The following is a 68,313-nucleotide window of genomic DNA, read 5'->3' on the forward strand; positions in this document are numbered from 1 at the left end:
TATAATAATCCTACAACATGTTCTCCTGTTAATCAACTATAACACTGAAACCATCAGTAAAAGTTTGTTCCAAAGAATCAGTTCTTAAAGTGAAAATCATGAAGGAAGGGATGAGAAAAATGGTCCTGTGTATTATGTCATATATGTGGTGTGTATTAAAACTGCACAATTTAGAGGCACAGCATTAAGTTATGCGAAATTCTGTTTGACATCTTTGTACGTCTCATTTTCATCATCACTAAGACACATTTTTTTCCTCCCCCACACAAACCATTTGTACACCAGAGAGCTGTGTCGAACGAAAACAATTGGGACTGGATCAGCTCTGGCTCTGGACGTGACCCTGGTGGTGAGTCACTCTCATTTATTTTCTAGAAACTTTTAAGGACATTTGAAGGTCAGAGGTTTAAAAAACTAAAGTCTTGTAAACTCACCCAATAGACTCTGATCTCTAAAGACATTTCTGAGAGAGGGGTTAGGTAAAGTAAAAAAGGAAAAGGAGACCAAACCCTACTTTACAGCGTTACACAGAGTTTAGCATTTCAGCTACAACTGTTTCATAAAAGTGTTGGAAAAATGTGTTCTAGGCAAAACATTTGCTTGCAGACTGTTTCCACTTTTTGGCATCACATTTTATCTACAGATATTTACTTACACTTAGACTTTTAAAAATTAGGTACTACACTTGCCCGACAGCTGCATATGACTGCTGGTGAACAGGTGGATGACATGAGCCTGATTGCACTGCAGCAGCAGCCTGCAGGTTGACCTCATGACCTTATTGCAAAGGTGAGAGCAGAAGAGGAAAACAGAGCCAGAATCATGACAATATGAGCATCTTTAAGCAGCATGAAGTTCCTGTGACAACAGTTGCACTTGCACATATTATCCAGAAGTTCAAAGTCCACAAGACTGGAGCCAATTTCCCTGGCCGGGGCCACAGGAGGAACGTTTGGCCATGAAACCATGAAGTTTCTGGGAGAATGTCCTATAGACAGATGAGAGAACACCGGCAGATTTTTTCAAGGCACATCATCTCTGTTTAAAGATGCAAAAATTAAGCATAGCAAGAAAGAAACAGTGTTCCGAGGTGGTTAGTAATATTCTGGGTCTGCATCGCCGCATCTGGCACCAGGTGTCTTGAGTTTCTCAGGGTACGATGAAATCTCAAGACTGTCAGGGCATTCTGGAGAGAAATGTGCAGAAAGTGTGACACACTGCTCACACTTTCTGCAGTGTGAGACCACACTGCAGAAAGTGTGGTCTCAGTTGTAGGTAAAAGGCTTTCTAACAGGATAATTACCAAAAAACACAACTAGAAACTCCCAAGAATTGAACTACTGTGAACCCTGATCTAAATCCAACTGAACATCTGTAGGAGAAACTGAAACTGGAGAATTACCATCACTTTTGTCCATTCATTTGTTTGTTCTTTGAAATGATCCTGTTGAATGTCAATTCTAAATCTATATTCACTTTGAGTTTGTTGAGTATATGTTAAGATTAAATATCTAGTTATCTGATTATTATCTCTGACTAAATTGAAGGATTTAGGATTGTTGGGATCTGTTACCTCCAGGCCCAAACTACAATGTTTAACAACTGTCTGTATCTGATATTCGGCTTTCAAATCAAAGTTTGACTTTGTTCACCAAGCGTAAATTATCTTTATTTTGTTGACATGTTTTCATTATTATAGTAATGAGGGACATTGTTGTTTTTTAGACTCCGATTTGAGAAGAGTTGTGGTCCTCGGGAAAACTGGATCTGGGAAAAGCAGTCTCGGAAACACCATATTTGGAGAAGACAAGTTCACCGTCTGCCCTGGTCCTAACTCTTGTCAAAGTCCATGTCAGGCAAAAACTCAATCAATCAATGGGAGAAAACTTACTTTGATTGATACACCAGGCTTGTTTGACACAAATATGCCTGAAGACATCCTGAAGGATGAAATATTGAAGTGTATCAGAGAGTGTTCATCTGGGCTGCATGCCTTCCTCATTGTACTTAATCTAGGACGTTTCACAGACCAGGAAAAAGATATTATTCACAAAATTACTGAATACTTCTCTGACCAAGTGTTTACATATGCAACAGTAGTTTTTACTCATGGTGAGAAGCTCCCTGAAGGGCAGCATATCAAAGAATATATTAGCCAAAACGAATCTTTGATGAAAATAGTAGCAAAATGTGGAGGTCGGTGTCATGTTGTAGATAATGAATGCTGGAACAATAGTTCTATTGACACATAGGAACAACGCCTACCAGGTAAAGGAAATACTCAAATCAATTGAAGAGACGGTGAAGCAAAACAACGGGAAATGCTATACTAATGAGTTTCTGCAAACAGTGGAGAAATGATACAACGTGTAGCACTTGCAGTGGTTAATGAAGAACAGCAAGCAGGTCAAGAAGCACAGCAAGCTGGTCAAGAAATACAGCAAGCTGGTCAAGAAGCACAGCAAGCTGGTCAAGAAGCACAGGAAGCTGGTCAAGAAGCACAGCAAGCAGGTCAAGAAGCACAGGAAGCTGGTCAAGAAGCACAGCAAGCTGGTCAAGAAGCACAGGAAGCTGGTCAAGAAGCACAGCAAGCTGGTCAAGAAGCACAGGAAGCTGGTCAAGAACATCTTGTTGTTCTTACCGAAGAACAACAACAGCAAGTTGCAAGACAAGGAATCTGGGAGAGAGCTAAAAAAATAGTGTGGCAGATGTTAAGGACAGTAAAAGGTATTAAATCACATGTACTATTGACAGCACTTTTTGATGTAGCAGTTAGTGCAGTAGTTGCATATTTGAAACTTAGAGGTTACCCAGAAGGCATAGATACAATACAACTGGTTCAATCAGCAGCAGGAATAAATATTTCAGATGAAATGCTTGTTGCTAGTTTCACAGTGGCAGCAGGTGCACTAGTAACTTTTAGACCTTCTGCTCAGCAATAAATTGACCTTAAGCATTTGAAAGACAATGTAATCATTACATAAGGTTCACAGTTAATTGTACATTTCTCTTCAGACACCTGATTTACCAATAAATTTGGCAAAAATACATTTGAAAAAGTCAGAGTACAAACATTATGTTGACATTTTATTTGTTTTTTTGTGCTTTCTATTATACTGGACTCATTTCACTCAGGAAAATATACATTTATAAAATGTTGCTTTGTAATCAGCAAGTGGTTTCTCAGTTACAGCTGTTTTTTTTAATGATTTTTATTCTGACATCAGACACTGAACTGAAACCAAAAAGCTCAAGTTGACCTTCCATGCATCAAACCAAGGATTGTTGCCCCAATCAGTGGATTCTGAGAAATGAGAGGATTTTGTTGTTTGATTGTTTTCATTTCAGTCCTCTATTGCCACTTTCCAAAGTCACCACAAAACTTGTTTTGGTGACTTTCTGTTCTGATTTAAAATGTATATATTTTCCCCATCCCAGTGTGATCAGGTCTATGTAAAGGCACATTGAATTTTCTTTTTAGCAACAGCGCCCCCTTCTTGATATGTTATTATGGGGTGAGCCTCTACCTCAGTATCCAGTTGTAATATTGCATAAAAATTTTGATTCATTCTCATAAAATGTAATTTTATAACAAATTATGACATCTAAATATATCAACTTGATAGAATCACAAATGGTAGCCCTTGTATGAATCTCTGGTTTAACAGAAGAGATGATCTGTTATTGCAAATGATTAATTATATTTTATATTTAATACTAAATGCTTCAGAAGTTCATTAAGTACATCAGACATATTAAAGCTCAATGACATCTGATCTACATTTGGTTAATTTTCTTGCTTTATTGTTACATCTTAAGCAATTTTTTGGTTCAATTCTTCATAGATAATTAGTTTGGATGACTTTAGTTTGCTTTAATATATTAATGTTTTGCTTATATTGAATATGTAGGGATATGATTTATGTATTTGTTCATCTTTAAATTATTTTCTTCACAATTAATCAATTGTGATATTTTACTACAGTAACTTTATATCCAGTTCCAGATCCTCTCTGTCCTGCTTAAGATAAAAGTGTTTATGGTGCATTTGTTCATAACTTTCTATTATGCATTAATGGGTTTTATTATTAATATAACATTTATATATCCTTTATGTTTTTTTTGTACTTATATTTCAGTGGTTGCCAGGTTTAAAAGGCACAAAGTTTTTCTTATTCTTTGAATTTTGTTTGAACGTGATTCACTTCATACTGAATTTAATTGGTTTTCAAAGTAATATCTGTACCACACCTTATATATATATTTTTATTTATCTGTCTTTCTGTATTCCTGAAGAGATAGAGCATATAATAAATATCAAGTATCAAAAACATGTGGAGCTGAATTGTTTGAGATCATTTAAACTGAGCAGGATGACGACCTGAGGCATCCAACCCGAAGATAAAGAGTTTTACCTTTACAAGCTTATTTTATTGTCTCTATACTGTCTGCTTTGGTTTCTTCATATTTTCCTCCTTGACCAACAAAAAACCAGCCATGCAGGGGAAAAGTCAGATGTGAGGCAAAAATGTCAACAGCAAATTTTAGGAAAGAATCTCAAAGAAAAAGTCTGAAATCCCAAAAATAATTACAATAGTCATAGTTTTACATACGTAGTTCAAGTTCAGTGTGCTTTTAGCTAGCTTCTTTTTGAGAAAGGATTCTCAAAAAGAAGAATTTTCCCAACAGCTGAAGGCAAAACAACCTGCTATTATCATAATAATAGCAGGTTGGTTAGTCCAAGAAAAGGATCTGATTAAATAAAATAAATCTACATATAGAATGTCTTGAGGTGAATATAAAGAGGTTATTCATCCAGCAAATAGGATGAAACGTCACACTATCATCGGTTCACAAGAAAAAAATAAGAGTAAATTTCAGCAATGCTTTTGGAAAACTATGAAACTCCAAATTTGTTAGTTGACTTTATGTCTGAGTTGTCATAGACTCAGGTTTTTACATCTTTTGTGTTGATCTAGAGATGAGCAAATGCAGTCACTCTAATGGTATGACTATTATGCTAGTTAGGCAAGTATTTATATTTGCTTGATATTTAGCTTTTTAGCTGTTGTGGTAGGTGCTGTCTTCTATGAAGGGCTAAAAGGGACAAGATTTAATTAACATATCCTAATATTATTATGTCATTAGTTACCATAATCGTTAACTAAATAAATGTTTAAATAATTCACAGAGATTTTGTGTAAGAAATTATGAAAATAAATAACCAAAATTAAAAATATTGCTTGTCTCAGCACTGCTGGTTAAGTACTCATCTAGTGTGTACACATAAGCTTACAATCATTTAACCCTTTTTCTATGGTTAGGCTGCTTCCTTGTAAATATCTCTGACTGTTTGGTTTGAAAGCTGGGCAGAAAGATGTTGGACTTGGGGATATGATTCTTGTCCATTACAAAATAATGGAAGAACTTTAAACTTTCCTCTGCTTTGTTTCCACAAAAGCTTTCTTTCAAGTCTCATGAGATTTGCAGTTGTAGTACAGGTGATAGTAGTTCACTATTTGAACTTTTGAAATGATGATTAGTATTTCCCAGTAGTAAAAATAACACCTCTTTGCCATGAATACGTATGACTTCTTCCCCCACGTACAGCACACAGCGGAGACTAGTTGGGTGAACTTCTGTAATGAGTGTCAACAACAAAAAGCACAGTGAGCCTCCCTACTGGTCCAATAGTTCTGAGTCCAGAGTAGAGTGCTGAAAAGACCGTGTCCTACAAATAATTACTACAATCGGGTTTAACAATACATTTTTGTAACAGGTGATCATATAGTGGATTTTGATTGACAGCACAACTTTCAAATGAAATTCATACAATCTTTCTCTTATAAATAAATAAAATCAGAAAAGTAAACACAGACAGGAGTCAAATTTAACTAATAAACTATTTAACAGTAACCTCTAACTGAAACAGAGAACGAACAAACTGACAGGCAAATACAGCAAACCGACAACATCATAAACAAACTGACAAACTTAACTGAAAAATAAACTGACAAACATAACTGACAACATAAATTTCTGACATTTAACATAATGTTAAATGCATCTTCACAGACATTCAACATGTCACAGACATTTAACATAATGTTACATGTCAGAAATTTGATGAGTGGGATGAGGAGTTTTTGCGAGCTGGAAAGAGAACTGGAGAGACAGAAAAGTCTCAAAGATATTTTTATTCAACAATGTATTGAGTTGAGGAGAGAGTTGGAAAGTGTCAGAAATAGTGATCCAAATACTCTGAGCCCAGTTGTCATTGCGTCAAAGGTCTACAGCGAGATAAAACACAAATCTGAAATAAAGCTACAAAACGATTTGGAGCAATTAAAGGTGGCTTACATTATCTCCATGTCAAAGAGTTAAGTTAACTATTTAAAATAGTTCACAGAATTATGTCTTTTGAAATGCCGAATCATTCAAACGGTGGGATGAGGAGTTTTTGCGAGCTGGAAAAAGAATTGGAGAGACAGAAAAGTCTCAAAGATATTTTTATTCATCAATGTATTGAGTTGAGGAGAGAGTTGGAAACTTTAAGAAAATATAGTGATCCAAATACTCTCAGCCAAGCTGTAATTGCATCAAAGGTGTACAGTGAGATAAGAGAGAAATCGAAATGGAGCTACAAGACGATTTGGAGACATTGAAGGTAGCTTATGCTATCTCCATATCAAAGACGAAGGCAGAAGAAGAAAAATAACGCCTTAAAGGAAGAACTGGACCAAATTAAGTCTAGCTACGAGGAGCTTAAATCTAAATCTGAGGGGGGAACTGCAGAAGGAAATATAGCAACAACCTGAAGACAAAATGGCCCAGGAGATTGACAGCTTCAAGGAGACAGAGGTCAGACTGAAGAGTGAGCTGGAGCAGATGGTGGTTTCGCACCACAAGCTGGTCGAAGAAAAGGACAACATTAATGAAGAATTAACAAAGAAAATTAAACATCTTCAATGTCTCCTGGAGCTGTCAAGAATATCATATTGAAGTGAAGTCAGAAGGTAATATTTCTGCTATCATAGAGCAAGCGGTAATATTTAAGCAGAATATGGATCAACAGTTGGAGGCTTATTCAGAAAAAATAGATTATTTATGACCTTGAATCTGAGAAGGACGGTCTCTTGAAACAACTTAGTGCTGTCCATCAATTACAATTAGGCCCGCCAGGACAAAACAAGATACATCCGTGGATCTCTGACTCTGCATCCACGGATCCAGCCAATGTGTCAGACGAAACCTCCTCAGAGGATATTGAGTTTTCTAATGCGTCACCAAGGCGGGTAAATAATTTAGTAGAGGAGACAGTCGCAAAACAAAAATCCCTGTGGAAACAGATGAGACACAGGTTGGGAATCAGAAAACCTCAAAGGTGCAAGAAGAGCAAGAAGACCTCTGAGGATAGTAATTATAAAACAAAATCCAATTAGATTCAGAACCATTTCCAAAACCCCAAAATACATGTTATTTTAGACCCCCCCCAAAAAAAGGCCATGGGTTTTCTCCAAGTGCTCTGGTTTCCCCAGATTTCAAAAACCCCAAATTACATTTCTTTGTTCTCAACCAGTCGCCTCTTTCTGTGGGAGTTTCTCTGTTCTCTCCGTGTTAGTGTGGGGTTTTCTCCTGGTACTCCGGTTCACCACAGATTTAGAAAATAATGTAACCTTACACAATGTACATTGTCCTTAAGAAATGTACCATTAATTTCTAGAAAATTGACTTTGCAAATAGTTCAGATTGTGAAAACAAAAAAACGGTAATTTGTTGTGAGGAAAGCAAGAAGGTTGTGATGTAAATTGGGGTGATTGACCAATGTAAGCTTAGGCTGGTGTGGACATGTCCCCAGCAATATTTCCTCAACCTTTATTTCTTTATGTACCTTCATCTATGTAACTCGGCAGCAGCTGCACGTTGTATTCAAAGCATTAACAGCCAGGTAACGCTTTTTAAAATTTCTTTGTAAAACGTTACTATTCGCCACAGGCGCTGTTGCTTTATAATGAGTGATTAATATCAGTGCTCGGAGAAATGACGCAATCAAACAAATAATCTGAGGGAGACAAAGTTTTGATATGGATTGACAACACTACGGTAGCGAGGCTTCAAGGTCCAAAGAGACATTTCACAGGTCAGTAAAAAACTTTTAAAAAATTGGGAGAATAGGTTAGTTAAGCAACCATTGCTCCAACCAGATCCAAAAAAGGTTTGCGTATTTATCACTTTAGGGTTAGGGGTTACATGGACTCTTGCTGCACAGTTCGGAGTATTTCGGTTCAATTAACACAAAAAGGCGACCCACACAGATTTTCTTACAACTAATCAGAAGTACAGGGGTTTAAGTTAGATAATCAACCGCCGCCAGTGTTCTTGGGATCACTTCCTAATGATGCAAAATGGAAATTCAGAAATATCAATCAATCATCAGATAGGATGAAATATTTGTTAAATTTTAAATCATGGCTCCTGTAAAGTAAAATTAAATTGTGGGCCTTTATAAAGACAGATTTGCTTTATTCTCTCTTATTTCTAGAACTGACAGAAATCAAACTATAGATTTATTAGCAGAGACAATAGATATATATATTACATATCAGCATCTCAGCAAGCCACATTTGATAGAATCCAGTAACATCGATGGTCACTCTACTCATCCATCGCTCCAACCAGACCCAAAACAGGTTTTGCATCTTTATTATTTGTTTTATTAAATCATATTTCATCTGCTGTGTGTGAGTCAGTAGGACAAAACATTTAGCCAAACAGCTGTGGAGTCAGAATCACTTCATTAAAAAATACAAAGTTTGTAGGGTTAGGATAAGGATTCATTTGGTTGCACAGAAGTTATTTATTCTGCTTTTGAAATGTTTAATAACATTTTGATTGTTACAGAATCTCATGTTGTTGTTTGTAGCGCTAGATAAACTCAGACAATAAAAGGCAACTGTGTGCTAAATCAAAAACTCACTGTTTTCACTTGAAGGGAGGCATTCAGCAAATACAGGCCGATTCCATAAATTATAAAATGACTGAAAAGTTCCTTTATCAGCAGTTCTTTCACCAAGTGGAAGACATTCTATAGATTAATTAGATTACTTCCGTTTTAACATATTTATACTTCGTAGGATGTTTAATACGTCCTAAAAGATTATTTTTGAAAGGTGTGGTTAATCTCGTAAGCCTGATCAGGACGTTTATCTTAATTTATTGAATAAGAAAGTGAGGCATTCACATAGAGGTTTTGGCTTTAATCTTAGCGGTAGAAAAGAAAAGGTCTTCCAGTAACTATGGGTGCATCAGCGCCTCCATGCCTCCTCCACGCTCCTCTTCAACTTGCAGCACAATGTTCCAGCCTTTGTGAATCATTCTGGTTAACATCCAAAGTATCTTCTGAACGTCCAACATGAATTTCTGTTGCAGATTTGGCCAGTCCTATGGAAACTATATGGAATTGCCACTGTTTCAATTACTTTGTTTTTTCAGGTTGGGTTTTTTGTGTTTTTGGTTCCAAAGAAAAAATGTGATATTCTTATGCTGATGTTTTTGCGGGTGTTGTTGAAGTTTTGTGGTGTTACGACATGTCAATACATCATCAGGTGGTTTAAGGAAGTTACAAGGCTCTGTAGAAATTTGTAATTTTCTCATACAAATAATTTTAGAAAATATAATTTGTATTTTTGATTACGAGAGTATTTTCAAAAGTACTTCAGTATTATTGGTTGATTCTTCAGCCTGTATGTTTTTAATGTTTCCTGTAGTCATTTCAAATCTACTTTTATTTATCCAGGTTGAAAAGTTGGCCACAATACTGATGGACAGAGATTTTGTGTAAGAAATTATGAAAATAAATAACTAAAATTAAAAATATTCTATGAGTACTTTTGTTTACATACTCATATGGTGTGTTCACTTTGGCTTACAATCATTTCTGACCTCACCATAGGTTTGTCAGGCTCATAAAATATTTGAACTGTTGTATGAATTGTGTTGATTCATTAGCATCTGGTTTATGTCAGAACTTTATCATCTGTGTAATGTGAGAAAATGAAAAGAAAGAAATCACATTATAGATGGGAGCACAGAAAGAAATGCTAAAAGAACAATGCTGTCCTCTAAACCTTTACAAGAGTCAAAAGGCTTAGATTTACCACAATGCAGTCAAAATTAAGGACATTTGTATCTGCAATGACTTTGTTTGAAGGAAAATTGGTAGTTTCATTAGAAATAGTAGCGATAAGTTGGTAACATAAAATACCCTCTTAGCTTTCAAGATGTACATACAGTATGATTAACTAGATTTTTGTCATCCCTAAATTTCTAAATGGCCACAAGATGGACAATAAGGTCATGTATGTCTGTTTCTTTTTTCAGTCACACATGTATATGTGTTTTAAAAGCTGATTTCAGAGTAGAGGACTATTTAAACCTAACTACATGGGAGGGGAAACTAAAACAATTATAATGCATATAATTTTCTGAAGAAAACAGAAAATGTGTTGCAATAATTGTAGCGGCCTCTTGGAATAAACAGCCAAATGCAGGGAGTTCCAAACGGGTGCAGTTTAACCTTGACTTTTCTTGTCGTAGACACCGTGAAAACTGTAGCATGAAATAAAAAGATACATAATTGTTGGGCATGCTTAACTCTTGCATAAATAAACATAGATGTTCACACATAAAAAAAATATGTTGTGTCCTTAACTCGTCACCATACACAAGTTTTGTTTCTAAACAATAAACCACTGACGTTCTACTGCTTTTAAATAAACATGTCTTATCACAAATCACAATTGCGCATAACTCATTCTGCTATTTTACAGATTTTCTTTAGTTTCCTTCAGGCTCTAACGCTGACTCATCGTGGTTAATGTATTGATATATGTTATTATGTTATAATTCAGAGACCTTCCATTGTTGCTCAAGTTTTTTTTTAAGTTGTACAAAAATCATCAGTTTATCAGAATATAATGTTACTTACACATCAGTAAAACTAAAGAAATTAGCTTAATATGTGGTAAAGAAAATAATAAAAAAAAAATATTTCAATCTAAAAGTGCTGGTACATTATACACTATAAATTTCTTGTAATGCTAACTGAAAAAGCACTTAACTAAAATAGAACCGTTGAACTATTAGGACATGTACTAAAAGAAAAATAAATACAACTTCACAGAAAAAATATAATATACATAACAATAATAATACAAAATCTTACAGTACTATTTTATTTTTATTAAATTTGGTCAGATATTATGTGTTTTTGCCAATTTTCAACCAATTTACTGAGCCACTGCCGAGCGCGTGCGGTGACTCATCGATGCTCTGATGGTGTTTGAGCTAACGGAGATTTTGTTTTTTTTCAGTCTCAGCTGCTCTCATGGAAACTTTCAGGGATAAAAAAAAACAAACCGAATTTACTATTTTCAATTATATATTTGAGAAACTATACCAATATTGTTTTTCTTACCGTTTGTCCAGATTTTATAAGCTCTTTCAGGCTCTAACGGAAACAACGGTTAGCTGTTAGCTCTCAACCGTGTCTGACGCGTACTGAGGAGAAACACAGCGCAGTAGTGAAAGGGGCGGGACAATCAACCCCATTGGCTGACTCAATATCAGACCACGCCAGCTATTGGTTGCCCAATCCATCAGCAAAACAATCACTAAAGGCCTACCTCACAGCTTTTTAAAGATTTGTAGCACTTTTTGATATATTTTTCTAAGTAAAACAAAACACAAAATCTATTTAGACTTTACAAATCTTGTGAAAAAAAAGACATCAAATTAACATAATTAACTTTCACTTGTGTTTTTAACACTGGGTTACACTAACAATAGATGACTTCCACTTTGCTTCTGGATTTAAGTTAACTGGACTCCTTGAGTACCCAGAAGGACAAGAAGTTATTGTGGTGCCTTTCTCCAGCTAATGGACTGTGTCCAGGTCGCCAGTGTACCTGGACAGTCCAGGTACACCCTGGACAGGCCGCCAGTCTGTCGCAGGGCAACACAGAGACAGACATGACAAACAACCACGCACACACTCACATCTAGGGAGAATTTAGAAAGACCAATTAATCTGTCAGTCATGTTTTTGGGCTGTGGGAGGAAGCCGTAGTACCTGGAGAGAACCCACGCACAGGGAGAACATGTGGGCTGGGCATCGAACCCAGGACCTTCTTAGTGCAAGGCAACAGTGCTTCTAACTGCTCCACTATGCAGCCTTGACTGATGTAATCATTTATTTGTATATCAATGGATGTCTGGGAAGGCAAGTGATTGTCTGAAAAATAGCAATAAAATCAAAAACTAAATAGCTTCACTCATCTTTTTATGTCTGTTAAATATCTCTCACGCACAAAAAAGCATTCTTGACTTTTTCTGTTTTGCAACACAAAGTCATCAGGTGGATGGACATCATCAACCTCAGAAATAGGTACATACCGTATGTACATTTGGAACATTAATGGTATTTTATTGTCACTTCCTACTTATCTCTACTAATGAAATAAAATCTTCCATCAAAGTAATTTCATTCAAAAAAACTGAACAAGTGTCCTTCAATTTGACTGCTCTATGTAGGTTTTATCTACTTATGCCATTAAATTCTTGTAAATGTTTTATTAGAGTACAGCAATTGTTATCTTAGCATTTTTTTCCACGCTCTCAACTATAAAATGATTCCTTACTTTTGATTTTCTCACATTACTCAAATTATGATGTTCTGACATAGATCAGAAACAAAATAATTAACACATGAATCAATATTAATGATCATGAAAAATTTACACCAGGCCCCGAAATGATTGTAAGCTTATCAGATCTATAACCTGACATTCTGACTCGACATTGATAAGAACACAGCGAGACGGCTGAAATCCCAAATGCAATCCAACTGAATGGAGAATTCTGCCCAAAGACATTTCTGTCTGTCTCTAAATCAGTTCTGCCACACTCCTTTGCAATTGCATATTTATTACAATTGAGGCGTTGCTTAGGTTACAAATCATTTGCGTAGGGGGAAAGACAAACAGAAACACAACTGTCAACACACAGTTGTAATTATTTCTACTACAAAGAAGATTCCTGTCTTTGCATATCTGAGGTTGTAAAATTGCAGTTCTCATGATCCTCCCTCTGGTCATAAGTTTCAGTTACCGGGACTCTGGGTCATAAACTAATGACCCTTTCATCCCAGTAGATGTCAGCTCTTCACCCCAAGGCGGCTGGCATCTGTTGTGTTGTGTTCTGGGGTTCACTGTTTTCTTTAAAGAAAATTTGGCAGTGTTAAAGCAACACCTATAGAGTCGAATTTAACACTGTTTCCGAGTCTATATGTTCCCTATCGGAATTGGTGTTAATGTTACTCTTTCAACAGTGTTACATTTTCAGAGTTAAATTTAACTCTAAATCGAGTAAAAATTTTACACTGGCTAACACTGTGCAGTGTTAATAAAACTTAACACTCCTAGTCAAAATAACTCTGATAAGAGTAAATATGATTCTAATCAGAGTTAATAAGTTACTCCATAATGGTGAAAAAACTACTCTGGTTCTCATGTTATTTAACACTGCATCGAGTTATTGAAAGTTTACACTGGAGGCTCATATAACTCCTATGAGTGTTAAACTGACACTCCACTGTGTAGATAACTTACTCTTTAGCTGTGAAAAAACAACTCTGCACAGATAAATATGAAGTGCTTTTTTACACTTTTGTAGAGTGAAATGTACAACTGAATAAAAATCACATTACCACAGAAATGCATTTAACTTATTTATTGAATTAAAGCAGATTTTAATATTCATTGTTAACTTTTGTCACAGTAACATCACATGGTGTACATCCCATTGACGGCTCGAAGTTGACAGAGTACATTTAAGGCAAAGAGTTTTTCCATCCAAGTAACCATGAACGAACTATTTGTAGATACCAAACAAGTGCATTTGTGCAACTTAACTCTGCCCAACAAATAAAACACATAATGCCAAACAGATTTGTTCAAGTACTACTGAAGCAACCTAGCCCGAATTTCTGCCACACGAGGACTTTCTTTCACTTTACCTACGTCTATATTGTACACAGTGGTCTGGGATGAATGTGAACATGTTGCATAGTATGGGGTTGTATGTTGTGGCAAACACGTAATGTGCCTTAAACAGTTCATCAAAAGCACCAAGAGAGGATGTTGACCTGCAAGCAATGGCATTCTTGTCAAGGATGATGAAGAACTGGTGGGCTACTTTCTTCCTCCGTCCCACAGCAAGGAGATAGGGTTGTGTGCTCGTCGTGATGGCATCAAGATGTTCTTGAATGTTGGTTCCTATCTGTGGGGGGAAAAAAGAAAAGAACAATATAATTACAAAGCTGCAATGTTCCACAAAAAACAGATATATGGAAAAACAGCATTTAACTATGTGACTGAAATTCTCCCAGTGAAACAACCTCGAGTATAACATAAAATAAAATTTGCAACAAATACAAACCTTCTTGAAGACCACAAGACGCTTCTCTGCTTGGGAGGCAGATACCTTCCCTGGTCTCTTACGACCCAAGGCAGAGGGGAATCAGGTGTAGCAGCAGCAAAATCGATGAGAGGTCACTGTCCCAACCTGTGATAAGAAACATTTGATGTTGAATTGACCATCAAAACCTAGTGACTACACAATTTAAATTATGTGTACATCACTAAGTGAAGCTCACACAATAATTAAATTCTACATGTTGTTGAAAGTCATCCTTACTCATGTCATTATCCACTTCAGTGCTATCCTCAGGAGTATCAGCTGCCAGGAGAAGTTCTTCAAGGTCACTGGTGGTTGGAAGCTTCCTGCATTGTTGGATGATCTTCTCTTGAACGTGGTCGTCCATTTTTCCAGAAACTTGCCAGACACATCTTCTCCAAACATCAGGACAAAATCCTGCTCCACCTAGGATGTAGATAGTAAAAAGCTTAAAACATTTCCCAGCCACTTTAACTGTATTCATTTTGACTTGTCACAAAAATACACTATTTTTACATGACTGTAAAATTATCAAAATAAATAATTACCAAGCCTTTGACATCTTTGAAACGTGGAAAGACAGAGAGTATGTTGCTTGACCGTTGGGGGTCAAGGACCATGTTGCGCCGGAAGTCAAATGTGAGCTTCATCTTCTTCTTGATTGTGTCCTCATCAGCTGAATGCTTAATCAGTGCGATGGCTTCCTTGCACTCTTCTTCACTCAGGACAGTCTCTGGAACAAACTTGGTGTCTCGTCTAGCAGCTGGTCCTCCAAGCACTTGTTGACAAGATCCTTCTTCGGATGATGCTAGTAAAAATAAGAAAATCTTTCAACTTACAAAAACAAGAATGAGCTTGGCTGAGATTCCTCAGGCGATTCCATCATGGAGACAAATTCTAACCATAAGAGAAGCAGATAGACAAAAAACAGTAATCACAATGAAATAGCAAGCTTATTAAATACTAAAATGAATTACAAATATAACAAACCAGTTTCATATTCGATGGTTAGGACTCCAGCAGAAGGATCCTTAACAACATCTTCATCCAACTCAGTCCCTGAACTGTCAACAACCTTCACGCCCTCTGTTACAGTTGGTAGGCCAAATTTTACAAATGCTAGAGAAAAAGACAAATGCTTGTCTAAACCACAATTATGAGGTTATGTTGCTCTAATACTCACATGTGCACATAAATTCTGGAACAATACTTTTGAATAAACAATGTCAAGTAACATTACAAGCGCCTCAGAGCTTTGTGTAAAGCTCCCAGTGTCTTACCTGCTGTCAAAAACTCCTTCAGATTCGGCTCCGTTAGTCGGACAAATTTTTGCAGCTCACCAAGTCTTGTTTTAATCAACATGGTTCCTGCAGCACATAATTCCTCAGTCATTCATCTTTAGTACTGGAATGCTTTCAGTTTATGAAACGTGCCAACTGCTTCAAACCAATACAGCTCACATTACATCGTGTTCATAGAAAACAATGATTAAAGTTTACACAATAATGGCTTGGGCGCAAATTAATTTGACTTCTTTGCACTCTTATCCAAGTTAGACAATTAATAAATGCCCTTTCCTTCAGTAACTAGAACAGTTAATTCAACTGCCTCGCTTCTTTTTCGCCTTGTCTGTTAGCACTAGCAACGGTTAATGGCGGAGTCATGCAAGGTTTACAGTAGAGCTATGATGCTGGGCACGGAAAAAAAATCACTCGCGCCAAATTCAGTGTCAACTATGAAACTGGACTATTAGCATCGCTTACGGTTAATTTATGTTGCATTGCAAAAAATAACTAAATAAATAATAAATAAAACAAATATCTATGCTATATGGCTTGGACACGGATTTTAGGCGGACATTTTAAGCTAGGCATTCACTCGGTCAGGTTAGCCGTATAAAACTCAGTATTTAGATATCTAGCCCACTCATATACCGGGGAACAAATAAAATATTCTTATAAAACAATTCAAATTGTATTATTATCTTATAAAAAGAAACTTACCGCAGTCGCTCAAGCAGGAGAAAAATGGCGTCCACACAACGGTTAGACTTGTTGGTTTGAGAGGAGGAGGTGGGCGGAGCTTGTCAGAGTCAAATTGACACGACGTGAATACACTCTGGAAATTTACACCAACACTAGGTGGCATTATACTCAGTCTGTTGTTGTATTAGCTCTGAAAGAGTCAATCAATTTTAACACAGCATATTTAACACTGCGAAATTTACTGTTTTTGTGCCGCTATTCCTTTTTTCAGCCACTAGATGACTTCCTGGACCCGACCCAACACCTCACAACCTCCACTTATTGTGTTTTTCAATAAATTCACTTTCACTAAACCTACTCTACTATGTTGTGTTCTGCATGTCGGCTAGAAACCTAGACTCCAACATGACATGTTGTCCATTTGTCACTTCTGCTCCTCCAGAGACAAAAGAAACATGCATCCCAAAGCAAACAAAGAGCTCTCAGTGCTTACGTATTTTTATTTGTAATTAACATAACCTATCATTACACATCAGATGACCGAGTAAATTGCAACATTTTTATTTATAGTACTGGTAATTCATTTTGATAATTTCTTACACAAAATGTCCATATGTCCATCAAAACAGTGAACATTTTGACCTGGATAAATGTAGATTTGAAATGACTACAGGAAACATGGAAAGATGTACAGGCTGGACAAGGAAGTAACATGACAACAGGTTTAACAATCTCATCTCCGTATGTTTTATTCCAATCAGATTAGTTTGACAATTTATAGTTAGATCCAATAAATGACACATCATCCCTCTTGTCCAGTTTCATTCTGCAACAGAAATTCATGTTGGAAGTTTAAACACTTTAAATGTTAACCAGAATGATCCACACAGCCACTAAAGAGGATTTCAATAAATCGTGTCACCAAGTAATGACTTCTCCTCCTGTGACTCTTCACATTGTGGATCAATTAATTTCTTCCAGCCCTGGTGAATCTTATCTAAGTGAACCTGAGCCTCATTCTTCACAGCCTCTGCTGTTTTCTGTGCTGCTTCCTTTGGAGTCTCTGCTACTTCAGCCACATCGCACCCAATTAAAGCCCCTTTAACAGCACCTGTTGCAGCTACTGCTGCAGCAGGTGCTATAACGCCAAGAGATGTCGCTGCTGGTATCACACCGCCCACTAGTGCTGCTGATGCCATCCCTGCTGAAACTACAACTGTTCTCCCAACCGCCTTCCTCAGCTTTACTGGCTCTGAAGATTCCTGTAAAACAGTAAGAACTGCTCCAACCATGACCACCACACCAAAAATCGCCCCTAACAAAACACCGACACCAAGGGCCGTACAGATGATCAAGAGTTTATCAGCAACCCTTCTCTTGGCCTTTTCTCTGATCTCTTCTTCCGGCAGGTTTCCTGAGACCTGTCGAATGTTCTCCTCCTCTTCTTTTATTCTTCCTCGGCCGCCTGCAGCAGGTCATTGGTGTAGCATTTGCCCTTGTTTTCCGTTACCAAAGTGTCAATAGTTTCAAGAAGCCTCTCCATCTGGAACAGGTTGCTCCTGTATTCTTTCTGTTGCCTATTGTTCCAGTACTTGTTGTCCATGACGTGGCAGCGGCCGCCACACCTCTTCACCAGTTCACTCACAAGCTTATTGCCCCTGAGAAACTCCTCAATCTGCTCCCCATCAGGCAGCTGGTCGCCATGAGTGAACACCACCACGGCATATTTAAGAACATCTTCAGAGAAGTACGTGCAGATTTTCTCGATAATAGCCTTCTCGTGCTCTGTGAATTTCTCCACCTTGAGCACAATGAGGAACACATGGGGCCCAGGAGCGCACTCTGTGATGCACCTCACTATCTCAGGCTTCAGCGCCTCCTCCGACCGGTCTGTGTCAAAGAAACCCGGGGTGTCGATGACCGTGAGGTTTCTCCCACCGACGGACCTGGTGATGGCTTCGCAGTGGCTTGTTTCAGAGTTGATTGTGTGGTTGATCGTGAACAGCTGGTCTCCACATATTGTGTTGGCCAGGCTGCTTTTACCAGATCCGGTTTTTCCCAGGAGGACCATTCTAATTGGTGCTGCAACCAAAAGAGAGTAATGCTCATTAATTGTATTTTGCTTCCTGTACACTGTACGTGTGAAAATTGTGAATCTTTAGCTTTCAACATTACATGTATGCATGATTTCTTGAAAATCCATAACACTTAAAAAAAAGAAACTCACAAAAATGTCCTAATTAAAAGTGTAATAGACATAATGCAGACACCCACTCTTGCTATTGGAATGAAGAGGGAAAGTAATGAGAGAAATGTCTTAATTTATCATCATCCAATTCAATTCCTCTACAAAGTTTGGATGTTTGTTCATCTAGACCAGGGATGTCAAACCCGTTTTCATTTTGGACCTCATCAAAAATTTGAATGTTCTTAAAGGGCCGGTTGTACCACAATGGATAAAACCAATTCAATTGTTAAAATGTCATAAATAGCTTTTCCTTCTGGATTTTGTGATTGTTTTACTGTTTTCTTTGCAGTAAAATTTGCAAATTTTATGGTACCAATTTAGAAATGTTTGATAGACCGTGTCCCTCGAGGAGCCCTGTGGGGGTTCTCTGGGAGCATTGGGTACTGGGCCCTTTGATACGGTCTGTCAGGTCCCTATATATGACCCGTGTCAGAGTCTGGTCCGCATTGCCGGCAGTACGTCAGGCTCATTTCCGGTGAGGGTTGGACTCTGCCAGGGCTGCCCTTTGTCACTGATTCTGTTCATTACTTTCATGGACAGAATATATCATGTTAGTCTAGAAGAGAAAGGTGAAAATGCGACATGTAATTTTTGCCCTCATAGCAACAGTTATATATTATAAACAATTTGACTCTCACAAACTTCCTTTCAACATCACATGTTGCAACAAAACTGGTCACCATGAATGGATGTGTTGCTGTTAACAGACACAGTCTAAAGTAAAACTAAAATAATTTTGGTGAACAAAGCAGGTGGTTAAAGTCCAACCAGTCTAAGCTTGATGTTGCAACATGCAGCCAAGCCATTGTGGACAGAGTTTCCTGGTAATAGTTCCTTCTCCTAAGATTACATTTATTAATTAAGTTTAATGATAAATATTTGAACATATATTTTAAAGTTCTAATAAGAGGAGATCCAAAATAGTTTAACATATTCTAGCATGTTATTTAAGTAATAAAATTGTTACTTTCCCTGGTAATTGGTATCTTTTACAATATAGTAATTCAGTTATTAACTCAGCTACTTTTATGAAAATATAACTAGTTTTCAAAAGTAACTTGCCCAATACTGGTTATTATTTTGCATAAAAAACTATTTTTATACAACAAACACAAAAACACTATTAGTAAAGAAGATGATAAAAAGTTGACAAAACTAACAATAATCCCAACTGGCCTGTCAAGAGTGTTGTTGAACTGAAAGAATCTGATAAACTGATAAACTTAGAAGACAGGGAAACCTTCATTTTAAAATAAGAAGCCAATAAGCAAATATAAATTGTACAAAGAGGTATCCAAGCCCCACTTTGTACGTCAGACTTTTCCTTCTGGGGCAATTGTGCAGTTACAGTAAGTATTGTCTTTGATTGGTCGTCTTAATATGTCAAACACTGAAACAGGGAAGCGGCCTGACTGGTTTGATGGCTAGCAATAATGTTCTATTGCAGCTTAACATCAGATGTTAAGCTGCAATAGACGCACACGCACCCCCCCCCCCCCCCCACCCACACACCCACACACACACACACACACACACACATCCGCGAACACACACACACACGCACGCACACACACATGCGCGAACACACACACACACACACACACACACACACACACACACACAACACACACACACACAAACACACACACACACACACACATTCCTTATGCACTCCCCAGAAAATGTGCGCTAAGTTTTAGGGTATACCGTAATCAAGAAGTTTTTGGTTTTTAAATGTGAGACATGCAATGGATGCCATTTTGCCCAGACTCTTTCTTATTGCTTGATCTTGATCTCTGATCTTGACAGAGACAAGTGAGAAGAGTTCAGTATTGTTTAGTCACATTTAAGTATAACGGAAGTCCTAGAAAATGTGAATGCATAGAAGGAAAGTGCCTTAAAAGGATCTATAAATTACAGTCCCAAAGAGTGAAACCTTATCTTTAAAATAGTTAAAATTTGACTGTAAAAGATTTTAAGGTAAACCTTACTCACCATCCATGATAAGTGTCAAAGTTCAGATGCAGGATCAGTCTTCTAAAATGAAGATGTTATGTCCTTTGTTAGAGATTTGCCGTCTGAGACAAAATGTTCAAGTAGCTTTGATGTATTTTCTGTTTCTGCAGTCAGCCAAGCCCAGATTTGGGTGTGTTCATAATTTTACATGTTCTCTCTGAACTTCCTCTAACCCTTCCTCTCTCTGTCAGTTTTTTGACTATACAATGTTCAGACTTCAGCAAGAATTTATCTGCAGAATGACAGTTCTCTTCTTGTCAGCACAATGAGAGGAAACAGAAACCTAGTGGGTTGAAACCACACATTTGTGCAGAGCTACTGCACTTAAAGCAGATGTTTCTGTACAAACCACATTGTATCATTTATGACAAAGATCAGAAGTTTTTAATCTCAAAAACAACTCCTGTGTGGTTTTTGGGTGTGCTTAATATATTGATTCTTTTAAAAACTAGAAATATCCTGAAGAAGAATTGAATAAATCATGTTTTATGCAGTTAACACTATGTGTTAACTGCATAAAGATATATATTTAATAAAATACTCTTAGCAATTTATTGGTGAGTTATTCGTTCAGGGTGGTAAAATGTTCTCACGAGTTTTCCATGTTATTACAAAATGTTTATTACAGAATAAAGTGATTTCTAGAATGTAGATTTTAAAGAAAAAGTGTCTCCAACACGGAAGCTGCATATACTTACTAATCAGAATAGTTTTATTCTCTCAATTAAATCTGAAACACCCTCTTACTCTGCTGATTTTATTCGTGGTGCCTGTGTTTCACATTTCAGTCCAATTTGAAAATGTTTTGATAAGTGCTGTAATTCCACTGAATAAATTAGACATTTTAAATCTCTCCAAATGAAGAGATATTTTATAAAACAGTCCAAGACTACAAAGCAGCTAATTTGGGATTAGCACTCTAACTAGCCTATCAGGTCCTTAACTTGGGGCTGAAACTATCTGGTCTAGAAGAAGCTTCCTTATTATTTTTAACATTTAATGTTGTATTATTGACCTAGCAAAGGTTCCATAAAAAGGGCTCAGAGATTCACTTTCTACTTTCACTGAAAATGTTTTGAGAAAAGAATAATTATTTTTCCCGTGTTAATGTTAACAACCTTACAAGCACATTTGTGAATTATCAGGTCACAGTAAGAGTAAGTTTTGTCCAAACATTTCTGTTATTTAGTATCCTAACCAATATACTTCTTGTTTTCTAATTTTCATAAGCTTCATAGATGCACTTGCTTCATGTGACTTTATTTTACGTGTTGCTCTTCTCTTTTTCACTTTTGTTTTTACTCAGAATGATAAAAATATGTAAATAAATGGAGCTGTCCCAACAAATACCCTGGAAACAATTCAGCTGTCAGTGTTGCTCTCTGTAATGCACGAAATAAAAATGCACAGGTTCCATACAATGTTTGTGTTTGTGTCTGTAAATTAACATGTTTATTTACAGACAAACACATATTTTTTAATCTCTGTCTCAAGTTAAATCCAACCAAAGGTTTTTCGTTGTGACTTAATTACAATCACCAATATTATTTTGATTCGCTAAATTCAAACCTTCTTTGATCTCAAGTGTCTGACAGATTAACTGACCATCAAATCTTATAACAAGCTCAGCTGATGTGCAGTTACACCAGGTGTTTGCTAATTGCTGCTAGCTAGTCTGAGGGAGTTCAGTGGGGGAGACAGGGCTGCTTAGTGATCTAGTGGATTGGACATTACTGTACAATTGGACATCACTGTCCAATCCACTTACTGTGCGCTATATGAGTTGTCGTTCTGCATTGAGTGAGGAATACCTGTGGTTGGGGAAATGAGAAGGGGGCAAAAGGTTTTTATATTGATTGTCAACACTACGGTAGCAAGACAATAAGATCCAAAGGGAAGACATTTCACAGGTCAGTAAAAGCTTTTAAAAATATTGAAAGTGGAGAATAGGTTAGTGATGATAGCTTAACTTTTATCACTTTAACATGCTCTTGCTGCACAGTTTGCAAAAATAAGGCGACCCACACAGATTTTTTACAGATAATCAGAAGTGCAGTGGTTTAAGTTAGATAATCAATCATCTCCAGTGTTCTTGGGATCACTTCCTAATGATGCAAAATGGAAATTCAGAAACATAAATCTGCAATGAACGGAATGTTCCGTTTTCCGTTTTTTTGTCTTTTTGTGTTTTTTTTTTTTTTTTTTTTTTTTTACTTTTTTTGTATGGGAAATTTTTGTGGGATTTCTTTTTAGTATTGATTTCTGATGTATTGAACGTAATCTTTCCTCTGAGCTCCTGGGGCTATTGTTTATTGGTTGCCATGGCAACGAGTCTGCTTGAGCTCACATGGTGAAAATAAATAATACAATCACCCAATTTTTTTTTTACAATTTTCTCCTGGCAAATTACGTCATTTCGTAGAGATATTCAGATCAATCATCAGATAGGATGAACATTTCATAAAGCATAAAGGAACCAAAGTATCTTCTGAACGTCCAACATGAATTTCTGTTGCAGGAAGAACATTTATTAAATCTAACTATAAATTGTCAAACTAATCTGATTGGAGTAAAACATACATAGATTAGATTGTTAAACCTCTTGTCATGTTAGATTGACTCCAGAAAACATGGAAACATGTATAAGCAGGACAATAAAGTAACATGACAAGAGGTTTAACAATCTAATCTATGTATGTTTTACTCCAATCAGATTAGTTTAACAATTTATGTATGTATTTATCCAGTTTGAAAAGTTAGACACAATTTTGATGGACAGAGATTTTGCATAAGAAATTATGAAAATAAATTCCTAAAATTAAAATATTGCCTGTGTCAGTTCTGCTGTTTACTGACATCTCTTGCGTACAACAGTTAAGCTTACAGAAGCTTCTGACCGTGGCGTAGGTTTGTCAGGCTCTTGACATATTTGACCGTTGTAAGAATTGCGTTGATTCATTTGCATAGATGTATGTCAAAATGTCCCCATTTGTGTAATGTGAGAAAATTAAAAGAAAAGCATCCAGTTACAGATAAGAGCACAGAAAAAAAATGTGATAAAAGAGCTAAAAGGCACAGATCTACCAACACTGCAGTCAAAATTAAGGACGTTTTTGTCTGGAATTACTTTGTTAGAAGAAAAATTGTGTTGTTTCATTAGAAATAGCAGAGATAAGTAGGTACTGGTGACATAAAATACCTTCTTAGCTTCAAGGTCTTCATATAGTAAGATTAAGAATTAGAGTCTCATCTGTAAATTTCTAAATAGCCAAAAGAGGGAATAAAGTTTTTGTATGTTTCTTTTTTTTTTTTTCGGCTTTAAAAATGACAGTGTGGAGGATATTTTATGATTAATTTGAACAGAAGTAAGCTTTAACATAACAGTAATTATTAAATCTCGAGTAGATGTATGAACACATGAAGGACTACAATAAGTATATCTATATGTAGATATCTATTATAGATATCTATATATAAGCATATATATATATATATATATATATATATATATATATATATATATATATATATATGACTGATATATATAGCTGACTGGATAGCTCAAGCTGACTGGATAGCTCAATACATAAGGCATCAGTATATCACCCGAGGGCAGGGTTCGAATCCAGTCTGGGTCCTTAGGCAAGACCCTTCAAGCTACTGCCTACCTCATACCATGAGAGATACTAAGTTGCATAACATGCCGGCTCAGACGTCGCCCGGCCAAACAAGGTCTGCGTCAGGTGTTGGGGAACCAGAGCACCTTGATGACAAATGGGCTACTGGAACAAGACGGAAATGGGCGAGAGATGAAAATGTGGATCTGTTGGAATGCTACTACTCAAGTAACCCTAGTGAGAGAGGTTACATGCAAAGACTGGGGAAGGAATGGTTACTTCGACATCCCCAGTCAACACTAAGCGCTAAACAACTAGTAGCTCAGTGTTCCAACATCCGCAAACGGCAACTGCTATCACAACTTGAGATTGACGAGATACAACACAAATGCTACGGCAAAAGGGAGGAACCCGGATGTCAGGACTGTGGGGACTTAACTACAAGTCCCCACCCAGTGAGGGGATACACGGCCCCAATGAGCGAAACAGAGCTGAACGAGACAGCTGCTGACCTGAGAGAGAGAATCATCGAATGACAACCAGGCCTCCCCGGCGCCAATTACAACGGCTGAGTGAAGTACCATCTGAAAGTCTCATTGAGAATGTGAATGCAGCATTGAGAACGATCCCTACCAACACCATAACAGAAACCAATGAGCTGATCTACAACTCAGCATCAGTGATCCTTGAGATACTTGGCTATAAAGAGCAACCATGAGACCCAATACCCACCATGGAAAAGACGGTTAGAGGCTAAAATCAAGGTAACAAGGAGGGAAGTGAGCCAACTGTCAGAGCTCCACAAGGGTGCAATGAAAAGACCAGTACCCAGAAAGTACAGGCAGATGCCCATACCTGAAGCACTCGAGACTGCCAAACAGGCTCCAAGCCTTGTCCAGCCGCCTAAAGAGATACACAAGGGAGAATGAATCCAGAAGGATTAACCGGCTCTTCTCCACTCAACCAGCTAAGGTGTACTCTCAATGGCAGGTAACAATAACAACAGAGCAGACCCACCAAGGCTGGAGACGGAACAATACTGGAAAGGCATATGGGAAAGGGAGGCGTCCCACAACAACAATGCACAGTGGCTGATCTCTCTACGAGAGGACCACAGCAACCTCCCTGAGCAAGCCCCGGTAACCATCACTGTGACAGATGTCCAAGAAAGAGTCTCAGGTATGAAAAACTGGACAGCACCAGGGCCTGACATGATCCATGCCTACTGGCTAAAGAAACTCACTGCTCTCCATGAGCGAATGGCAGCCCAAATGAACCAGCTGCTACAAAGTGGGACTCACCCTGAATGGTTAACTGAAGGGCGGACAATCCTAATCCAGAAGGATCCATCAAAGGGTCCAGTCCCACCCAACTACCGACCAATAACCTGCCTCTCCACAACCTGGAAGCTCATGTCAGGCATCATAGCGGCCAAGATAAGCAAACACATGGATAAACACATGAGCACGGCACAGAAGGGTATTGGTGTAAATACCAGAGGAGCCAAACACCAACTCCTCGTAGACCGCACAGTTGCCCGAGACTGCAAAACCCGACACACCAACCTGTGCATGGCTTGGATTGATTACAAGAAAGCCTATGACTCAATGCCGCATACTTGGATCATTGAATGCTTAGAGATGTATAACATCAACAGGACTCTGAGAGCCTTCATTGCAAACTCGATGAGGCTGTGGAAAACCACCCTTGAAGCCAACTGCAAACCACTTGCACAAGTGTCCATCAAATGTGGCATATACCAAGGAGATGCTCTGTCCCCGCTACTGTTCTGCATAGGCCTGAACCCCCTCAGCCAAGTTATCAACAAGACTGGCTACGGATACAGACTCAAAAATGGGGCCAATATCAGTCACCTACTCTACATGGATGACATCAAGCTGTACGCCAAGTGTGAGCGAGACATCGACTCACTGATCCACACCACCAGGATCTACAGCACTGACATTGGGATGTCATTCGGACTAGAGAAATGTGGTCGGCTGGTCACAAAGAGGGGGAAGGTCATCCACACAGAAGGGGTCTCACTCCCAGAAGGAACAATAGCAGACATAGAGGACAGTTACAAGTACTAGGTATACCACAAGCAAATGGCAACCTCGATGAGGTCACAAGGAAAGGAGCCACAGCTAAATACCTCCAACGAATAAGGCAAGTCCTGAGAAGCCAGCTCAATGGCAAGAACAAAATCTGTGCGATAAACAGCTATGCCTTGCCAGTAATCAGATACCCTGCTGGAATAATTAGCTGGCCAAAGGAGGAGATAAAAGCCACAGATATTAAGACCAGAAACTACTAACAATGCATGGAGGGTTCCATCCCAAATCCAGCACCCTGAGACTGTACACGAGCCGCAAGGAAGGAGGCAGAGGACTAGTGAGTGTGAAACCACTGTCCAGGACGAAACAACTAAGATCCATAAATACATCAGGGACAAAGCCTCAACAGACAATGTGCTCAGTGAATGTCTCAGACAACAGGGAACGGAGGTTGAGGTGCCAGAGATACCATCATGGGAGGACAAACCCCTACATGGGATGTACCACCAGCAAATAACCCAAGTGGCTGATATCAGTAAATCCTACCAATGGCTGGAAAAAGCTGGACTCAAGGACAGCACAGAGGCCCTCATCCTGGCCGCCCAGGAACAGGCCCTAAACACCAGAGCAATAGAGGCCCAGATCTACCACACCAGACAAGACCCAAGGTGTAGGTTGTGCAAGGAGGCCCCTGAGACAGTCCAGCACATCACAGCAGGGTGCAAGATACTGGCAGGGAAAGCGTACATGGAGCGACATAACCAAGTGGCAGGCATAGTGTACAGAAACATCTGTGCAGAATATGGACTGGAAACCCCGAGATCAAAGTGGGAAACACCCCCAAAGGTGGTGGAGAACGCAGAGCTAAGATCCTGTGGGACTTCCAGATCCAGACAGACAAAATGGTAATGGCGAACCAACCAGACATTGTCGTAGTGGATAAACATCAGAGGAAAGCCGTTGTGGTAGATGTAGCAATACCAAGTGATTGCAACATCAGGAAAAAGGAGCACGAGAAACTAGAGAAATACCAGGGCCTCAGGGAGGAACTGGAGAGGGCCTGGAAGGTGAAGACCACAGTGGTGCCTGTGGTCATCGGTGCCCTCGGGGCAGTAACCCCCAAACTGGAGCAGTGGCTACAACAGATCCCAGGAACAACATCAGACATCTCAGTCCAGAAATGTGCAGTCCTTGGCACAGCCAAGATACTGCGCAGAACCCTCAAGCTCCCAGGCCTCTGGTAGAGGACCCGAGCTCAGAGGATAAGAACCACCCGCGGTGGGTGAGAAGGAATTTTTTATATATATATATATATATATATATATATATACATATATATACATATACATATATATATATATATATATATATATATATATATATATATATAGATATATATAGATATATATATATATATATATATATATATATATATATAGATATATATATCTATATATATATATATATATAGATATAGATATATATATATATATATATATATATCTATGAAATACCAGGGGTATCAATCAGAGTGATTTGTCCTCCATCTAGTGACAGAGTTTTTGCTTGACATGGACTTTTATCAGAGATGGAATCATGGCTGACAGTGAACTTTTCTTCTCCAAATATAGTGTTTCCAAGGCTGCTTTTCCCAGATCCAGTTTTTCCAAGGACCACAATTCTTCTCTTGTTGGAGCTATATATACAGATATAGATATCTTGATATATAATTCAGCAGAACAATAAAGGAGCTAGGATAGCTAGCATATTGATAGATATCTATCTATCTATCTATCTATCTATCTATCTATCTATCTATCTATCTATCTATCTATCTATCTATCTATCTATCTATCTATCTATCTATCTATCTATCTATCTATCTATCTATCTATCTATCTATCTATCTATCTATCTATCTATCTATCTATCTATCTATCTATCTATCTATCTATCTATCTATCTAACTCATAAACGACATGATATTAGAAAGCAATTAGTTGCTTTCTAATTATTTCAGTTGTTGGATATTTAATAATTATATTAATATAATTATTAAACTATTAAAACACCCATGATATATTTCATGATCAAGTCATAGAAAGCTTGAGTTCCTCTGGAAGGATGATCATTTTTAATGAGCAGAATTACAAGCATTGTTACAATTTCCAATTATTTCAGTTGTTGGATATTTAACTCATAAACGACATAAAATCTTTTCAAGCAACAACACTGCAGCTTTAGAAAACTGGAAAGGAAAACATTTTCTTAGAATTCTGTGATAATTTATGGGATCTTTACATTTGATCAAGTTTGACACAATAATTGTATTTTAATTTTTTTCTCATTGAAAGTTATTTTTGAAACTCAGCGTGGAACTTTTTAATTTTTTAAAGCTATCTTCTGCTGAAGAACGCACGGCTGCTGCTGTCTTTTTTGCTGCTTCACATGGTGTTTTCTGATTCCTCTGCAGCCTGATATCCTTTATATGCACCAAAACCTGCTCCAACAGCTGCACTTGCACCCATGACTATTGCTCCTGCTTTAATGCCAGCAGCTCCAGCTGCAGCACTAGATGTTGCCGCTGGTAATCCAGCGGCAACATCACTAATGGCTTTAGCTACTATAACAGAGTAAGCTGCACCAAAAGTGCCCCAGCAGTGCACCTGTTGTAATACCTGCTGCTTTAACTAAGAACTTTCTCACTATGTTTTAGCTTCCTTCCTGATTTCTTCTCTTGACATATTTCCCGAGGACTGTGCAATACGCCTCTCTTCCTGCTGTGTCATTTCCTCCACTTTTTGCAGCATCTCATTTGTGTAGCAGTTTCCATTGTTTGCCTTCACAATCTCTTCAACTGATTTCAGAATCTCTTTCACCTGGTAGGCGTTGCTTCTGTATGCATCATCTGAGGGATTTTTCCAGTGCCTATTATCTATCACATGGCACCGACCACCACATTTTTCTACTAATGCACTCAAAACTGCATTTGGTCTCACAAAATCTTTGATTTGTTTCCCCTGGAGATCATCTCCATGAGTAAAAACAACAGTTGCAAATTTGAACACTTCTTCAGAGAAGTTTTGGGTAATTTGTTCAATGATCTTGTTTTCCAGCTTTGTGAATTTTTTCTAGTTTTAATACAATGGGAAAGCGTGCGGCCCAGGTGAACATTCTGTGATACACTTCACTAATTCAGGTCTTAGTCTTTCTTCAGGTGCGTCTGTATCAAAGAATCCAGGTGTATCAATCAGAGTGATTTGTCCTCCATCTAGTGACAGAGTTTTTGCTTGACATGGACTTTTATCAGAGATGGAATCATGGCTGACAGTGAACTGGTCTTCTCCAAATATAGTGTTTCCAAGGCTGCTTTTCCCAGATCCAGTTTTTCCAAGGATCACAATTCTTCTCATGTTGGGAGCTAGAAGATAAAAACATCACATTAAAACATTTTTTAAAGTGATCAATAATAGAAATAACAGCTTTGTGGGTTTTTTTGTTTGTTTTAATAAATTGCATTTCCCATCAACACAATGTTGTTATCATCACTGACAGTAAAATGCAGCATGTTACTATAATTCAGCAGAACAATAAAGGAGCTAGGATGACTATCTTTTGATTTACAAAACATAAGATACTCGGCTCAGTGACTTTTGGGCTAAAGTCCAGCACCTTGTTTGATGCTATTTGCTTCGTACAAAAAATCTGGAGCCTCAGCAATTGAGAAAAGCTTCCAGAAGGGTTCTTTGAAGCTTTACATTTTTTCTAGTTGCTAAGGTTTGGCAATGACGCATTTAATGTGCCAGTTCCATGCTGTGAAGTTTCATTTGCCTGCTCTGTAAACAAACATCCTTGACGGCAAAGACAGAAGTGTCAAGCTGAACGAGATGCCTGGCAATTATAATTTGAAGATGTGGCTGACATGAACTGAACAGCTTCCTTCACCCACTCTGCTTCCACAGCTGAAACGACAGAAAGCTCTACAATTCTGAAACAGCACAGAAAATTCATGCTAATTGTCACAATATCTTCTATTTGCTGATTGACCTGGTTGAAGAAAGAAAATGTACTTTTTGAAACTACCAAGGGCACTCCCCCTCCCAGAGTCAAGGAGAGATGCCTCCCATCTCTCGGGACAATGAGGAACTTCATCCAGCTCCTTCTGGATACGCTTGTCAGCTCACACTTGGAGTTACATCTTTATTGAGTGGAGCTGAGGCTCCTGTTTTCATTCAAACAATTTAGCAATGGGAATAGTTGAGGAAATTCAAGCGGAGAAACCAGCCACAGCTTAATGCCATGATTTTCCTCTTGACATGTTCGGGTTTAACTTTCTGACCGACATGCAAGTTAGGAATTTGTTTTATTTTCTAAAATAAAAAATAAAAAGCAACAATTGACAGATCATCCTAATCTTTGCGTAGAGTGGCCCTGAGCGATCGGTGGAGCCTGGAACAAGAGTAGGGTTAATGGTGGTGGTCTGAGATCCAATATGAGAGAGCTTACTTTAGAATGATTCTGAGAGAGGCGTGAAGGAAAGATGACCAGGGGCCTGTGGAGAATGAGGACAATTCCTGAGGCAAGTGCGAGGAGGTGGCAACACAGAGAGCCAGGAGTCTGATGGAGTGGACTGGAGAATGAAATGGTGGAGCAGGCAGGAAATTTGCAGGTAGGATCCACAGGAGGTCAACGTGATCCTTAGAAAATCCAGTGAGGCAAACCTATAGGTAGCAAACACAAGGACTATAAAGCTTCTGGTAAATGCACAAGAGACAGGTCAAAAGTTTGTAACAGCTGACTACAAGAGGAGGCCAGACAGACGACTGGTAAATGTCAATCATCCAGCACTGAATGAAGGCTCTGCTGCTCTTCTATTCCATGCACTCTAACAAGGCTGATGAGACATAGCAGCAAAGAGAGAATTAAAAAACAGCCCAAAACTCACTCCAACACAGAAGTTTTGCCATGAGAAGAGGTGAAACAAAAAGACGCCGGCTTTTCTTTGCATCGGATTTCAATATTCAGTGGCACCTTGATCTGCAGCTCAATGTGCCAAAGACCAAGGAACTGGTGGTGGATCTGAGGAAGAGGATCAGGTGACCTCTATTACCATCCAGGGGGTCAGTGTGGACATTGTGGAGAACTATAAATATCTGGGACTCCACACTGACAATAAACTGGACTGGGTTAATAACACTGATGCCATGTACAGGAAGGGCCAGTGTCACCTCTACCTTCTGAGGAGGCTGAGGTCTTTTGCTCAGACATTAACATTAACATGATTAAACTTCTGACTGAGTAATGTTTACTAGTTGAGTAAGATGTGTTGTAATACTTTTACTCAAGTACTAGAGTTGAGTTCATCTCATGTAGAGGCTATTTACCATTTTACCATTTTTCACCATGTTATTCATAAGCATTATAAATGTCGGAGTTAACGTAGGTTGTATGATTGATATTACCAATTTGGTTTTATTAAATCTGTTTTACTAGAAACGTGTTTCTATTGCAGAGAAATGAAAGCAAAACAAAGCTGTTCAGTAAGGTAGCAGCAGAGCCACACCCTGACGAAACTGTAAAAAGAGACCAGGTGTTTTACTTATTCTAATTGTTTGCTTGCATTTAACATCAGAGTATTTTGGATAAAAGTTGTTATTGAAGTGTGAGTTTTTGAAAAAAAAATGTTGTATTTAACTTACTGATAAATAGAAATGACCACAACAGCAGTTTGGAGAAAACTAAAAAAAAAAATTAGAAAACGTAATCCTTAACTTACCTTGACCTTGTCAAGACCCAGTGCTGTTTACTGTTATAAATGTAAAACCAATGGCGATGCCGTGCATGAATTGCCTTCCGTCTCTTGCTGGCTTGGACAAGAACAGGTTGAAAGTAACTTGTTCGACACATAATGTTATGTGTCGTCATGGAAAAACCCATTGGAATTTTCAATGGGTGGAGTCAAAAGGAACTAGAAGACAGCTCGCTTTTCAAATCCTCATGCAAAGGCAAAATGCAAATGTGAAAATCTGGGTTAGATAAAACAAACAAACAAACAAAAACACATACATTGCAGGGACTTCTGGAAGAAATTAGTGGAGTAGATGAGGGGAACAAAGAGAAAATATAGAACATGGGACTTATGGAAGATTATAGGGAATCCCCCAGGGGTGCTAGTGGGGTGTTGATCTTGAGGTGAAACTTTAAGATGGCAAACAGAGGGCTGGAGAACCTGATGGAAACTTACCAATTATGAGAATCCAACCAATGGTTATGGCTAGATCTGCTCTGACTTAAAGTTTTGAAAAATTTCACTAGTAGATCCTAGGAGGTGTTCAGGGAGACCTTGAAGGAAGGGCAGCACAGGGAGTTACACTAGGCTCAGTTCGTTCACACAGGAAACTACTCAGAAGTTCTCAAGGACGGCTTGACGTTATCACATGGGTCAACACTCAGGCAAAGCATGACTGGAAACCAGCTCCTTATAACCAGGGTGTAACGAGGTTTGAGGAGCTGCAGAAGTGCAGCCACACCAGCCCTCAGTCCTGCAACTGGTTCACCTTGATGCCCTCTAGGGCTACTTGCTGGGAGTGTCACAAAAGCCACAGAAAACACGACCCACCAATTCTCTGATAAGCAGCAAACGTGTTCAGGACAAGTGACAGATAAGATAGATTTGATTTTGTTTATAGTTCTTGTGCACATTTTAAATAATACCTTCACGTTTGGATCAACTATTGTAGTAACCATATTTACTATTCTCTGTCTATATGGTTGAAATTGTTTCATGTTTCCCTCAAAATAGTTACTGTTATCGGTTTTGTTGTAGACCAAAAGGAAGCCCTGAGGAGACGTGAGCACGCGGTAGAGCTACTCTCAGGTCCGCTGGGCTTTCTTGTCACAGACAAACCACCAGCTTATGACTCTCCCAGCAGCAGATTCTCCACGGCTCCAGCAGAGGTTGGTGGACTCAACAGCACTTTAGATGCTGTCAGGGACCAAGCAGTACAGAATGGAGGACACAGGCGTTGAATTAAAAAAAAAAAGTGGGTATTTATTTACCCCCAAAAGTATGAAAAATGATTAACATAACAGCAATTAAAAGGACATGACAATAATAGAGGTCAACTCAAAATGCAAAAGTAAAAACATAACTGACAAAACCTTCAAACTGACCTCCTGGAAGGATACTTAAATACTGGTTTAGCCCCTGTCTCTTTTATCCTTCATGCCCCTAAGCCCTTTTTGAGTTGTTTTTAAATTATTTGAGTGTCAGGAGGCCTGCTCGTGCCCCTCAACAATACTAACTAAGCAAAATAAACTAGTCTGGCTGCCCTCTGTCTAATAATGATTGAGGATGCTCTGTTCCTCTGCCTCCATGTTGTTCAGGTAAGGTGGAAGGGGGCAGATCTGCACCTCTAACTATCAAATTATAGACGATAATAATTTTTTTTTCAACATACACCTGTTCATAAATAAAAATGTAGGTGTGATGTTGAAGTTAGAAAAACTGTTTTTATAATTGTCCTCTGCATGGCTGGACGAAAAAAACAAAAAAAAAACACTTGCCCCAAAACACAGAAATGCTTTGGCTGCAGAGGAAACTTCTGACTTTAACTTAATTAGGCTGCCCGATGCTGGACTAAATGCCCAGTTCGCTACAAGCAGCCTGACGTTGTTTGAGATAACTTAAACTGAACAGTAGAATGACCTGAAACATCCAAGGACAAAGGGCTTGGGTTGGATCCCTAGCAACATGCAGGCTGTTGTCAGTGCTTCTATTGCCTGTTTGGTTTCTTCACCTCTTCATCCTTGAATGACAAAGACTGGACACGCAGGGAAAAAATCAGATGTGAGGCAAAAATCTCAACAGCAAATTATAAAAATATATCTCTAAGAAGAAGTCAAAAGTCCCAATAAATCTAAAACTGCCATAATTTTTCATTGTTTTAAGTTCAGTGTGCTTTTGGCAAGCCATGTGCTCAGAACCAACTACATTTGTAGAATCCTGAAGATTTTTCCCAACAGCTGAAGACAAAACAACCTGCTGTCATCATGATCATCAACTGGGAGACTGGTTAGTCCAAGAAAAGGATCTGATTACATAAAATAAATCTACATATAGAATGTCTTGAGGTGAATATAAAGAGGTTATTCATCCAGCTAATAGGATGAAACATCACACTATCATCGGTTCACAAGAAAAAAATAAGAGTAAATTTCAGCAATGCTTTTGGAAACCTATGGAACTCCAAATTTGTTAGTTGACTTTATGTCTGAGTTGTCATAAACTCAGGTTTATGTGCTGTGATAAAGTCAGATTATTTCCTCCATATTGTTTATTGAATTTTTTTTTTGTATTTGCTCGATATTTATATAGATTTTTTTGCTATTGTGATAGGTGCAATCTTCTATGGAGGGCTAAAAGGGACAAAATTAAATTAACATATCCTAATATCATAATGTCATTAGTAAAATGTACCATGATCGTGAACTAAATAAATGATTAATGAATCAACTGTTTAGTAAATTATTTAATTATGTCATTCAATCATTAAAATGCAAATTTGTGGCAACTTATTTGAAATCAAATGTGAATTTATTTAATCTTTTAACACAAATAAGAGGTTGCATAAAATTTGCAACACTGACTATTTTCCCACATTTGTTTATTATTGTAATGGTTATTTTACACAAAATCCCTTTAAAAATCACAATTACTTGTTGAACAGTATTGAACTAAATCATTTACTTTAAGACTCAGTGGTTTAAGTACTGCTTTTACAAGATCTGACGCTAAATTCTGAGATTTCTCTACGGCTGTAAATCCTGAAGATCTCACAGCCTGAGCCGCCTTCTTTGCTGCTTCCCATGGAGTTTTTGTATTTTCTGCTGCTATATCCTGTCACCCCCCAGAAATGCTGCTGCTGCTGTAGCCACACCTACTACTCGTGTTAACGCTTCTCCTATTTGAGAAGACACTTCTCCGAGCTACTTCTGCTGTTGTCACATTTGGAACTGCTGCTTCTTTTCCTGCTGTTGCTGCTGGTGGTTCTCCCGTTTCTACCGCTTCTTTTTCTGCTTCCCTTGTTTTGTCTGGTGCTGCTCTGTCACGTCCAGAGCTCGTTTTGTCAACATTGCACTCCATGATTTGGTTGCAGAGGTGATGACTCTAACAGTTGTTGCCAGCAATGCAACAACCATTGACACAGCTACTGCTAGACCAAAAGCAGCTCCTAGCAAAGCACCGGCAGTGATGCCTGCTAGCTTGTTTAAGAAATCAGCATATGTTCTTTCTTTAGCCATCTCTCTGATTTTTTCCAATGGTATGTTCCAGGAAGACTTTGCGATGTGTTCCTCTTCTTGTTTAATACTCTCCTCTATTTTCTGCAGCATGGCATTGGTGTAGAAGCTTCTGTCGTTTTCTTCCACTGTCTTTTCTATTGACTTGAGCAGCTTCTTCACCTGATAGCGGTTGCTTCTGTATCCGTACTTCCATCGCTTGTTCCAGCGATCGTTGTCTACGACGTGGCATCGATTTCCACACTTTTCTATGAAGTCGCTAAGGGACTTGTTTCCCTTCACAAACCCTTGGATTCGTTGCCGTCTTGGAAGCCGATCACCGTGAGTAAAGACGACAGTTGAATATTTAAGCACCTCGTCAGAGAGGTGCTCATTCATTTTGCTGACGATGTCGTCGTCTTCATCTGCAGACTTCTCCACGTTGAGCACGATGAGGAAAGCGTGAGGCCCAGGCGAACACTCTGTGATCCCTTTCAGTAACTCAGCCTTCAGCTCTTTCTCGTCTTCTGTGGATCAAATAAACCGGGCATATCGATCAGAGTGATTTCTGTCCCACCAACTCGTTTGGTCTTGGCGTCACATCTTCTCATCCCGGGATCCTCGTCATGGTTGACGTTGAACTTCTTCTCTTTAAGTATGGTGTTTCCAAGGCTGCTTTTTCCTGCTCCAGGCGGTCCAATGATGGCAATTCTTCTTTTAGGCACTAAGAGAGAATTAGTTTTTTTCAGACAAGGAGAAAACATTTATTTTTGTTGATTTCTCTTCAAGAAGCATCATATTTATCGAATCTAACTCAAGAAAAATTAAAGCTGGGGAACTGGCTACTAACGCCATGACATTCGAAATCACAGCAACCTATCAATACGAATTTACAGTTAAAAGTTGTTTTATGTCATATATATTATTCATCATTATTTTACTCACAGTTAGAATTGTCATACAACGTTTGCTTTGTCATAAATTGCAGAAACTCATTTAGACATGGTGGAGAAAGACCTACGTTGGGAATTGTTCTGTCTTGCTCCCAACCCACAACAAGCCGCTGGAGAGCCTGAAAATGAGAGAGAAACAGATCAGACACCGGTTGACAAAAGCAGCAAAAGTGCAGCTTAAATTTTGGTGTTTTCTGAAACAGAATGGCGAATAACGGTAATGGATGAGATCACTCTTTTGAGCTTGAATGACTACAGTTTTATCACAGACATGTCTTATCCACACTCGTTAAGATGCAACATTTTCTTTGCGACTTCATTAATTTATCAGATTGAACTTGACGGAAGACGCCCTTCTTCACAATGCAGCCCTGGGCGCTTGCCCGTGTCGCCCATATCACCGACTGCCCCTGTTCAAACCTTTTTTTTGTATTACAACCTTGTAAAATGATTCAATACATCAAATCAAAAAAATGGTACTAGTAATGAGTCGAAATCATCAGCAGTGGGTTTTCTCATCTTTAGGACTCTATTAGATTCTCTATTAGATTCCAGTTGGGGATTCTGACTCAAAAATTCATAATAGCCCCAGGGAAATTTGGCAAGCCTAAACATGCAAATAGTTTTATAAACAGGCAGAACTAAGAATGTCAAGAAATAAAACCAAGTTATACTATTTGGTTCTCTGCAGTAACATAAAAATCCGTCTTGTGCTCATAGTTTACTTCACCACACATCGCACATGGACATCAAAAACAAAATCTCTCAGAAAGATGATTTTTCTTTCCCTTTTTTGTTATTCTGTCAAGTCTAAATTGTGAACATGATCGACTCTATTTCTTTTATTGATTTGATATCCCAAACGTTGTTGAACCACTTCAATTGTTTTCATTCGTCGTTCTCACAATGAAATTACATGTTAGAAATACTTCTGCTCTGTGTAGAATGTCAGAGAAAGCATAATCTACACTGCAAGCAAAAACAGCAAGTTTAGATGACGAAAAAGAGTGAACATTTGTTATTAGTTATTATCATATCTCACCTTCCATGATGTTGAAGAAAGAATCGCTTAGGAATCCCTCAGAAAAGCCTCTCACCAAGGCGAATCGACTTTTTTCTTTGGCTTCTTTCGTCGACGGTCTGACTCAAAATTAGGTGAGTGCTTGATTTCACTTTTGTTTTTATTACTGGTTACGCAACACAAGCAAACTTGACACAACAAGCATAAACTTAACATAAAATCAGGGTGTAGTTAACATTGGTCTTATAAGACAACTGAGATGTTGTCAGACATCGGAGCCGCAGTGGCTTCCCAAAGTATTCACACCCCTAAAACACGTTTTTATGACACACGACAACAAGCATAAATGTTATTCGAATTTTATGTGATAGACTGACACAAAGTGGTGTACAATTGTGAAGCAGAAAAGAAACATTAGCAAATAAATAACTAAAAAGTACCTTAGTTATTTTAATAAAGGTAATATTGACTTGATAATCTCGATGAATTGGACTTAAGTATTTACAGATGGTCGATCAGTATTTTAACTTTTACTTTCCGTTGATCTGCTGATGGCTCCCATCTTAAATCTAGTACCTTAAATTTCATTAGAAGCGATTTCTTTAAGGAAATAATTAGGAACCAGAACATTAAATCATCTGTTTTTCATGTGTTTTTTTATTAGTAGTATTATCATTTTTTGTTCTTAAAAAGAAACATTTTGGTGTTTCTACCTACTACATTAAATGGCAGCCAGACCGGAGAGAAATGAGAAATTAGATGAAACAAATGCAGAGCTGAAATGACGCAATGTTCTATAAAAGACAAGATAGTTATTGTCACAAAAACAGACATCACTTTCCATAAACAAGCTGGGCACTGGGAAACTTCACACCACAAACCAAATGAATAAAATGACATTTTATTTACACCTTATTGCTTTGCCAAAGGTTGTTGCACACATAGCTGCATATTTAGACAAAGTAGTCAGAACATTTTGTGAACCACTGAGCCGTTGTCCTCTTTAACTTGACCACAGTGCCATCTAGTGGCCTGGCATCACAATGTGACAGGGTTCTTTTATGACTTGGGCAACCCACAAAAAAAAAAAGACTTCTCAAGGCCAGAGATCACTTCAGTGAATTTTATTATCTATTCAGTGAACAAAGATGGCACGTGCAAAGTATATACAGAAGACATCCAAGGCAGGTTAAAATCAACACAGCAGCATCTTAGTTCAGCATGTATCACCTTCAGTGTGAGTTCTCCAGATTCTAGCTGCAGACTGCCTCCCTGTTGAACAGAACCCAGCTTTTAAAGCCACAGGCTCCACCCACAGAAAGTCCAATCAAGAAAACAAAACAAACACTAAGCAATTACTCCTAACTCAAATAAATTCTTAAAAGTATACAAAATAATTAATAAGAAAAAAAACTTGTAATTAAAAAAATACAATAATCAATTAAACAGCAAACACTCAGTACGTTCTGATGACATCACCACATCACGCAACTCTCCCCCGGTGCGCCACGATCCGGAAACAAGCCAATTGAAAATAAAGCTGGGAAAATGTTTGAAAATGACAGATAAGGATTAATGTTACCACGATGAACCGCGCCAGTTTAAGCTGCAACAAAAAGCAAGTTAGCGATTGTGTATGTGTATGGGCGTCCTAACGCGGACTCTTTAATTAGGTCTTAACTCGTGGCGGCTCCTCCGTCACACACAACTACAGTGGCTTCAAAGTGTCTTGGGAGTTTCATCTAAATTTTTCCTCCATCAACAAATTCCAGCAGTTTTACATGAATAGCTAGTCTCATGTAAATATATTTCAGAGAGTATTTTGTGGTTTGATATGTCTAAAATATCTCCTACACGCAACCACGCACACACAGCCATGCCTAATGGAAATTTAGAGACCAATTAACCCAACAATCGTGTTTTTTTTTTATTATGGGAGAGGAAGCTGGAGCTCTTGGGGAGAACCCACACAAGCACCAGAAGAACATGCAAATTCCATGTAGAAACACCCCAATGTTTGGACTCAAACCCAGAACCTTCTTGCTATAAGCCAACCAAACTAGCAACAGCACCATCCCCTAAAAATCCATCTCTTCGTTTTACATGTGACCAAAAAACCAATCCAAATGCGTTCAAAGTTCTCATGTTATAATGAATGAGAGAACACCACTGAAAACCAACAACAGTTTCAAAATTCTGTCCAGAAATGCATGACCAGAGAAGAAGACAGAGGGGGAAACATGACAGGGTCCAGCAATTAACAGAAACAAACTATTGGTAATGAGAAGGATTAAAACATCTACTGATATATAAATAGGCACTAAAGTTCTCCTAGATAAAACAGCTAAGACTAATTGCTCCTTCTTAACCCATGAATCACGTTTCATGAAGAGAACACACAGATGCATTGATTATGGGTTCATTCAAAAAGCAGAAATGTTTGGAATGAAGTTTGGAGATCTTTTTTAAAATCTCCACATTCACTGAAGACGATTACACGTCTTAAAATCCAACGGCTACGTCTCCATATCTTTAGATTTTGGGTCCAATTCCCAAAATACATTAAACTGGGGACAGAGTCACAAACTATCGTCGTTTCATAATGACAACAAATAACAACAGTATGACCAAAAACATCACCAATATTCCACTTAATAGGAAAATGGTTCCAGCCATTGGTACTGTGTCACAAAACGACAGGAACAGGAGGAAGTAAAACGCAACAATCAGAAGGACGACCCAGATGTTTCTTCTTGATCATCTTATAAAGGTCATACAGTTTTTTGAACAATAGTCCTACTACCAACACTATTAAACCTGCAGTTATTTTTGCCAACCAAGTTAAACCTGTTTTAATTGCCCCTAAAACTCGCTCTGCCACCCCAGTAAGAAATTTCCCAACTGCCCCTAAACCTCCCATTAGTGGCCCTGTTAAACTTGATATAACTGCCCCTAAACCTCCTATTCCTCCCCCAAATAAACCAGTTAAAGATGCCCCTAAACCTCCTATTACTCCCACAAAGAAACCAGCTAAAAATTCCCATAAACCTCCTTTTTGCGACCCTTTAACTTCTGCCGCTGCTGTTTTACTCCTACTGTCTGACCTATTTGATGCCTCATTTGTTTTTTTATCAATCTTTTCATCAGTTTCTTCCTCAGAGACCTTTTCTTCAGGTCTCTCTTCTGGCTCAGAACATGGTTCTTGATCTTCTCTGGTCTCTAGTGGGGCATTCTCCAGTTTTGGGGATGTTTGTGCTTTTTGCCAAACTGCCACATCTGACCCAAAGAAAGCTTTTGCCACCAAGTTCCCCCCAGGACCTGAGAAGCTAATCCACAAGTTGTTGTTGGCATTACCTTTGTTGTCGTCATTTGATTGTTCTGGGTTACTTGATTTTGTGTTATTTTTGTCTCTCTGATGTGCCTGGAGGATTTCGTTGGTGTAACACCTCCTTTGTTTTCTATCACTATCTCATCCATCATGCTGATCAGCTGGGACACTTGGGAATCGTTTTCGTCACCCGTTGTGCTGTTCTGATGATCAGCTACATGATACCGGCCACTGCACTTCATTACCAAATCCTTAAGACGTTGATTCTCATTGATATGCTTTTCAATTGCCATCCGATCAGGGCCATGAGTAAAAACAACTGCGGCATATTTGAATGCTTCCTCCGGAAGACACTGGAACATTTTGTCAAGTGCAGCCGACTGTTGCTTTGGGGACGCCTCTGCATTCAGCACAATCAGAAGAACATGGGGACCGGGACTGCACCTTGCGGTACACCTCGCTATCTCATCCTTCAGCTCTGCCTCAGGTTGGTCAAGAGGAGAGAAACCAGGAGTGTCCAACACAGTGAATCTTCTTTCGTGGGCAGATTTGGACTGAATTTGATAGTCGGTCGTCTTGCCAGGTTCAAACATTTCCTCTCCTAAGATGGAGTTTCCAAGGGTGCTTTTCCCAGCCCCGGCTTCTCCCAACAGGACGATCCTGTAGGCTCTCAGCACTACGAAGCAATGATGAAAATGAAATCATCATGTTCATTTAGAAGGATAACAGAAAACTGCAAATCACTGTGATCTCTAAGTTACCTTTGATGCACTTCTGAACTCCATCTGTTCCTTTGATGATGAGCTTTGATGCTGCCACCAGGGAAGGAAAATTATAAAGAATAAGACAATTCTTACACTGTTTATTGCTTTGTTCCCTGAGATTCACAGGGATGGATTTAAGATAATTGCACATTTCTGTTTACCACGACTAAGGGTCTTTACCTGTCTTTGTTTTCACTCCCGCTGCTTGTTGTCCTTGTGGTGCTGACCCCGCTGCTTTATAGACAGCTAGATTTACAGAGCGTTCTTCTGCAGTCAGCCGTGATGTTTTGAACCTCAACTTCTTCTTCTCTTCCTGCAGCCGTGAGTTCTGGTTGAACCACAACACTCGATCCAAAGAAAACGTCGCCAAGCGACGCAGCTGCAGGGCCTGTTATTTTCATCCATGCTTTGTTGTGGACACAGGAGTCGGCCTTATTGTCAGTGGAGTGGCAGGTACTCTTTTTGTTGGTGTGCGTTACCATCTTCACCTATATATTCAGCCTCTGCTCTTCCTGGAAATTATATAGCACAGTAAGAAACATAAAAAGTTAGGGATCGCCTTAGCTATTCATTTAGGGAATCTTACAGAAACTCTCACATGAAGCAGATAAGGTTTATTCTCATGACTCCGTGGTGTCACATTTAAAATTCCCTTTTCTACCAGTCAATCCTGGAATTGTTTTCACTTTCTTTGTGTTTTTTTTTTTTTTTTTTTTTGGTATTTGTGGTGTGGAAAGATAAAGTTTAGTCACAGTTTAAACTGTGTACTCTGTCTCTCCAACTGTAGATTTGAGCTAAAGTGAGCATTGCCATATTTCCAAACATGTAGAGATCATCATAAATCTGCTATTCGGCATCTTGTCTTTTCTTTCCTTCTTAGAATATCAGCTTAGTGAAATAAACTTCTTTGCCTCGTCTTCTTCAGAATTTGTGAGTTTAATCCCATTTGAAATAAGGTAAATACTTTCTATAGTTTCCAGTTGGAGCAGAATGAATGAGCTTACCTCAATAAAAATGTCAGTCTTGAAAGTGTATTGTTCTGCACCTCTCTGAAAGAGAGCAAACAGAAAGTGAAACTTGTAAATTTCCACCTCACTGGTAAACAAGTTGCATTTATACTAGACGTCACTCATTCTTTACACACAAAGAGACCTAAACAAATTGTTCTGCCTCTAGTTTAAGTCAAGAGTCTTCATATCTAGTAGTAAATGTAATGTATTGCAAATAAGTGACCATAACTTACCAACACTGGTATTTAATGTGGATCTTGTAACGGTCCAGGGTGGGAATAACTCTTCTCTGCTGCAATAACAGCTTGATCTAGACCACTTTCACTTTCTGTTATGACGAGAAGCAGCTCTTGCACCCCCTCTTGTGGACACTAGAACCATTTTTCAACCTAAAAAGAGTGATTAAGAAATAAAAGTAGCAACTCAAAATGTTTAGGTCAACTTAACAGTTTCCTTTTTATTATATTTCATAATTCCACTTCAAATGTAATCATTGATGTTCGACTAAGTTGTACTTATATTCATTTCAGCCACTAACTCCCTTGGAGAGGATTCACACAGGTTATTATAAACCGTTTATATATTGCAGGACAGAGACGACGATGAAGTCAGGGCTTTGTGACAGTGTTGGTTGGTAACAGAGCAATTTCAGATTCAATTCCAGCTTTTCTTTGATAGCACTCAGTCTACATCTCATATGTTGTCTTGAAAATATCTGCACTACTTTGCAAATGCTCATTAAATGAGGACATTCAGAAGCTTCTTTGTGTTTTTTTCCTGAATTAGTTTGAAAAGGCATCAATAGAGAAAGTCGTGAGAACAGCAGGGCGTGTTTTAATGTCTTTTAAAAGTGGAGTTAATCTGTGTGACCTCATGGATACTTATGCCAGCAAATACACAACAAAAGGTTTTAAGACTAAGCTAAAGATAGATCTTGGTTTCCTTTGTTTTGTTTGTTTTTTGTTGTTTTTCAAACTCTGTATTAACTTTTAATCTCAATGTTGTTGCATTACAGGCAAAAGTGTTGAATATTTTTTTGTGTGATAGAACAACAGAAAGCAACACATTGCTGACGACGAAAAGGGGAATCGCACAAAGCTTTTCAAAATGGAAGATATATGTCCCTCTTTGAATGCACAGAATGCCAAACAAAGCATTATAGTCGCTAACAAGCATAACATATACATTCTTGATGATAATTTGAAGAATTGCTCTGTTCTGTTTATCTAAAATGTCTTTATCTATTGAATATCTCCTTGTATTAACAACTGAAATTCTCTCACAGAGTTACAAAACACTTCAGAAAACACCTTTGAACGTCCAGCTTTGTATTTTGTCACACCTGAATTTCAGGAGGGTTATTGCTTCTGCTTTTGTTTAGACAGATGTGTCCTTTGAGCAAAACAACCAGCGAAACAAATAAATCGGTTTGAAATGCTAGACTCATTTCAAGGTGTTTGACCTCGCACAAGAGAAATACTTGCCACCCTTAAAACAATACGAAGGAGTGGAGCTCAGTTAACCACACAGCAGTCTATTGTTGCAGCTCCTTCCCAAAGTGATCATACTGGTTGTTTCTTTAATGAAGGCATGTTGTCAACTTCAATGTATCTTGCTTTGTCTTTGTTTGACAGACTAACACAAAGTAGCATGTTGTTAAATGGAAGAAACAGTTCATTTCCAATTTTTCCAATCAAAGACAAATTTGAAAATAAAGCAGGATGAATTTGATCTATCTATCTATCTATCTATCTATCTATCTATCTATCTATCTATCTATCTATCTATCTATCTATCTATCTATCTATCTATCTATCTATCTATCTATCTATCTATCTTAGAAAACAGCACATTTTATGTACCAGCTTTACTGTGAGTAAATTCATAAACAGGAAATGAGGAAGGTTTACAGAGCTGCAAAACCAAAACAATAACATTAATATTCCATCATAGGATTTCTAAATTCGTGTTTTGAAGAACGCACGTGGAAGACAAATAATAATAATAATAATAATAATATAATAATAATAATAATAATAATAATAATAATAATAATAATGATAATAATAATAATAATAAAGGATTTCTGGCTTTAATTTTGAAAAAATGGTAAACACGTCCTATAAGTCCGTGCACATATCAAACAAGGAAGATGATGGAGGACGTCAAAGGCAGCGGGAAAAAGTCACATTGCTGCATATTTGCTTTACAGGTTTGCCTAAAAATTCTATCAGCTAGCTGCAGCTGATCGAGAATGCTGCCGCTGACATTCTCACTATAACCAGGAAGATGGAGCACATTGCACCAGTTCTAAAGTCCTACACTGGCTCCCTGTTGCTCAGAGAATAGACTTTAAAATATTGTTTAGTTCATAAATCTGGTTCTGCTCTGCATCCCCAGAAACCAAACATGGAGAAGCAGCACTCAGCTTCTATGCACCAGAAATCTGGAACAAACTTCCTGAAAACTGTGAAACGGCCAAAACACCGACTGCCTTTAAATCAAGACTAAACATCATCTGTTTATTGATGAGTTTTAACCATCATAAATTAAACCGACCAATATTTTGATGTGTGATGGCAGCACTTGCCAAATTGTGTTTCACGTTTCTATCATGTTAAGCACTTTAAGCTGCCTTGTTGCTGAAGTGTGCTATAAAAGTAAATTTGATTAAAACAAACATTTTTACAGAAACTGGTTGAAAAGTGCACATCTGCAATGCAACACCGGTATTGCTTATAAGCTTTTTTGTTGCCTTGTTTGTTTTCAAGTTGCTTTGTGGATTTAGAAAAACATGTTTCAATAAATTCAATTTAGTTTTATTTTTTCTCTCTTTTTTTTTTTTTTTTTTTTTTGGTATGGGCTCATTTTCGGAGAGGACTTGAAGAGAACATGGGATCTTCCATATCCATGACCAGAACTGTAGGAACAACTGTTTGTGACTTTCACTTGAATCCAGAGGTTTTTACTGAACCATTTGGATCATAATCCAAGATCTTATGAAATTTTTATCAGGAGGCTGTTTTCCTCCTGCGACATTAAGGGTTAATAGGCCTTGAACTTCTTATCTAGAAAGACAAGAGAACAGGTGGGTGGAACCTCTCAGTTTACCTCCGTTGTCGCCGCCAGGGGGCGCAGCTCTGGAGAACAGCTGAGACTCCTCCGCGTCTCCTCGGGCAGCGCAGACTGTTATGTTCCGTCCTGAAGCCATAGCCATGGCGGACAGCTACCAGTTCCCCGTCTTCTTCGAGTGCCGCGGGCTTCTTTCGGGGGAGGACAAGAAGAAAACGGAGAGGTTTTTCCGAGTCCACAGACGGTCCGGCGGAGGAGACTGCGGTCCATTAACTCGAGCGGCTGGTGACGTCTACAGCATCGCGTTCAGACGTCGGGAAGGTGCAGAAACGTTTGTAACGTAGCTTCGCTTTAAGAAGCGCGTGAGACCCGGAACGCGTCCCCCTAAACGTTTGTTTGTTATTATTAATGACGTTAATGTTGTTAATGTTGACTTTCTCCGACTTGGTTTGTTCTCTTAAAGCGCTGCAGTCGATTATTAGAGATAAAAGTTCATTCTGATGTGCTTAGTAGTTTTAAAGTACTCTCATTATTTCAGTTTCTACACAGCAAAATTCTGTTACATAACTAGAAGAAGATAAAACTAGATTGAGTTGTCAAAGCAGTTTACTTTAACACAGCTTGGGAATCATTAAGCCAGTATATCTCAATAATAGAGGAAATCTTGTTTCTCTTTCCAGTCATTAGTTTTAAAGGGACAGTTCAAGATTTATTGTAGGGAAGTTCTGGGTGCTGTTCTGTAAAATCTGCTCTGTTGGTAAAGACAAATAGAGATTAGTTGCTGCTGGAGGTGGAGTCTGATCCTCCTGTGACCAATTACAAAGCCTCAGAGCAGGACTGAAACTAAATTATATCTCACCCATGAATCAATCTTGGTCTCTGGAGCTCCACATGAAACTCAGCACTGCTTCTCTATTTGCATTGGGGTCATTTCCATATGGAACTTCCGTGATTATTTTCCCAGAAGTCTGAGCTCGTCCAAGGTCCACAATGATATCTTTGTATTACACACACACACATACACATACAATTTTGTATGCATGCATGACTTTATGATGCTTTATACCGCAGATCAACAGGAAGTGTTGAAGAGATCCAAGCACGTCGTTGAGCTCACTGACGGTCGTCTGGAGCTCAGTGTCAGGGGCGACCTGCCACCTCCCAGCTCGTCATATGACACCACCGCTGAAGAGGTCAGCACATTTCCTTCTGGGTTTCCTGTTCCACAAAACAACCATGCAACAGGCCCTTCAGGGATGTTTCATAATCAACTAAATCTGATCCATAACTCAATTCTTTATGTTTTTCCTTCAGGACGTGTTGAAAAATAACCAGCACAGCAGTTTTGAAAAATACATTTGGTTAGATTGATGTTTGATAAGCATTGAATAAGTGGTATTTTGCATTAGTAAATCTGTCTTTCTGTCTGTCTGAAGCCTGGGTGAAGGTCTTGTGTTAGGAGTTTGCTGTATTTTAGTTGTATGGAAGAAGAATGACAAATAAAACTGTTAATGCTCACAGAAAGGACTTCCAGGATGCTAAAATTATTCCAGTTTAAATATAACTAGAAAATCTAGTTACTTTGTAAATTCTGTTATTGTTATGCTTTCAACAGAGCCAGCAGACCATTCCTGACCCAACTGATGCAGCGGGTGAAGCTAGTGACCATCAGTGTGATGGTCCAGTCCATTCTGAAGCATGTGATAGGCATCTTCTGGGACAAAGTGCTGCTCACCCTACAGAACACAAAGATTCACTTGGAAGGGAGTTTGAGTCTGCTGGACAAAATAGTCACAGCTGGAGCTCCCAAAGGCCTTGTCCAGATTGAGATTGTTCAGGGGACCATTGAAAGCCAGAAGGTGAGAATTCCTCAATTTTAAGTTTATTTTCTCTAAAGTGGATTTATTATTGCACTGTTAATATGCTGTTATTTTGCCTGTCAACATAAGCAAGTTGATAACCTTTGGTCTTGAACTGTTTTTAGACAGATGCAGTGGTATCTCCAATGGTCTTCAACAATCCTCTGTCTACTTATGTTGGAAACATTCTCAGTAAAGCAATTGGTCCACAAGTGACTCAAAGTGTTTAAACGAAAGTCAAAAGGTGAAATGGGGCCTGGTGACTTCATACTAGAGGAAGATTTGACTGGACCTCCTTTTGGTGCCGTGTTCTTCCTCAACCTGGTTCGGTGGGATGCAGAAGACAATGGAACCGCAGTTCAGGTGAGATAGCTGAGCATTTTTACCACAATTAGTTTGTCCGGATCGTTTAAAATAATGTTCAGCTTGTTTCTAATACAAATTTCTACAGGTTTCCGATTTGGCATCAACCAAATTCTGACTTCCTGTGAGAGCAAAGGGTTTGGATCTGTAGCCCTACCTGCACTAGGGACTGGCATTGCTCTAGATTTTCCAGTCACTCTGGTAGCCAGGGTTTTACTGGAGGAGATCTCAAAATTTGAACAGGAAAGAACGACCAGCGCACCAGTTCAAGTTCTCCTTGTTCTACCAGACCAAGAGGATGTAGAGGTAAAGTACAATAAACATGTTTTTCCCTTAAATGATTCACAACAAAGGGGTTTATTTTTTTCATTTGCCGATCATATCGAGGACAATACTCACCTTCTTGTCTGATCGCACAATTGCTTTGGAGTAAGATCGGTCAAACATTCCTTTAGACACGTCTAACCATCAGAGACAGTCTCTCTGAAAGAACTGAGGTGGTTATTGCTGAAAAAAGGTGGTACAAATTATTTTGCAGCCTTTGAAATAAATGTGGACGTCATTATATTTAGGTGTGTGTAAATGAAAATGGCTTTAATGTCTGTATTGCACAGAGGATTTCCTGTAATTTGTTAATGAAACTAAATTTGAATATCTTTTCTCTACAGATCTTCAAGTGTGTACAAGAAGGTATGAAGTACAACAGATCTACTGAAAATGATCATGGTGGGTAGACAATATGGGGATAGTAAGATTTAAACAAAATTGGTAACACTTTATTTGAAAAGGTGTGCATAACATGACACTGTCATAAACTGTGCAAAGTTGACTCTTTCAATACAGCTTTTTATGTAAATTTGCATTAAAAGTGTCATTATTTACCAAAAGACACTTCATGACAACAGTCAAAAACATTCATGAAGACCACCTTCATGTTCACAACAGGTGTTATGTCATGTTTATGGAGTCTTATGCACATCCCTTCAAATAAATTACCATAAAATCTGTTTTTAGTCAGATTGAAGATTATCAAATAAACATTAGAAAGCAAGAAAAAAAACAGACAGTTTTAAAAATGGTCCAAATTTATATTGTGTATTAATATCCCCAATCTCAACATTTCTCCAGACTCCAGTCCAACAAGGATGGTTCTGCTGGGGAAAACTGGAGCTGGGAAAAGCCACCTGGCTAACACCATTCTGGGGAGGAAGTTTTTACTTCTTACCATTCTCCGAATGCAGGAACAGGAAGATGTGAATCAGAGACCAGAACAGTTAATGGGAGGCGCCTCACTTTGATCGACACGCCTGGTTTCTTCGACACCGACAAATCGGAAGAGGATTGAAGCCGGAGATAATGCGTTGCCTCACGGAGTGCGCACCTGGACCGCACGTCTTTCTCATTTTACTTAGAGTTGACAGATTCACAAAGCAAGAGCAGCAGGTTATCACTAAGATATGCGATCTTTTCTCAGAGGATGCTCTGAAATACGCTGTGATCGTGTTCACTCACGGCGAGCAGCTCCAAAAAGGGATGAAAAATCGAAGAGTTTTGTCAGTAAGAATAAGAATCTGAGTAATCTGGTGAAGAAGTGCGGAGGTCGGTGCCATGTCTTTGATAATAAACACTGGAGTGGAGACGGGCAAGATGATTACAGGAACAACCAGGTCCAGTTAGAGGCATTCCTTCAAACAGTAGACAAGATGATGGTGGAAAAAAACGGATCCTACTACACCAATGACGTTCTGCAGCATGTAGAAGAAAGGATCCAGAAGCAAGAAAATGAGATTAGAAAGATTGGGGTGTACTTACCCCCACAGGAGTTCAGGGAGAAAGCTAAAACTTTTTGTCTAGAGAATTTCTGATCCAGTTAGTGGGTACTGCCACCGGTGCTTTGTTGGGGGCATTTTTCGGAGTGGAAGAGCTATTGAAAGTTGTAATGAAAGTTGTGCAGACACCCCAGGTGATGTCGCACGTGAAAACCATAAAAACGATGGCACCTGCAGGAGTCGAACGCAAGGCGGTGGTCGTGGCTGGTGGAGTCGTGGCAGGTGTTGCTGTGCTGGCTGCAGCTGCTGCAGGGGGAATTCAAGGTGGTGCTATTGGATGTGAAGCATCTAAGGAAGCGAAAAACTCCGATTGAAGCAATCGAGAAAGTTATGACGCTGTCATGAAGAAAGACATATGTTCAAGATGCCGTCACAAAAATAATATTGTTGTTAGTGTAATCCTAATGATTACACTGTCAGTCTTTTTTTTTCACTTTCCATAAAAGTACAATATTTTGTGTAATCATCCGCAGCATTTTGATGCATCAATGTGCATCAATGTGCAGCTAACAGGTGCATATTGCTGACATAAACACACTGGAATGTCAAAGGAATGTTTTATGTGAGCTTCATAGCATCTTGTGGAACCAGTGCCAATAAGAGATAAGGCTATATTTTTAGAACCAACACTATTTTTGTCAAAAATACTTTACTTGTTTCTATGTAAAAAGTTCTATTTTTAAACTAAACTAGCAAGTTCAAGGGGCCCCTAGTTCTTCTATCGCTTATCTTTTTAAATTCCTGCTTTTGTAAAGACACTTTATTTCGTCATGTAGGTAGTTCATAGTACTACTTGTTTTAGACAGACTTTGCCATTCTGCTGCACATTCACAGTATACATATTGAGCAAAATTTTGTTGCAAGGCTCCCTTAAAAACAACAAAAAAAATTGTTAAAACTAGCTGCTTTGTTCTCTAGCATGGCTTCAGATATGAAGCCATGATAGAATGTGTTAAAATCAACTGAATATTAGTCAGTTTGCTGATATGCACATACAGATATGAAATATTTTACAGCTTCTCTTTTGAAACGATTATTGAAACACTAATATTATTTCTCATCTGTGGAATTTCTCAATTTTGCACTGATTTACAAGAGTTATTTTATTTGTTGGACACAAACCTTAAAATGTGCTGAACAATTTTACAAAATTATTTCCCTTTATATTTAACAGTGTTTTCTTCTGGTTGTTTTTCACTGTTTTAATCTGCCACAATAAAATATGAACCATAAACTGAGGTTTTATTTTGAATCTGTCTGCCTTGGTGTACAGTCTTTTTATACCATAAGAACTGAAGCCAAATTTTTAATCATAAGACAGAAACACCAGAATGTCTACATCCCAGACAGAAACATTATTGAACTCACAAGAACTGTCTTTTTATATTTGAAAATGAATATATATATTCAGAAAATGTGTGTGTGTGTAAATAATACAGTTTAAAAAAATGTTTCATGTTGAATCAATCAATTTATTTGTATGTCACAATCCAGCAACAAGACAATTCAAAGTGATTTGCATCATAAAAAGACTCACATACAGAAAAAATGACAAGTTACAGAACACAATTACAAATCAAAATGATTAAACTCTATAGATCAGTGTTCATTAAAACAATAAGCGGCGTGAGGTTTCCCATAACTGCACTCGTCCAATTAAACAATTCAGCTGAGTTAAGAAAAAAATAATATTATACAAGATGCTTTCCTATTGGTTATCCCTGCCACACACTTAAACATTATTTCCGAGCAGGTGAGAAGCACCAATAGGAAAGCTCTCGCGGCTTCCCGCTTCCGGATGCTCGAAGAAAGCCCGCGCGCGTTGCTCGGTTAGCGACGCACGACGGATTCTTTCGAGATGGCGGAGAACCTCGACTTGGACCAGAGCCAGTTCTGCTGTTCGGTGTGTTTGGAGCTGTTCAGGGAGCCCGTCACCGTCCCCTGCGGTCACAGCTACTGCAGGCGCTGCATTGAAGCCTGCTGGCGGCGCGACGATGAGGCGGAGGGCCCTTACAGCTGCCCGCAATGCAGGGAGGACTTCCGGCCTCGACCTGCACTGAGGAAAAACGTCACTCTGGCTGAGGTGGCATGTTCACAGTTAAACTGTCGTTTTTTTGGAGAATAATGCCGTTTGAAATCCATGCAGCTGAGTTTAGAAATGTACCTCAGTTGATAACAGATTTTTATGAGTAGTTTTTTTTTTTTTTTTACTTTTAAAGTAAAATTCTGAAACTAGTTGTACATTAGTCCATCTACTTGAAATAAGTCTCACCAACAAGGTGAACCTGTTTAGTTTTACATTTTTGCAATTTCCCCACGGCGTGTTTTACCAGACACTGGTTCACTTTGACTAAAGGTCCAGCAGTCAAATTCTAGGTTAACTTGGTCAGAAAGGCCAATTGTTTAAATGCGACTGGAGGGGGCAAGTGAAGCCTGGCAGCCTGCCAGGCTTATAATATACTGGGAGAACCCCTGACATATCACAAGTCTTTGGGGAAGGGTTAATTCTTTGCAATGCAAAATCCATAAAGAAATCCATGTACTGTCGGTTAAAAAGATAGTTATGTCATCTAAAAGCAAACATACTTGACTGCTTTAGAAGGAAATCTGCAAGTTGGTTACTTAAGCCATTCTCAATTTCTTCTTTTTTTTTTTTAATTCGTCCCATCTCTCAACCGACGATCTGATTCAGATCATGGGGAAGCTGAAGGTGACTTGCACCGAGGAAACCCCTCTCTTTGCCGAGTTGACCTGCGCTGGCCCAGATGACGTTGCTTGTGATTTCTGCTGCGAGGCCACAAGACACAAGGCCTCCATGTCCTGTCTGACGTGCCTGGCGTCGTACTGCGGTTTCCACCTGGCGCCTCACCACACAGTTCCCGCGCTGAAGACTCACCATCTGGTGTCCGTCACGGTCCCGCTGAAGGAGAAGCTGTGCAAGAAGCACAACAAGCTGCTGGAGGTGTACTGTCGTTCTGACAAGAGATGCATCTGCTATCTGTGCACAATAGATGAACACCGGGGACACTTCACCGTCCCGGCCTCAGCAGAACGAGCCACAGAGCAGGTAGCAGCAGAAACTCTGCAGAGGGCACAAAGTAGGGAGGTGCAAAGAAGTTAAAAGTCTTAACGAAGGTCAATAGAATAGAATAGAATAGAATAGAATAGCATTTATTGTCATTGAACAGGATTCAACGAAATTTCTATTGCAACTCCCGTGCAAAAAGTCAAAATATACAATAAATAAAAAACAAACACACAATAATAATAATATATACAACTAAAATTAACTAAAGGCACTCAACCACACCAAAGAAGAAGCAGCAGGTCCAATTATGGTAAAGTGCAGATGATGTGACAGTGCAAGTGCAATGGCTGTGTGTGGGGTGGGGGGTATGTGAGGTTATGATATGTGTGGGAGGGGGCGGCAGGGAGTAATGGCTCTGACGGCTGTGGGGAAGAAACTGTTTCTCAGTCTGTTTGTTGTAGTCCGTATATTCCTGTACCGCTTGCCTGATGGCAGCGGCACAAACAGTCTGTGGCCCGGGTGGCTGGAATCCATGGCTATGGATCCAGCTCTCTTCTTGACCCAGCCTATGTAAATAGAGTCCAGGTCCGGGAGGGGGCATCCCACAATGCCTTGTGCTGTTCTCACCACCCGTGTCAGTTGTTTCCTCTCCAGTGCTGCAGCCACCATACCACACAGTCACGTTGAGGCTGAGGACGCTCTCGATCGTCGCCCTGTAAAAGTTCACGAGCAGCCGTGAGGAAAGTCCAGCCCGTCTCAGTTTCCTGAGGAAGAAGAGCCTTTGTTGTGCTTTCTTCACCAGGTGGGAGGTGTTGGTATTCCAGGAGAGGTCAGACGTGATGTGGAGGCCCAGGAACTTGATGTTGTCCACACGCTCCACCTCTTCTCCATCTATGAGAAGGGGAGTGTGACCCGTCCTCCTGGACCTTCTGTAGTCCACAATGACCTCCTTGGTCTTCCCTGTGTTCAGCACCAAGTTATTGGCTGAACACCACTGAGTGAGCTGCTGAATTTCCTCTCTGTAGTGGGTCTCGTTGTTGTCTGAAATGAGACCCATACTGTTGTGTCGTCCGCAAACTTGACGACTGTGTTGGTGGGGTGGATGGCAACGCAGTCGTGTGTGAACAGGGTGAAGAGAGCTGGGCTGAGCACACAGCCCTGCGGTGTGCCTGTGTTGAGGACCAGTGGGGACGATGTTGAGCCACCTATTCTCACCACCTGAGGCCTGTTGGTGAGGAAGTCTCTGATCCAGTGGCACAGTGAAGCAGGCAGCCCCACCTTGAGTAGCTTCAGCACCAGCTTGTCTGGGATGACGGTGTTAAATGCTGAGCTGAAGTCTACAAATAGCATCCTGACGTAAGTGTTGGGATGCTGCAGATGGGTCAGGGCTGTGTGCAGAGTGATGGAGACAGCATCCTCTGTTGACGGTTCGCTCTGTAGGCGAACTGAAGGCTGTCCAGGTCTGCAGGGATGAAGTGTCTGATGTACCTCAGAAGAATCCTCTCAAAGCACTTCATGATCACCGGGGTCAGAGCGACGGGCCGGTAATCGTTCAGGCTGGTGATGGTCGTCTTCTTCGGTACAGGGATGATGGTGGAAGACTTGAGACACTGCAGGGACAGATTGAAAATGTCCAGAAACACTCCTGCCAGCTGGTCGGCGCACGTTTTCAGCGTCTGGCCTGACACCTTGTCCGGTCCTGTAGCTTTGCGGGTGTTGATCCTCCTCAGGGTGGACGTCACCTGGTGCTGCTGCAGGACGAGAGGCTGGTACTGGTCTTCCAGTCGGGGTAGATGTACAGCTTCTCTGCTGCCCACCGTGTCAAAGCGGGCAAAGAAGCTGTTTAAGGTGTCAGGCAGGGTGGGGTCGCGGCTGGTCAGCTGAGTGCTGTGTTTGTAGTCTGTCATGGTCCTGATGCCTCTCCACATGCTTCGGGGGTTGTTGTTGATGAAGTGTTCCTCAATCCGCTGTTTGTACTGGAGCTTGGCCTGCTTAATTCCTTTTTTCAGTTCCGACCGGGCCCTGCTATAAGCCAACCTGTCTCCAGATCTGTAGGCAGCATCCCGGGCTTTCAGCAGGGCCCGTACTGTGCTGTCCAGCCATAGTTTCTGGTTTGGAAACACTTTTATGGTCTTAACCGGGAGGACAGCATCGGTGCAGAACTGAATATAGGACAGAACGGACGATGAGTATTCCTCCAAGTCTGCTCCGTCCCTGAACACACTCCAGTCTGTGTGCTCAAAGCAGTCCTGAAGTGCAGAGGAGGCCTCCTCAGTCCAGACCTGAACTATTCTGGTGGTCGGCTTAGTTCTGCAGGCCAGAGGCTTGTAGACAGGAATCAGCTCCACTGAGATGTGGTCAGACATGCCCAGATGTGGACCTGCTACAGCCTTGTAGGTCCGGGGTATTGCAGTAAACCTGATCCAAAATGTTATTGTCTCTGGTGGGAAAGTTTATGAACTTGTGGAATTTGGGAAACACAGCCTTCAGTTCCACGTGGTTAAAGTCCCCCTCAAAGTTGATTTATTCTTTTTATTTGATGTTTTTAAGATGCTGCTGAATATGAATCAACTCAGTGTCCAGAGGAGTTTGCAGAATAGAGAGCATGAGCTGAAGGAGTTGGGCAAAGCGCTGGAGGATTTCAAGGTAGGGAGGAAAATCAAGACAATTTCAGTTTTATGTAGTAACCGTATCGACCTGCAGTGATGTTTGAGACCTGCCTCCACCAGAAGCGTGACAAATAACGGCATAACTTGTCATAATCTTTATGAAAAAATGTATGTTTGATGAGATTCTTTCTGTTCCCATACGATCTTCAGCAGTGGTATTCTCACTTTTAAGGCGTTTAAGAACAAAAATGCAGATTTGTTTCTAGCTTTTTGGGGGCTTTACGTAAAATTTTATCAGGGTCCCATAAAATTTTGTACTGTACTGCTACAGTGGTTGAGTTTTGACGGTGTCATTGCCACTGCTTAAAAAAAAAAAAGAATGCACTTGATGATTAATTAAGTCAAATCAAGTTGACAAATCAACTAAATATGCCGTGTCGTCCATATCAAAATGTTTGCTCTTTTACATTTAGTAGTAGCGGTTTCTGAGAAAAACAATGCCACTTTTATTTATTTAAAAGAAATGTTAAAAAAAAACACTATTCTTTCATAATGTAAGAAATATTTTAGCCATTCCTAAAGGTTAGATTGCTACAGTGCTAACAGTTTACTTGTTTCCACTTCTGTTTTGACAATTTCTTCTTTTTAATTTTGGGTGAAGATCTCAAAGTCTTTGAGATGAGAAATCCTCGTCATCATTTCCCTCATCTTAATCAGTTTTTTTTACTTCCTGCTCTCAATTCTGAAGTGACTTGCTCAGAAATGTGAAATTGTCAAAAGAAGCGTGGTAAAACTTTCTTTCTAAATTTGTCAACAGTATGAATAATTTTGCGCTCAACCGTATGCATTTGACCTTTTTGTTTTCACTAATTTGCCTTGTGTTTTGAAGGGGTGGAATGAGAGCATATTTTAGGCTTTCCAAGTTGTTGACGCTCATCTATAATTCAAAGAAGAGCGCCGACAACTTCAGTTTCAACAGGCTTGTGGCCGGACTGCAGTGGACAGCGTCGACCAGATCATCAACCCGTTGATTTCCTCCATCGAAATGAGACGCGTCTCGGCAAAACGGATGATCAGCACGAGAGAGAAACTGGCGGTCGCCGAGGCTGAGAAGCTGCAACTCCAGCTACAGGAGGAGATCACCAAGCTGCGGAAACGGAACGGTGACCTTTACAAGCTCTCTCTCTCCAGCGACCACGTTCATTTCATTCAGGTACCTCAAGTTTGAATTGTGTAAAGTGTCGCGTTAAAACATCGGAAGCCCTTAGTAAATTTTCTGCCGATGATTTAACATGTCAGAAATGTGTTTTTAATGCGGCTGCCCAACGCAAAGTAGCGTACGAGCTTGAACTTTTCATCTACATAAAAATCTGCATGGAACAAAATGCATTTATAATCAGATTTTATTTCTGAGTAATTGATTAAAATAATCATTTTTAGAGGAAAACAAGGCATTAAGGTTCAAAGTGTCGGCCAAAGTTCACACTGTTAACTGCAGAAGCTCTAGTAATTCAGAAATTGCACTTGGTAACATCTGATGTCCTGGTTGAGCTTCTTTTGAATGGATCATCTGATCTCCTTCCTCCAGACTTTCCCAACTCTCTCCACTTCCTGTGAATCTCCAGACCTGCCGCCCGGTGCTGTTGTTCGCCCTCGTGAGTCAATGGCAGCTGCATCTCGCTTTTTAGATGACCTGAAGAATAAAGTAGAGGGTATCCTGGAGGACTCCTGGTCCAACTTTTCTGCCACTGGTACTTCACTGTTGCATACAAATTTTGACTTATATGTTGTACTGTTTTCCTTTGGACTGTGTGGGATTGAGCATTTTCTTTCTGTTGGCAGTGTCCGCTGTTAACGTGGTGCTGCCACTTCTGCCAAAAACCAGAGAGCAGTTCTTACTCTGTAAGCAAAGTGTTTAATCCTCCTACTTTCTAATAAGACTTTAAATGAAATGCCTGCTATCTGATGAGGGCTAGTGCTCATTTTTGGGTTTTTGCAGATGGCTGTGACCTCACCCTCGACATCCAAACCGCCCCAGGAGTTTATCCATCTCCCAAGAGCAAAGCACGACGTCAGTGTGTCCCACTACGTCCCCTACTATGTCAGTCGCTCAAACATGTTTGAGAGTGTGAAGCAGGTGCTGTGCTGCGAGGCTCTGTCAGAGCGCTGCTACTGGGAGGTCACCTGGGAAGGTTCCTTTTGCGCAGTAGCTGCGGCATACAAAGACATCAGACGATCATCGTCCGACTCAGAGTTCGGATACAATGACAAGTCATGGAGCTTGGAGTGCTCCAAGAATACCTACGTTTTCCGACACTGTTCTGAGAAGAAAGTCGTGTCGGGTCCTCTGACCTCCTGGGTCGGTGTGTACCTGGATTACAGGGCAGGTACCCTGGCTTTTTACAGCATCTCCAAAGAGATGGTGCTGCTCCACAGAGAGCAGACCATGTTCTGTAAACCTCTCTATCCTGGCCTTGGGCTGAAGGACGATGTTCAAGCAAAACTGAGGAAGTTTTCATGCTGACGCATAGCTGAGCAGCTATTTTCTTTTTGTTTTGTTTTTTGAACGTACAAAACAACTAAAATGATACGTCTGAATAAAGTTCAAGTAACTTAAAAACCAACTACCTCCCTGTTTTTATTTATTGTATTCTTTTACTTGAAATTTGCTAGAAAATCCCATTACATCATGACAACCGACAATGTTTTGAGCATGCTTACTTTTAGCTACTTCAGCAGTTTTTTCACTGAAAATAGGTGTTTCTTTTCCCAAGCAAATCTCAATATGAACACCTCAATATGAACGTCTTCACTGATTTCCTGCAAAGTTTTTTTTGCAACACAAAATGGTCAAGGTAGTTTCAGCAGGCTGCACAATCGAGTGGAAGACTGGACAAATGTCCAGAAGTCAGTCACATGGAGGGTTGGCCATAAAAACCTATCGCTGAAGATGCATATTTATAGAAAGTTGAGTGCAAGTCCAAATTTTGATAAGACAAATTTTGTTGATCGAAGCGTTTTGGTGCAGGAATAAGACGTTTTTTTTTTCCTTGGATCAAAGTTGGTTCAACCTCGCAAAACTGCAATGGAAGTCATATGATCAATTATTGGATGTGGCGCAAACCACAAAGACGACGTCGGGGAGTGGTTGGAGGGAAATAGCCGGACATGTTCTTTAATAACCTATCGAGTGAATTAACTTAACCACGTGTGATTTTGTGTTTACTTGATGGAAACACTACAATTGCGAAATGTTTTTTTTTTTCAACTAAATGTACAAAGGTTGGCGTACATTTACAATGGAAATTCATTCAGTGCATCAAAAACTACCATACTCAGGGGAATCCTACACAAGGACAATCGGTGCGTTAGCTGGGCCGAGGAGAAAAAGAACTGGATCGTTGCTCTGTGGTCCAAAGACCTTTTCTGAAAATGACAGCATAGTTGACGTTTTACTTTAAACTCACTGTCCCAGAATCTTCAAGAGTAGAGAGACACGGGATCAGCATTGATTAATATCCAAAGTGAATTCTTCAGTCGGCAGTGACTTGGTGTTGGTCGACTGTGTTTTCTGAAGTCCAGTTAATGCAGAACATTCTGCTGGGGGGGGTTTATGGAAATTCAGATTTTTATTGTCCAACAGGTCACTGCTAAAAAAATATGAACTACTCAATGACTAAATGACCTGGTGTTATTGTGCTCTAAAGGGCAGCAAACTGGCCTGACCTGATTGTCAAGAGGAAGGTGAGTCAGCCGACCCATTATGCAGATTACCTTATGGTTGCTATGAAAACAACCTGGGTTGTTTTCGGTACGCTGCCATGACACGCCACACGACCGCAGTAATTCATTTAGAAGGAGTACGAAGCAAGAATACAGTGCATATGAAACATCCAGCTTTGTCGATGATGAAGCATTTACATTTTCTGAGAGACTCAATTATGGGTTTTCACTACATGTATGCAATTATTGTTTAAATAACAATACAAAGAGGCTTGGAATATTTCACTTTCTGTAGTTGATCTGTATAATGAGTTTCTTTTTCTGAACTGAGCGATTTTCTTTTAGTATTTCAAAATTCCAAGCTTAGGTTTGTCCCTTTTTATAGTTAGTCCAAATTATTCGCCCACAAATAATATAAGCGGTTCATCAGGACCCCCAACTCTGAGCAAACAAGCATTTTTTACACAAATCTGTGCTCTGTGTGAAATACACATTTCATTTTTTTATTTATTTATTTTTTAGCATTTGGGTTCATTTTAGAAGAATCCAGACTTCTGCATCCATAACCCCAACTTTTAGGAACAACTATTTTTAACTTAAGATAATAATACAACATAGTTTGATGGCGGAAATGACCAAACGTTACTTGACTTCTGGATTAAGGCTTAGAAAACAAAGAAGGAAAAAAAAATGCGGATTGTTGTTTTCAGTTGTTGACGCCAGGGGGCGCCGCTCCGAACTACATAAAAAAAACGCCTCGTCGCGTCTCGAAGAAGTGCAGAACGTTCACGTTTGGCGTCCGGGCGAGAAGCGACGGAAATGGGGGACAACTACCCGTACCCCGTTTATTTCCAGTGCCGGGAGCTTCTAGTGGAAAAGGACAGGAAGAAAACCGAGAGCTACTTCCGCGTCCACAGACGGTCCGGCGGAGGAGACTGCGGTCCGTTGACCACGGCGGCTGACGACGTCTACAGCGTGGCGTTCAAACACCAGAAAGGTGCAGAAAGAGTTTATGTTTATGTTGCTTTAAGATGTCCTTCAAAACACCATAAAAGTATTGAAACTGTTATTGTTACTGTTAGTGTTACTGTTGTTGTTGTTGTTAATAATTGGGATGACACAGCCTGGAGGAACATCAATGTTGACAAATTGAAACGGGAAATTTCTGTGGAAAGTGAAACTTAACTCGAGCTACCAAAAAGCCATGAAGAGCAGCTGGGAAGCTGGCAGAGGGGCGAGGAGCAATGCACTGGAAAACAACAAAAACAAAAAATCATTAAATAACCTGACTTGACTCAAAACTAGAGATTAGAAGCCAGGATCATAATCTCAAGCAAATCTTAAAATATCCCATCTGAATCGTATTTGCATGTTATTTGGTACACTTTTGAAAATGTTCAGTAAAAATGGAGCATAATTTGGCTTAGGTTACCACTAAAGCGGGCTCTATATGACACTGTGATGGTTTGAAATAAATGTACACGGAATCCAGTGTCCTAAAACTCTCTGCGGCTTGAAATATTTGACAACATATATTCCTAGCTCAGTTAGTCCAGCTTCTAAGCTTTTTAATAACTACAAGAAGATAAAGTAAAATCAACTGGTGTGTGGTCAAGTGGTGCACTGTAACAAAGGTGGGGAATCACCGGCAGTATAACTCAATCACAGAAGTGATCTCGGTTTCGCTTTCCAGTCATTAGCCTCAAAGGGAGAGTTCAGGAATTTTTATAGGTGGAGCTCCGGGTGAAGATATTGGGCTGTAAAATCTGCCAGTTAGATGTCAACAACTCCTTGTTTGCATAGACAAATATTAGTTGTTGCCTGTGGAGTCTGGTTACAATCTTAGCTTCCAGATTTTCACATTAAACTCAGTGCTGGTGCCCTGTTCTCGTTGCATGGTTATTTCCATAAAACTATCTTGATTATTTGAACAGATGTTTGAGCTGGTCCAAGATTGACAGTAAAAGCCAAATTCTTATATATTATATTGTGTATATGTGCATATATATATTCATATGCTAGCCCCTGTTATGCTTTGTGCCACAGATCAACAGGAAGTGTTGAAGAGATCTAAGCATGTCGTTGAGCTCACTGAAGGTCGTCTGGAGCTCAGTGTCAGGAGTGACCTGCCACCTCCCAGCTCGTCACATGACGCCACCGCTGCAGAGGTCAGTACATTTCCTTCTGGGTTTCCTGTTCAGGGATGTTTTATTATCTGCTAAATCTGATCCACAACTCAATTCTTCATGTTTTTCCTTCAGATAGTGTTGAAAAGTACCAGCGATTTTGAAAGATACAGGCTGTTCATATGCTATATGAGCCCTTCTTTTGCTCATATTGCATCGTATTTAGCACTGGTACAGTAATATCTGAAGAGTTAAAACTCTTGATCTTTGAGCATGACAGATGGCTAAGCTAAAGCAAGGCAGGTTTATTTCTTTAGTGCCATTCATAAAGAAGTTCTCTTTACAGAAAAACATCTAGGTAAATTGCTCAAAGGAAAAACAAGTAGGCAAAATAATGATTTTAAATTCAAAACAAATACCTAGCTTACACGTGACCATGACAACCTGGAAAAGGTTACATAAAAAAGTGATCTTTGACATTTACTGTAGAAAAATCCTAAACTAATAAACTTTCATCTCTAGTCACACTGATTGCTGTGTCTACAGAGGTTGGTCTAAAATAAATAAATAAATAAAAGACCTGCTGCTGATCCAAAACACTGCTGCTCCTCACAGTCTCACTAAAATCAGGAAGATGGTGTACATCACCCCAGTTCTGATGTATTTAGACGAGCGAATAGACTTTAAAATACTGCTAATTTGTAAATCACTGAAGTTTGTTAGGTTGATTGGTTCTGGTTCTAGGGATGCAGAGTATCACCAGTCAGAACCTAACATGGAAAAACAGCCTTCAGCATCTTTGCATTGATGATTTGACAAAAATGATGTTTTTGTGTTGTTATGATGTAAAGCACTTTGAAATGCCTTGTTGCTGAAATGCACTATACAATCAATCAATCAACTTAATTGATTGATTGTCCATAATTACCCAACTTGTTGAGTAATGCTGTAAAAGCCTGTATTAGAGGTTTGCTGTATTGTTGCTGTCTTCTGCAGTATGTCGATAGAAAAGTGATATATAGAGAAGGCAAAAGGAAGATGTTGACAAAGAAGAAACTTCTCAGATACATAGAATGTTATACCTCTGTTACAGTTTGAAATATAACTACTCTCATTGAAAGCAAAGTCAGAAAATGAGGAACCTGCTAAGATTTTAACATGTTGCCCTGATATATATATTTGTAAACGCTGTTATTGTTGTGCTTTTATCAGAACCAGGAGTCCATTCCTGAGATAACTGCCCCACTGAGTGGTAAAGAAGTTGAAGAACAACCAGAAGAACACAATCCTCTTGCGCTGAAGGACTCGCCTGATGCTGAGGAACTGCTCACCTCTGGTTTTTACCCTAATGAGCATTTCCAAAAGGAGGAAGGGACTTTAGTGAGAAGATTATCTCAAACTGATGCTGTGGGTGAAGTTAGTTACTGGAAAGGAGAGGAAGACCAACAGTGTCATGGTACTCCAGACTACTCTCATAAAGATCTGCATCAGGTTGCAGCACAGCACTACAAAGATGAAGTCAGCAGAGCGAGGACAGCAGTTGTGGAAAGTACTCTGGTGAAATCAGAGATGTAGATACAGAGGGTAAGCCATGTTTAAGTGAGAGTTTGGGAGCTTTGCATGTGGCTGAAAAAACTTCAGTAGCCACTTACAACCTTATTGATGATCTTCAATTGATGGTGTACCAGGGAGACATCACCACGTTTAGGGCTGATGCCCTGGTGAACTCTTCCAATGTGGATCTGAATCATTGTGAAGGCATTGCTGCTGCTTTGAGTGAGGCCGGGGGTCCTGACGTACAGTTTGAGATTGAGTCTTTAAGGAAACGTAAAGGACAAATCCCTACAGGTGAAGTTGTAGTGACCATTGGGGTAATTTACCTTGCAAAAGACTGCTGCATGCTGTTGGACCTGTGGCTGGAAAAGCAGCTGGTGAGGAGGATGTTATTGGAAAGAACTATTCGGCGTGCTCTGAATTTGGCAGAATTGATGAAATTCAAGTCCATCGCTATGCCGTGTATCGGCTCAGGAGTGTTTGGCATTCCCGTCACAGTTTGCTCCGACGCCATTGTGTGTGCTGTCAAGGAGTTCTGTAGCCACGGTGGAAAGAGTCTTAAGACAATTTCACTGATAGATGACAGAGGAGAGGTGGTGAGGGCCATGCAGGAAGCATGTGATAGGCATCTTCTGGGACAAAGTGCTGCTCACCCTACAGAACACAAAGATTCACTTGGAAGGGAGTTTGAGTCTGCTGGACAAAACATAGTCACAGCTGGAGCTCCCAAAGGCCTTGTCCAGGTTGAGATTGTTCAGGGGACCATTGAAAGCCAGAAGGTGAGAATTCCTCAATTTTAAGTTTATTTTCTCTAAAGTGGATTGACTATTGCAGTGTATGCCACTGTTAATATGTAACTATTTTGCCTGTCAACATAAGCAACTTGATAACCTTTGGTCTTGAACTGTTTTTAGACAGATGCAGTGGTATCTCCAATGGTCTTCAACAATCCTCTGTCTACTTGTGTTGGAAACATTCTCAGTAAAGCAATTGGTTCACAAGTGACTCAAAGTGTTAAACGAAAGTCAAAAAGTGAAATGGGGCCTGGTGACTTCATACTAGAGGAAGATTTGACTGGACCTCCTTTTGGTGCCGTGTTCTTCCTCAACCTGGTTCGGTGGGATGCAGAAGACAATGGAACCGCAGTTCAGGTGAGATAGCTGAGCATTTTTACCACAATTAGTTTGTCCGGATCATTTAAAAATAATGTTCAGCTTGTTTCTAATACAAATTTCTACAGGTTCTCCGATTGGGCATCAACCAAATTCTGACTTCCTGTGAGAGCAAAGGGTTTGGATCTGTAGCCCTACCTGCTCTTGGGGCTGGTTCTGCCCTAAAATTTCCAGTCACTCTGGTAGCCATAGTTTTACTGGAGGAGATCTCAAAATTTGAACAGGAGAGAACGACCAGCGCACCAGTTCAAGTTCTCCTTGTTCTTCCAGACCAAGAGGATGTGGAGGTAAAGTACAATAAACATGTTTTTCCTTAAATGATTCACAACAAAGGGGCTTTTTAACTGTTAAAGAATGTTGCTGTCAAGAACATAAAATGCTAAAATATTACTCTACATAGTTCAGCTTAATATGTCCACTTTTTGAGTCCTAACCACAGTGAAACCCCATCTATCCGCAGTTCCTATTCACAATTTACCTATTCACAGACTTTTTTTTTGTGGAACATAACTCCAAATTATTCATGCCTGTTTGTAGATTTTTTTGGTTTATTCACACTGAAATACTGCTCACCTTGCAGTCCAACATCAGTGTCTGATATAACAAATTAATTAGTAAAATAGTAAAACAAAACAATTACCATACATGTACGTCTAAACATTGCAGACAGTCCTCCTGAAAGAACCAATGGGTATTTTTTCTGAGAAAGATGGGGCAACAGTTTTTGTAACCTTTGTAATAAAAATATGATGTCAATAGATTTGGGTGTGTAAATGCAATTGAACCCATTAGTAAATTCAGTATTTATCTGTATTGAAGTGGTGGATGTTTGGACTTGTATTAAACTTGAAAATATTGCCTACACAGGACTTCAAATCTGTCCAAGAAGATATGAAGTACAACCGATGTACTGGAATTGATCGACATCAGGGTCAGTATAGACAATAGGAAACCTGTAAGATTGAAATGAAGTTGTGCTGTTGTTTCTCCCTTCTGTGAAAATATGATAAAATAATTTATTTAAAAAATCCAAGGGAAAAATTTATATTACTAAAATTTCCGACATTAATTCGGTATTCTTTTCAATCTGAATCTTTTCAGACTCCAGTCCAACAAGGATGGTTCTGCTGGGGAAAACGGAGCTGGGAAAAGCCACCTGGCTAACACCATCCTGGGGGAGGAAGTTTTTACTTCTTACCATTCTCCGAATGCAGGAACAGGAAGATGTGAATCAGAGACCAGAGCAGTTAATGGAGGCGCCTCACTTTGATCGACACGCCTGGTTTCTTCGACACCGACAAATCGGAAGAGGAGTTGAAGCCGGAGATAATGCGTTGCCTCACGAAGTGCGCACCTGGACCGCACGTCTTTCTCATTTTACTTAGAGTTGACAGATTCACAAAGCAAGAGCAGCAGGTTATCACTAAGATATGCGATCTTTTCTCAGAGGATGCTCTGAAATACGCTGTGATCGTGTTCACTCACGGCGAGCAGCTCCAAAAGGGATGAAAATCGAAGAGTTTGTCAGTAAGAATAAGAATCTGAGTAATCTGGTGAAGAAGTGTGGAGGTCGGTGCCATGTCTTTGATAATAAACACTGGAATGGAGACGGCAAGATGATTACAGGAACAACCAGGTCCAGTTAGAGGCATTCCTTCAAACAGTAGACAAGATGATGGTGGAAAAAAACGGATCCTACTACACCAATGACGTTCTGCAGCATGTAGAAGAAAGGATCCAGAAGCAAGAAAATGAGATTAGAAAGATGGAGGTGTACTTACCCCACAGGAGGTCAGGGAGAAAGCTAAAACTTTCGTGTCTGATGAATTCTGATCCAGTTAGCGGGTACTGCCACCGGTGCTTTGTTGGGGGCGTTTTTTGGGTGGCAGCGCTATTGGAAGTTGTAATGAAAGTTGTGAAAAATCCCACCGAAATCATGAAGCGCGTGAAAACCCTAACAACGATGGCACCTGCAGCGGTTGTAGCGGGAAGTGAGGTGGCAGTTGTGGCCACTGGAGTGGTGGCAGGCGTGGCCACAGTAACCGCAGCTGCCGCAGGAGGAGTACGAGGTGTTGGTATTGGTCAGGAAGCATCTAAGGAAGCAAAAACTCCGATGGAGGCAATCGAGAAAACTTTTGATGCTGTTATAAAGGAAAGAAGTACATTTAGGATGCTTCCACAAAATTAAAGATGTGTTCAAACCAGCTCTTGTTGAGTCCACTTTAATCCGACTATAGTTTGTCTAGAAAATCTGGTCTGTTTGGGGAGCCGTGAATGCACAATTGAACTCAAAACCAAAAAAACTCTGGTCCGCCTAAAAATGCAGGTTTTAGTTTGCTTAAATTGAACTCTGGCATGGTTTTGGATGCAAACAGACCAGAGATTGCTCCAAAAGCAGGAAGCAAATTATAGTGCAGGGCATTCTGGTCAGTAGAACAAAAACAAATTAGCAAGTACAAGGAGAAATGGCTCATGGTCTTCCACCAGAAATAAAAGAAATCCTACAACCACTAAAATATGATGCCACTCCATTTTGGTTTACATTTTGTGAAGAATGTAGGTGCAGTGGTTTCTTCTAAAGTTTTTGTGCCCTTTCTTTCAGTGGCTCTTGGTGTAACGCCACCACAGACAAGGTTCTTCAAAACATTTAGGTCATTTGACACAGATCAGATCAGCAAACTGCACCAGCTGAAAACATAACTCTTTGTGCAATTGTACCCAGTGTACTGGACTATAAGGTGGTAAAAAACCTAACATTTGGCATTGGCAATCGTAAAGATTGAAGTTTTGAGTAATGGTTTTATTCTTTGCATTTATCTTAAACAATCAGTTTTTTGCCCTGTTGAGGCATTTTGAGTGCCTTGTATGGAAATTACAGCAACAATGTGTAGCTGGCAGGTCTGCAGAAATGATCATGTTAGACACAGAACAGCAAAGGAATGTTTCATGTGAGCTACATAGCATCTTGTGGAACCAGTGATGATGAGAGATAGCCCTATATTTTAGAACAAATGCTGCACAAATTCCTGGTTTGTGCTGCTGCGCCAAAAAACTACTTTTTATAGGAATTTCTACTCTTAGCCTGTATTGGCGAGCCACTAGGGCATCCTCTGTTTTTTTTAAGGTACTTTACAAATCCTACAGCTGCTTTTTCTAAATACTCTTTTCATTCTAATTGTTGATGCACTTTTGGTGATAGTATTATTTGTTTCAACAGGACATTCTTTTAAAGACGGACAGGGTTTGTCGTCACTGTTACATTGTGCAAAGATTTGCACGTTATTTAATTTCTTTGTAAAAATGACACTTGGTGTGGGTTCTCTTATTTATTCGTGAGTAATTCAAGCTGTTCTTGCTTTGTTTCTCCAATAAGATTGTTACTGAAAGCACATTTTTATCTCAACCAAAACTTTATGGTGAGACTTTATGAGAAACAAAAAACTTGAGGAAGCACTAAATTTATGTATTTCAAGAGACACAAAAATGTCTGTTGATGTCATTGTTTGACTTAAACCACTAGTAGTAATAAAAGCATTGCAAAAGTTGTCATGATATAAGAACATGTGTATCAATCACTCTCTGTTTTGCATATTACATTTTGTTGTGTAAAATGATTGTAACTATACATAATGTAAAAGATTTTGACTTGGTGTTTTGCACATTTATTCTGTTTGTTGATTGAACGAATAACATACAGTACATACCATTTGAATAAAGTTTCTACAAAATAAAAGCATGCCATCCGCCTGCTTCACTGTTTAACTACAATCAGTCTTAAAGGTACTTTTTGACTGCTAATGATTTTTAAGCTTATTTACTTCAAAAGTGGGGTGTTATTTTCCTGAAAAAGGGAGTTTGATATTTCTTTTACTTAAATTGAACGTGAGCTGGCTTTCCAATACTTCAACGTAATTGGTGGAAATAAATATCACGACAGTTGCATATTGTCGCCTTCCTACATTAATGACCTAAGTCACTTTTGTCAAAAGGGATTATGGGGGAAGGGAGAACAAACAATATAAACATATAACTCACATCACCCTAATCAGTTGTATGACAGATAACTCTAATCACCTGTAACTTTCCATTGTTTGTTTCAAGTATGAGAAACATTCTTTTTATAGATTTTTTTTACACTGGTTAGACCAGTGGTGCACAATCATTTCAAAAACAGTCTCCAAACATT

General features: G+C 39.3%; 2 protein-coding genes and 6 pseudogenes across 2 annotated transcripts; 4 read left to right on the plus strand and 4 right to left on the minus strand.

Moving 5' to 3' along the window:
- Positions 1 to 285: 285 nt before the first annotated feature.
- Positions 286 to 2,942, plus strand: LOC129378369 (GTPase IMAP family member 7-like; annotated as a pseudogene).
- An 11,629-nt stretch (positions 2,943 to 14,571) lies between these two features.
- Positions 14,572 to 16,733, minus strand: LOC129378319 (uncharacterized). Its single transcript, XM_055058627.1, has 6 exons — positions 16,518 to 16,733; positions 15,795 to 15,881; positions 15,505 to 15,633; positions 15,063 to 15,322; positions 14,755 to 14,940; positions 14,572 to 14,622 (listed from the first exon to the last, which is right to left on the minus strand). Exons 1-5 carry the CDS (start codon positions 16,660 to 16,662, stop codon positions 14,755 to 14,757), a joined length of 807 nt encoding a protein of 268 aa, XP_054914602.1. The 5' UTR covers positions 16,663 to 16,733; the 3' UTR covers positions 14,572 to 14,622.
- Positions 16,734 to 16,979: 246 nt separating this feature from the next.
- LOC129378310 (GTPase IMAP family member 7-like) lies at positions 16,980 to 20,849 on the minus strand (annotated as a pseudogene).
- Positions 20,850 to 29,096: 8,247 nt separating this feature from the next.
- Positions 29,097 to 31,281, minus strand: LOC129378320 (GTPase IMAP family member 7-like; annotated as a pseudogene).
- A 3,805-nt stretch (positions 31,282 to 35,086) lies between these two features.
- On the minus strand, positions 35,087 to 45,092 carry LOC129378269 (uncharacterized; annotated as a pseudogene).
- Positions 45,093 to 48,199: 3,107 nt separating this feature from the next.
- Positions 48,200 to 50,229, plus strand: LOC129378270 (GTPase IMAP family member 7-like; annotated as a pseudogene).
- Positions 50,230 to 51,773: 1,544 nt separating this feature from the next.
- Positions 51,774 to 58,121, plus strand: LOC129378271 (E3 ubiquitin-protein ligase TRIM47-like). Its single transcript, XM_055058583.1, is given in 9 exon segments — positions 51,774 to 51,998; positions 52,608 to 52,982; positions 55,494 to 55,589; positions 56,523 to 56,765; positions 57,141 to 57,303; positions 57,395 to 57,454; positions 57,552 to 57,584; positions 57,587 to 57,613; positions 57,616 to 58,121. Coding segments are annotated over 9 exon segments (1,683 nt in total). The 3' UTR covers positions 58,077 to 58,121.
- A 1,921-nt stretch (positions 58,122 to 60,042) lies between these two features.
- Positions 60,043 to 66,315, plus strand: LOC129378273 (uncharacterized; annotated as a pseudogene).
- The last annotated feature ends 1,998 nt before the right edge of the window (positions 66,316 to 68,313 follow it).

The sequence above is a fragment of the Poeciliopsis prolifica genome, unplaced genomic scaffold, assembly GCF_027474105.1.
Source record: "Poeciliopsis prolifica strain line A6 unplaced genomic scaffold, Auburn_PproV2 SCAFFOLD051, whole genome shotgun sequence".
In the NCBI taxonomy this organism is placed as follows: Eukaryota; Metazoa; Chordata; class Actinopteri; order Cyprinodontiformes; family Poeciliidae; genus Poeciliopsis; species Poeciliopsis prolifica.

Bases quoted from the DNA above. Each gene is read 5' to 3' on its own strand.
- LOC129378319 (XM_055058627.1), bottom strand. From the start codon at position 16,662: ATGCCACCTAGTGTTGGTGTAAATTTCCAGAGTGTATTCACGTCGTGT. The intron at 15,882-16,517 runs GTAAGTTTCTTT...TATGTGCTGCAG, and splicing joins CTCCTGCTTGAGCGACTGCG to GAACCATGTTGATTAAAACA. The intron at 14,941-15,062 runs GTAATTATTTAT...TCTACATCCTAG, and splicing joins TCAAAGATGTCAAAGGCTTG to GTGGAGCAGGATTTTGTCCT.